Source organism: Podarcis tiliguerta (assembly GCF_965153285.1).
Source record: "Podarcis tiliguerta genome assembly, chromosome: 1".
Lineage (NCBI taxonomy): Eukaryota > Metazoa > Chordata > Lepidosauria > Squamata > Lacertidae > Podarcis > Podarcis tiliguerta.
Window position 1 is genome coordinate 93,149,657 of NC_139534.1, and position 60,948 is coordinate 93,210,604.

General features: G+C 44.1%; 2 protein-coding genes across 2 annotated transcripts; one reads left to right on the top strand and one right to left on the bottom strand.

Annotated features, from left to right (window-relative positions):
* Nucleotides 1-18,691: 18,691 nt before the first annotated feature.
* Nucleotides 18,692-30,705, bottom strand: VPS18 (VPS18 core subunit of CORVET and HOPS complexes). The gene is made up of 5 exons (XM_083432226.1): nucleotides 30,399-30,705; nucleotides 27,433-27,574; nucleotides 25,941-26,032; nucleotides 23,137-25,007; nucleotides 18,692-21,726 (listed from the first exon to the last, which is right to left on the bottom strand). The coding sequence occupies exons 1-5, from the start codon at nucleotides 30,487-30,489 to the stop codon at nucleotides 20,998-21,000; spliced, it is 2,925 nt and encodes a 974-aa protein (XP_083288352.1). The 5' UTR covers nucleotides 30,490-30,705; the 3' UTR covers nucleotides 18,692-20,997.
* Nucleotides 30,706-40,487: 9,782 nt separating this feature from the next.
* Nucleotides 40,488-59,764, top strand: RHOV (ras homolog family member V). The gene is made up of 3 exons (XM_083451228.1): nucleotides 40,488-40,976; nucleotides 55,490-55,548; nucleotides 56,993-59,764. Exons 1-3 carry the CDS (start codon nucleotides 40,778-40,780, stop codon nucleotides 57,431-57,433), a joined length of 699 nt encoding a protein of 232 aa, XP_083307354.1. The 5' UTR covers nucleotides 40,488-40,777; the 3' UTR covers nucleotides 57,434-59,764.
* Nucleotides 59,765-60,948: the final 1,184 nt, after the last annotated feature.

Sequence of the window (60,948 nt, forward strand, 5' to 3'; positions counted from 1 at the left end):
TCACTTTAACCCTTCTTATTCCAAACGGCATTGACTTTACGAGTATTTTTCTCTCTCCCACCTTTAATGGATTGAATGCACAGATTGTACGCACCAGGAAACATGTGTTCAGTACTGGGGTCCCAATTCTGTGGAATTTCCTTTTGGCTGAGATCAGACAGCCTCCCTCCCTGTTCAACATCCAGCACCTAGTGAAACCCTTTTGATTACAGCAGGGATTTTAAGTAAGTTTTCTGATTTTGTACTTACTTTAACCCAGTTTTATATTTATTTTATCTGTTTAAAGTAACCCAGATGTGGCAATTGCTATTTAAACTGTTGCGCGTGCACACGCACACACACACACACCTCTTGTAGCATGGTGGTAGGGGCATTAATGATTGAGAGTGCAGCTCAGTGAGTGTTGGAGGGAATATTTAACTCTTCCCCACCTCCCACTGCAATGATCTGAAGGAAAAATTCAATCTCCCCCAACATTTAGGGGTGGAGAAAGTGGACTGCTCATTTGGCTGCAGAGTCTGGAAGCAGGGCTGCTATCCCACTTCCAGCTTAAAGCACAGCAGCAGTTCCTGGGTGCTGCTAAATCGCTCATGTCTGGGGAAACCCTTTGTTTGCTGAAGCCCACTGAAATCAACAGGTTTATGCGCACCTACATCTGTGTTGAGCTGCAGCCACTGTCTTCTCTGGAAATGTATGGTCTGCTTCCCTAAACACGTCCAAATGCAGAAGCCTTTGCAGCAAGTTTTCAATGTTGTGCTTTAATTAGGCCATTTCCATCAGCTCCACAAGAGACCTGGATGAGGCCAAGTCTTGGCAGGATGCAGCTGAGTCTGTGTCAGATGGAGAAGGAGCAGGTGGTCCTGCCCTGAAGCTCTGTCATTGCCACACTGTGGCCCTTGGAGAACGAGCAGAAATGCAGAAGACTGCATGATGGCTTTGGTTGTTCACTTGTCAGTAAATCAGAGTAAACTCCAAATCATTCCCATTCCCCACTTTGTGGCAAATAATCAACTCTTAAATATCGCATGACTTTGAAGGCCTACATGGCTTGCCAGAACTGCTTGACTTGCCTCCACTGAGACAAATTTATGTAGTGTCTTTTATTGTTAGAATGTCGGTGCTAACCCAATTCAATAATAAAACGTGTATAGCCCTTTCAAGTGTTCCAACATTTGTACAGCAAGACTTAAGAGAGGGAGTGGCTTGCCAAATACACCAAGTGAATCTATGGAAAAGAAATATTCAAACAAGGGACCTCCTGAGTGCACTTGTTGCACAGTCTTCAGACTGAGGAAATTGCCATGCTTATTCATGATTACATCATGGCTGAGGTTGCCTTTGTTTGGGACTGCTCTTGGAGATGACTCAGAAGCTACAGCCCTATTCAGACTCCTTTCACTGGATAGTTCTTTGGTCTGATCCAACCAAAGCTATGCTTTGTATCATGGATGGAAACCTATAGACTCGAACTCCCATCAGCCCCAGTCAGCATGTCCAATGATCAGGGATGATGGGAGTTGTAGTTCTGCAGTCACAGGTTCACCTACCCCTGTTCTGTCTACCTGAGGGCAAGCAAACATAACAAAAATGAACATAAATCAGACCCTCCAAAAGGTTCTGTTTTTGTCCCCCTTCAGAACTAGTTCAGTCCTCATTGACAGGAAATTTGCATCAGGAAATCATTAATCATCTCAGTGATGATACCTGTAAAGGTAAGGTAAGGTAAAGGACCCCTGGACAGTTAAGTCCAGTCAAAGGCAACTATGGGATTGGGGTGCTCGTCTCGCTTCAGGCCGAGGGAGCTGGTGTTTATCCACAGACAGCTTTCCTGGTCATGTGGCCAGCATGACTAAACCGCTTCTGGCGCAGTGGAACACATGACGGAAGCCAGAGCGCACAGAAATGCCATTTACCTTCCCGCCACAGCGATACCTATTTATCTATTTGCACTTTGACGTGCTTTCGAACTGCTAGGTTGGCAGGAGCTGGGACAGAGCAATGGGAGCTCACCACATCATGGGGATTCGAACCACCGACCTTCTGATTGGCAAGCCCAAGAGGCTCAGTGGTTTAGACCACAGTGCCACCCGCATCCCACCAGTGATACCTGTAGGACTCTTCCTGCTTTCCAAACAGCTGAGATGTGCTAACTTGTTATCATTTGGGGGGGGGGGAGAACTCCTTAAAAACAACTCTTCTGCCTTCTCTTTGTTTCAAATCTGCTTGCGGGGGGTGAAAGATAGCTGTACGTGGTCATCTGTCCTCCAAAGCCAATTTCACAGACACTTAACCAGGCTGTCAGCTTCACCCCAGCCTCTAATTGGGCTACTCATGCCACCGTGTTAAATTGAAACAAAGCCGGGATGCAAGGAGAGAACCATACTGAAAGGAACAAGAGCTGTGTTCTTGGAGCCTCAAAAAAGTTTGCCCGCTCGAGGTGCCAAACAAATGCCAGCCGTGATCGTTTACTGCCATGAATATTCAAGCCCAGCTGCCAGCAAGAAGGAGCAGCTGTGCTGGCAAAAACTGGCACGTCCCCTTCAGGGTGCCCTTGCACACTGACCCTAGCATCTGGGTCAGCTTAAGAAGAAAAGCCCTCTGTGTCCCAGGCTTGCCGAGCTGATAAAACGGATGCCTCAGGCCAACACAATTTTGCAAGCAGAAGTGTTTTAACAACAACAACAACAGCCCACAATCATAAAGTTGTGCCCATCCACTTCTGAAAGATGCCTTTCTCTAGCTCAGGTGTATCATGTCCATGTAACACTGAATCGTCGAAAGTAGCAGTTTAGGTAAAGTGATAGTGGAAATCTACAGAATTCAAATAGCGCTGGAGTTTTGGCAAAGACCACCAGGGACTCAGAAGAAACACCCTTGTAGATCTCAAGGTGTGGAGATGACTTGGTGGCGGTGCAGGCTGGGAAGTTAGTGCTGGTTATTAGAAGGGTATAAGCTGCTGCCATGGTGGCTAAGTAATTACACTCCTAAGAAAAGGAGCAGATGTCTAAGTCTTTGTCTTTTGCACTAACCAAAAGCATCTGGGGGAACAGCACCACTTGCTGCTCCAGATGGCTTAGGGCCTACAAACAGCAACTGGCAAGGAGTGGTAAAAGTGGGCAGCGATGGAGGGAGATCAAGTACCACATTTCACTCATGATCAGTCCTTAAGCTGAGAGTGGTTCGTGCGCACTTGCTCAGCAGCATTGCATGGGGACTTTTATATGTGAATGAGCCGTCAGAATTCATCAGGCCAAAGAAAGAACTTTCAAGTAACAAGTACAATGGAGTCAGGCCGCACATTTAGCTGCAAGTTGTCAAGCGTAGTGGTAACAATTTTTATTTGTTTAAGCTATACGCCTGGAAGACAAGTTGTAAAATATTACAGGCATTGTGAAAGAAGCGTGTACTTCCTTTTCAATGCTGTTGGCAGTGAAATTTCCAAAAGCAAAAACAAATGGTATCTTCTTAAACAAGCAAGTATTTCAACTTAGATACTTTACTGGATACAAGTTGTGTGGGAAAAAGGGATATATATTTGTATATATCCACTTTAAAATTTATGTATTAGTGACAAAAATTCCAAAGTGCAGTAAGTTAGGGAAGACAGTTTACAAAAATGTGCAAATTAGGCAAAATTACATACAAAAACCTGTTTATTAGAAGTGTGCACTAAAATGCTGATATATTTTCACGAGGCCTTGCAAACTGATGCAGAAAAATGTTGATGAGAACTTAAGATTGGGAAAATAATAAACTTACAGAAACCAAAACTGAGCTAGTCATCTACTCCTAGCTACAATTCTAAACACAACTATGGGAGGATAAGTTCCACCTTGCCTTTTTCCACTGACTTTGTGTGTGCCCAGTCCCTCCAACTATATTATTGTGGGTGCTGAAGCACCCACGGCCCCCTGGAGTGGGCTCCTATGGTGGGACTGATCAAAGTGAAAAAGGCATAGGGTGACACTGACAGATTGGAAAGTTTACAGAAAAGGGTAACTGAAATCCGTAATGGACCAGAACAACTTCACTTGGACAGAAAGCCCCAGTCTTTGGGAAATTTTCAGTTCAGATAAAAGAGGACCAAGGAGTGGTGGCGGACATAATAAAGAGGTTCACAAAATTATGAACAATGTAACTAGAGTGGAATGACATATGTGTATAAAATTATCAAAAACCCAATAAAAAATTGTAAATAAAAAAACCAGAGTGGAACAACATTGCTCCTCTTGCCCAGAATGCTAGTCGTTACTCAGTGGAACTCAGTGGATTTAGAAGTGATAATATTGTATTTTAATGTTGTAACTCACCCTGGGACCTTAGCGTGAAGCACAGTTAAATATAGTAGTAGTAGTAGCAGCAGCAGTAGTAATTTCTTCTTCACACAATCTGTGTTGAAATATACTAAGGGGACTTGGTGGTGGTAGCAGCCGCAAATTCACACCTCAAAACTGAAGATAGTCACCAGTTTAAGTGCCTTTACCCCCCCCCCCCAAAAAAAGGCTTAAACAAATTAGTGATTAACTGAAAAAAATTTCTGGCTGTTTGATGGCTTCACACCTATTTATCTATGGGCTTATCCACACTTACCTTTTGCCCCACACTCACTAGGCACAGATCTGTACTTTCCCGGTCTGTGTCTGTTTTCTTTCTCCCCCACTTTCCCCAGGAAAACCTGCTCTTTAATGCTGAATCAGAACCAACAGCAGTTTGGGTTTTCCACAGAATTATTTTCAGCGGTAAGGAGAGGGTTTTCGCAGGGGAAGCACTGGGGCAAAAAGAAAAAGCATTTGGACCCAGTGCTCTAAAGTGCGGACCTGTGCCTTGAAATGAGGCACAAAAGGAAGTCTGGATGAGCATTAACTATCAATACAGATATATTTTGACCTTGCAACTGCAGCAACTCTTCCTTCTTCTGGCTCCATCGCGGGAGTTTCTTCCCGTTCATTTCCATATAAGAGCAACTGCATTCCCAGGAGACCCAACTACTACAGTTAAGGCAAGTTTGTTACATTCAGCTTGAGTTTCTCCAACTAAATCTGGACTTGATTAGTTCTTTTCAGAAGGGTGAAAGTACAGAACAATACGGATGTGTTTGCCAAAAGCCCATTGGGCCTTGAATGTCCTTGTATGGTGACCCGCAAATGCCATGGAAGAACAGGACAAGCCTGTAGCAATGGGAAAGGTCGCTATTGGAGCCCCCGATTCGCTTTATACTCGGCAAGCTGTTTTCCCATGTTGCTTGGTGGCAGCTGTGGCAGCCTTTGCTGACAAAATTGCATGAGCCTTGACACATCCACAGGCTGCTTATGTCTTGGCCATCACAGTTTACTCTTCTCTCTCCCGCCCCCCAACCATATAGTCACTTGCCTGGGCAATGAAGGCAGTCGTCTTTTTTAGAGGGTTTTTTTTTTTTTTTAGAAAAAATATTTTTTATTGGAATTTTATTTACAACATAACATAAACTCCCACCCCCAATACACAAATCCACCCTCATTAAACGTGAACATAATGTACAGTGAGCATAACATACAGCAATACAAACAACCAAATAAAAGACTTCCTTTATCCTGTATTTGACCTCCTTATTTACTTCTTACAAACTGTTTCCTTTATGAATAATTATTAATATATTTTTTAACCATAACTTTAATATCCACAACGTCTCCTGCAGACATTAATCAAAACAAGTCCAGATATGTATTTTAGGGCACTGTTTTGTGAAGTATTCTCTGCATTTTCCCCATGCTTTTTGAGACTCTTGTCTAGTGTGATCTCTAATCATAGCTGTCAACTCTTCCCTTTTCTTGTGAGGAATCCTATTCGGAATAAGGAGATTTCCTTTAAAAAAAAGGGAAGCGTTGACAGCTATGTCTCTAATTGCGTCTGTTAATCTAGCCAGTTCAATATACTCTAACAGTTTGTCTTGCCATTCCTTTATTGTTGGCACAGTTACTTTTTTCCAGTTTTTAGCAATTAGGATCCTTGCCACTCCTGTGGCATAAAGGTAAAGGTAAATGGACCCCTGACCATTAGGTCCAGTCGTGGCCGACTGGGGTTGGGGCGCTCATCTCGCTTTATTGGCCGAGGGAGCCGGTGTACAGCTTCTGGGTCATGTGGCCAGCATGACTAAGCTGCTTCTGGCGAACCAGAGCAGCGCACGGAAACGCCGTTTACCTTCCTGCCGGAGTGGTACCTATTGATCTACTTGCACTTTGACATGCTTTCGAACTGCTAGGTTGGCAGAAGCTGGGACTGAGCAACGGGAGCTCACCCCGTCGTGGGGATTCGAACCGCTGACCTTCTGATCGGCAAGTCCTAGGCTCTGTGGTTTAACCCACAGCGCCACCCGCTTCCCCCTCCTGTGGCATAGAGTTTTGGAAAGAGAAATAGTATTTTGAAAGTTGGTTATCTTTCCCCCCTTTTAGGCAGAAAACGCTGATGGGCTAGTAACATTTGTATACTTTACTGCACAGCTGCAGTATGCAGACTGACTCTTTAGATATAGAATCATACAATCATAGAATTGGAAGGAACCCCAAGGGTCATCTAGTCCAACCCCCTGCAAAGCAAGAATCTCAACTAAAGCATCCATGGCAGATGGCCATACAACCTCTACTTAAAAACCTCCAAGGAAGGAGAGTTTACAACCTTTTGAGGTTCCACTGTCAAACAGCTCTCGCTGTCAGAAAGTTCTCATTTCTTGTAACTTGAAAGGAAAATAGAATTGCAGAAGCTAGTCAAGGCAGCTGACCCATTCATCCTTAAAAAAAGCCAGAAGATCAAATCATGGATGTTCCCCTAACATGTGTTTGAAATTTACTACAAGGGCCTAAATAGTTCTCAATTCATCACCAGGGAACACATTTACACCCTTTACTTCCTAGTTATTCAAAATAACATTTTTCAAAGTCCTGATCAGCCTATTACTATGTCTATGGTATTTTCAGAAATGTTCAGTATACTCCATAGAAATCTGATCTTACTTACTGAACCGAAGTTTGGTTAAGCAAAAATCTCTGTTCACATTTTCCATGCATCTGATAAGATCCGATTCAGAGGGTAAGATCTGATATTAGCAAGGCACAGCTGCAGAACAACAGGAGAAGCTCTCAGCCTGGAAAAATCAAACCAAGGACCCCTTTCTCTCATACACATATTAAGCATAACAATAACCAGTGCTGATTTTCTAGGAAAAGAGGTGCCAGAACTCACCATGATCTCTTTTAATGACAATGGCGCCCACCTGAGAGGTGCCAGTATTGACTTCTGGTGAGTTCTGCCTGAAAAAATGCCCTGACAACAAGAAGTTTATTATTTATACCCCACCCATCTGGCTGGGTCACCCCAGCCTCACTGGACAGCTTCGAACACCTATAAAAACACAATAAAACATTAAAAACTTCCCAATACAAGGCTGCCTTCAGATATCTTCTAAAAGTTTTGTAGTTCTTTATTTCCTTGGCATCTGATGAGAGGGCATTCCACAGGGAGGATGCCACAGGAAGGCCCTCTGCCTAGTTCCCTGGTTCTTCTTGCAGTGAGGGACCTGCCAGAAGGCCCTCAGAGCTGGACCTTAGTGTCCAAGCTGAATGATGGGAGTGGAGACGCTCCTTCAGGTGTACAGGTCTGAGGCATAGCATGGGAGTTGTTCTCTTATAATAGCAATGGCAACTGAGTTCTGGTGAGTTCCAGCTGAAAACAACAACAACAACAACAACAACAACAACAACAACAACAACAACAACTCTATGGCATGAGAATCCACATAAACAGTCTTATCCCATGCTCAGAATATTCATGCACATTTCCAACAATATGGAGAATTAGTTTGTTTATTTCTTTGTTGCATTTATACCCCACTTTTTCTCCAAGCAGTTCAAGGTGGTGTACATGGTTCTCCCTCTCATTTAATCCCCTCAACAACCCTGTGAGGTAGGTTACTCCGTGAGGCAGTAACTGGCCCTCAGTCACCCGGTGAGCTTCATGTCCAAGTGGGGATTCGAACCCTGTTCTCCCATGTCATAGTCTGGCACTCTAACCACTACACCACACTGGCTCTCGTACTATATGGCTGGATGGCTGGATGTGTACATGTGTACAGGGGACCTAGAACACTTATGTAGAAAAGGAAATTGTATGTGCAGGCTGCCGAAGCATGCAAATGTCACACGGAGTCCTGCCCCAGAATTTGACACTGCGTCAGAAAATAGAAGCAAAATGCTACCTTAACCTAAACAGTTGTTTTCACATCTTTAACAGAGGGCCTCTTCCACCTTAGGCTGTTGTGATAACAGTTTGGCTGGAAACAGATGCTTTGTCCTTGAGCGTCATTGGACAACGTGCACTTGGGGCGATGCCATAGACTGCATCAATAAAGGAGCCCAACAGGGCTTTGCTCCTTAGCACCAAGCCCCCAGCCTGTGATACCAGCACGGTGCCTCTGTCCTGATCCTTGTAAATGAAATTAGGAAAACGGGCTGCCTCAGTTGCATCTGCTTTTGCACTGCACGAAATGGCATTACAGGCAGGGTTCACTGGCTGGGGAAAGTCATAAATGTAATTTCCTCCTCAAATTAGCTGTGCCAATCTGGCAATGGTGGGTTGTTGTTGTTGCTGCTGTTGTTATTGTTGTGTTGTTTTAAGGAGACTCTAACCGCAACCTGTTTTTTTAAAAATAATACATTTAAAAACCCACTTTTGGCCCCAAAGGGACAGATCTTTAGGGGATTTAAAAAGGAAAGACATTTCTAGATTTCAGTGAAGCGTTGGTCAGTTCTGGGCCTTGGAAGAGAAACATGCAAAAAGCTTAGAGATGTGGTGATCTTTAGCTAAACCCTTGTGTGAAAGACCTGTGGGTGGACAAACGGGTAATTTCAGGAAGGAATTTACATAGCAATATTTTTTTATTATTAAACAGGTTTGAATTTAAGACAAGAGCTTTAGGGTCAACAGGGCCAAATTTTGCAGAGTTTTGCAAAGTTTCAAAAGTGCATCCAACACTGGTAGTCTTTCATAGTCCTGGGCTGGCCCACACATTCATGTACATCAAGTAATTTCTCATCCACTTGATAGTATGCAAGTGAATATGTGAATGGATGCTACATCAATATGTTGTGATTTGAGCGATATTAGTAGTAGTAGTAGTCATTAAATGTGTATACTGCCCTTCATCCATAGATCCCATGGCAGTTCACAGCACAAAATATTATATGAAAGTTACACCTGTAATGTGATGTTGACTTAGCATGCAGCAGCAGCAGCAGCTACTGAGTCCATTGGTGCATGAGATTTGAACTTGCACAAAACCTATCCAAGCCAAAGACTTTAGCCACTGGTTAGACTGCACTACAATGGATCTCTTAAATTTATGCTACAGATGAAAAGCAGAAACAAGCTTAACCTCAAGACTACCCTCCCATAGATCTACTTATTTCCCCACCAAAATAGGGCATGATCCAATGGACATTTATTAAAGTGACAGAGTAGTTAGTTACTTTATCGTATATTGCTCCATAAACATGAGAAATAGTGAGCCAAGGAATGAGCCAAGATTGCTATAAATTGCTGGTGAAATCTACCACTGTTTTAGCAAGTATGACAACTGTCCAGTTTCTCTCCAGCACAGAAGAAAGACCAAAAGATGAAATCATCCACCAGGCTAAACTTTGTATGATTTGATTACAAATATAAATGAAATAAAAGGGACAGCTTCTGGTTTTTAAATAAAGACACAAGCTGTTTATCAGGACTGGAACAGGAACAGGAGATGGTTTTTTGTTGTTCAAGTTAGGAAGGACCATTTAATCTCCACTGAGAAACACAGGAAATCAAAGAGATGATTTGGCCAACCATGGACCATCCTTGCTGGATCAGGGAAGTATTACTGAAACAAGAAACCTGCCGTTCTGACAGCCAAACATGTTTACTTGTAGGATATATGTTGTGATTTATTTGTATACAATCTTATGGTCCAAAGGTTGCCAAAGATACAAAAGAATACAAAAAGAGAAATCCAATAAAAGCACAATCAATATAACAAATCATCATCATCATCATCATCACACACACACACACACACACAGTGCTGCTCCAGTCTGTCATCTAGGAGCAAGCTCAGGCCCTTGCCCTACTCCAACAGAGAGACATTTTCCCTTCATTGATGCCCTACCAGGGCTGCCTCAGCAGTGGCGATGGACTGCCAATAGCAGTCTCCAAACAGCAGATTTCCACTTTGGGAACCAGCTACAGTCGTGGCAAAGTTCTTGCTCTTCATGGGTGGGGCAGCTGGTCAACGCTTCTTGCCCCTCTTACAGGCTGCTGTTCTCCAGCTGCGGTAGAAAAAGCCTGGGGAGGCTAATATTTGTATCCACCTTCCAAACAGCAGAAGCCCAGCTACTGCTACCTGCTTCCTACGTGGAAGATACTTGTAAGTGGAAAACTACTATTTCAAAGCTCTCTAGGAAGGATTAGGCAGAGGCTTGGTGTGCCCTTTGATGTGACACACTGTAGAATTATAATATTATCCACTGAAAGAGGATACAATTGGGATGGAGAACTAACAGGTGAGGATCTAGCCTGCTTTTTTTATTCATATATCATCATCAATGTCCAATGCCTAGGGGGATATTTATAGTTTTATCCCACCTTTCCTCCAAGAAGTTCCAGGTGGCATGCAGTCTCCTCCCCCCATTTTATCCTTTACCACCCTGTGACATAATTGGGAGAGGAGTTGGTGATCAGTCCAAAGTTATCCAGCGAACACTATGGCTGAGTGGAGATTTGAACTCAGCTCTCCTTCAATAGCTCTGGAAACAATCATTGGCTTGCTTGCACACTAGCTATTTTCTCTGGAAATGCCACCCTTGGGTTGTTCATTCTTTTTATGCCCAAGATAATTTGCAAAGTGTTGCATTCCAGCGTTCAGAGTCAGACAATTCAATTTCTGATTTGATTGGTGGCCTTTTTAAATTTCACTTTTTGCCTTTTGGGGCTCCTGTGCCTTTTAATTTAAAGTTTCCTGTTTGCAGATCCAAACTGTTTGACGGTCTCCTGTTGTTTAAACAAACGGTGGATTAATGCTGAATAACTTCATAACTGCCTCGATATTATTTTCTCATGAGGTGGAAAGGCTTTAATTACCCATTTCCTCTCTTCACCTTTTAAAAACAAACATAAAAATGGAGTGGGGGGGGGGGGAAATAATGCAACACAACCAATAATTGAAGCCTCCCGCTCCGTCCACAGGAGCAGACACTGACATCGGGGAAATTTAAGAGACCATTCCTTACCAGGCCCATAGTCACAGTCAACAGGAAACCATCAAATGAACAGAACCTGAAAACCGGAAGCTTCTTATAAACAATGGGAACAAACTTTACTGAACAGGAATGGCATGTGAGTAAACACGACAGGACGACTGTGGCTGTGGGGTTTGCATTGCTAGAGAACATAATGCTGTATTAAATGCTGTGTAAAAACTTTGTTTCCATTCATCTTCTACCTAATTATAGTGCCTGAGCCACACACTAGTGTGTCTAATGTAGAAGCCCCACCCTGGGAATGGATCTGGAAAGCTCAGGTTCAAAATTCTACCTAGGGCCAAACTAGATGCTACCATAACATGATGAAATGGGGGGGCATGCCACCCCCCCTTTCTCCCTGACATTCCTTTGCTTTAAATAGGAGGTCCTCAACATGGCACAGCCCCCCTGAAAACAACCACCAAAGCCTCTGCTATCTTTTATTTTTAATTTTTTACAATGAGGGGCTTTTGTGGTTGCTTGGCTAGGGGTCCTTGGGGGGGCTTCTTTTTGGTCTGTGTTTCATCTGTTTTGAGGTTTGTAGGTGTTTTGCCTGCTAATGCTTGAAGGGGAAGTAAGTTGATTGACACTAGTTTTTCTTCTGGGAAATGGTTTTGTTTTTTTATACTGTCCGTGTCAGTTTCTGAGATATGGAAGTGTTCTGCAGGCCTAAGAAAGTTTGAGCTGCCTTCCCTAAAATCATGGTCACTGCCTCCCCATCTGCTTTGCCCCCTGAAATTGAATTGTCTCAGGGCCAGCATCAGCAACTGGCACCCTTGAACTCCATATTTTATATATGGGCCAGTGCCCCAAGGAGCGTTGGGCAACTGGGTCAAGCCACCACCCACTCCTTCCATGTTGCCTCAGAACAGGGACAGGCAACATGATGCTCTCTAAGTCCCATCAGCCCCAGCCAGCAGAGCCAATGGTCAAGGTTGATGGGCGTTTTCATCCAGCAATATCTGAAGGGTGCCACATTGGCTACCCCTGCCCTTGAACATTGCTACTTGGATGAATATGGGGAAATAGTGCCTACACAAGCCCTCCTTGGAGTTCTGCTGCCACCATTGTCTGATAACCCCACCAGGACCCACTGATAGACCCATCAGACCACTGTATTGCCTGGGACAAGTCATTTCTCTCTCTCTCTTTTAATCTACTTCACATGTGAAGCTAAATGGCAGGCATTTGAAACAGGCTGGCTTGGCAGTTGTCTTACAAGGAGATCCTATGCATGTCTACTCAGAAGCAAATCCTATTGAGTTCAGTGGGGCTCCTTCCCAGGTAACCTGGAGGCAAAGCAGATGCTCTCTGCTCCTGAGCTGTAAGGCATACAGTGGCACACAGTTCATGATAAATAACAGCAGGCATCTTTGCTTAGCTGCATGGCAATACCAGCTCAAGTGCCAGGCAGAAAGCAAGTGCAAAGAGCTATTGCCGGTGCTCAGCTGCTTCTAAATTTAGCTTCATTCCTAACAACTGGCAAGGCTTTGGACTAAGCTGAAATGAGCATAAAATCCACTAAACAAACAGCCTTTAGCTGAAGCTGCTCTCTCGCCTTCCAACGGCTGTGTGCCATCTTTGCGTCTTTCCAATCTTGTTCCCGAGTTAGATGATTTCTGGGCAGTCCTTCGGTATAGAACTCCCAGGGCAGCATGCAATTAGTCATAACCTTACGTGGGGGTGGGGGAACCAGCATAAAAGTAGCTGGCCACGAAATAAATAAAATCCAGCAGAGCTATACCATTCAACTAAAATCATTTCAATAAGGTGCTGAAATATCTGGGCATTTTTTTTTAGGTCTTCACCTGGCATTGAGAGAGCAGCTAGATGGGCCACCAGGTAAGTTTCTCAAGGGGCTGCATGGCATAGCTAGAGTCCATGCCCCTCATAGCCACTTCCAGTTATCACCTGGCATCCACCTAACCATTGTATAGTGGGACAGGAGATGGGACATGGAAAGCTTTGTGAATAATGGAGCCTTTGGGTTGAATAAGGTGCGCCTTCAGGTAACCAAGAGTCATTTAAAACTCTATAGGTAACAATGAATTGCTCCCACTAGATTGCTTTGAATTGCCCCCACTAAGCAGCAAGGTAGTGCTGCTGTTTTAAGTCCTGACAAGATGCTTCCTTATAGCTGTTCCAATTAGCAACCTAGTATTTTTGTGCTATGCTATGTTTGAAAAGTCTTCAAGGGCAGCCCCATGTATATAGCATTTCAGTAGTCTGGTTGAGAGCTTAGCAGTGGATGGATAACTGTGGAGTTCTCCCTCTTTTAGGCCTGAGCCAGAGAGACCCAACATGGGAGAGGTCCAAGGTCCAGCTGACAACTGTCTGTTCAGGGCACAGAAGCTGACAGTAGATGTCCCCAAAACATCCCAGAGGAGTATGTGGCCTCCATTCTTAAATATTAAGTGTGTTGTCATCAGTTTTCCACTTGCCACCAAACTCCTTTCACAAGTTTCTCGCTCTTGTGCAATATTTGCTTTGGTGAAATTTGCCTGAGAAGTAAGTGTTAGATTTTCTCACAGTGCAAGCCCTAGAAACGTAAAAACCATTTGAAACCTGTTCACAAGCTGATTATTATGCAGATCAGTCAACATTATCCTTTCCCTCATTACCTCAAATGCTTTGTGCCATCTGTTGGTAACAAACCTGCATCTGGCAAATTACCCATTGATTAGGGCTCCTCTGATAATTAGGGTAGAAGCTCGTGGAGAAGGCGCCACCAGTGGGCACGAGGAAAGCTACTGGTGTGAAAAGAGAAGGACCCTACAGAGTCAAGGTCTTGTATCCAAATGTATATCTGACAAGGATTCTTCCTGAAAATGACTAGGACCAAGATCAGCTGCATCAGTTTCTTTCAACTGCAGTAATTCCCTGCAGTGATTCCTGATTGATTTCTTGTTGGTCAATCAGGACTCTAGTAATTCATTTCCTGTGCACAATATTCCTGTTCCTGCATAGTCTGCATATAGGGACAGTCTAGTGAACTACAGTGAACCAATAATGCAGCGGTATTCATCGTGTTGTTCTTTAGATACAGGCTACAACTCCCATCATCCCTGGCCACTGGCTACGTTGACTGGAACTGATGGGAGATGGAGTTCAGCAACATCTCCATATTGGCTACCCCTGACACAGTGGAGCCAAATTGATCTGGGTAGAGCTTGCTAATGTGATCTCACTCCTCACATGCACATCCTCACTCCAGGCATGTCCATCATAAGGACAGGGCTACTGTGATTTGTGAAACAGAAAGCTCCACTAACCTAGCAATGAATGCGCACACTTGCCTTCCCAGATTCAGATCCGCCCCCCCCCCCACACACACATACACCCTGTTCTGCAATACAGAGATTATACCAATGACCTAACTTACAAAGTTGTTGTAAGGATCACTACGATAATGTACAAAAAAAATTACTAATACTTGTCAAACAGTAATAGGTATTTGTTATTTCCTATTACACGAGGCCTACAATATGAAGCCTTTATGAAGGCTTGCAGGAGGATATATGAAAAAGTAACAGCGTGGGATAAAGTGAGTGATGAACATACAATAAAATGTTAAGTGTGAATATGTAGGCAAGTTTAGGGCCACAAATGACCAAAGGCAAAGTTTGTCAAACAGTAATAGGTATTTGTTATTTCCTGTGACATTCACCTCTGCTCCACAGAAGAGAGAAAAGGGATCCACACTGGCAATGGAAGATACAGAAGTAGGATACATTCATCTACACCAGGCATAAGCAAACTTGGCCCTCCAGATGTTTTGGGACTATAACTCCCATCATCCCTAGCTAACAGGCCCAGTGGTCAGGGATGATGGGAGTTGTAGTCCCCAAACATCTGGAGGGCCGAGTTTGCCTATGCCTGATCTACACAAATTTATGTGCCTGCCATCTACATGAAATCCAACAGTCGGCCAGCAGAATTGACATCGCTGACAGAACAGATCCCCCTTTCACAGCCCCCCAAAATGCTAGAGGACTGAGGGACCCTCTGAAACAGATGAGGAGCCCGGGAAGTCCCACTGCACAAGCCCCATGATGCAGTGCTGATGTTGCCCACTGACTTCTAATGGATCCTAGGCAGCAAACAACAATGAAACCTGGAAAAGACACCCAGATGAAACCTGGAGGCTATCTGGCAGCAAAGTTGGGAGGGCATAAAGCCGTCTTCCTGCCCAGCTCAACTTTACATCCGTACCAATAAAGGGCACCTGCAGGCCGGGAGACACAATTCTCATTACGTCAGCGCATAAAGCCCCCGATTCACCTCTATATTATGGAAAGACAATACACCCAACAAGGAAACCAGCAGGCCTCCCCTATCAGTCACACCCCTTTCAGAATTATTTCCTTCTTTTCTTCTCTGCTTCCCAAGTCCAATTTCGGCGAGTTTCACTCTCTCCCCCACCTGCTCTTCCCATATTAAACATTGATGCAGGAGCGGAACGTGATAGTGCTGGCATTTCTTTACCGATGCAGCGAGTGGAGGAAGGGCCGGGGGGGGGCGGAGAAGGAGGGTTGATGCTGAGGGTGGGGGAGACGTGATCGGTCGGCGAGCCTGCTTTGGAGGGGAAGCAACAGAGAGGAAGCGGGGAGTAACATCTGGCAGGCAGAAGCAGGGCTGAGAGTGGGGTCAGAAACAGGCCTTGTGCTGAGGCAGGTCATTGTATATGCACTTTCAGCCTCAACAGTGGAACGAGGAGGGTGTAACTTTACACACTTCTCTTAAAGCCTACCCAGGTAGCAAGCTTTGCAAGGCACCGGCAGCCTATTCAGCAGCAAGGGTGTTTTCAGAGATGGCGCAAACCTCATCCGGCAGGCACACGCTATTTCAGATCATCTTGGTCAGGTTCAGAGGCCGAGACTGCCAGATTTGGTTCGCTGCTTCTGTAGAAGGTAACTGAAGATGGGCAAAGACCCTACAAGAGCCGATAAGCTGCGCCTGCATCTTTGCTCAGGTATCAACAGTATCCAATGAGCGTCTGAAATCAGAAGCAGCAATGGGCTGAAGCTAGAGAAGCGTTTCAAAATGTACTCATCTATATGCTGGTGACCATTAATATTAATTAATATTACTGCAAAACTCAGAAGACAAACGGACCAACAGGTTCTGTTTGCTTCCCATCATGATCTTGAACCAACTATGAAGCACTTAAATGGATGCACACCTATACAGTGTTGCACAGGTTTACAGCATCAGTATCCTTTCCAAGGCTCAAAACACCAACCTAATGTAATAACTGTGAGATAGGCTATGTGGAGAAATTAATTTGGCCAAGGCTACCCTTGTGGGCATAAAAGACTTTGTTCTTCCAGTTGCTATTGGAATAAATTATTGATCCACAAATCCACAGGACTTTACACGTGAAATTAATTGTTTGCCTACAACTGAAACCTCTGCTTTATGATCAGTATCAATTTGTTTTTAAGTAAACCCTTCTCTCGGTCTTTGACAAAACAGTGGCATCTAGTGGCTGATCACAGAGTTTTTACTGTTACTTCAGCTTAGCATTTTTAGAACAAGATGGGGGTGGGAGTCGAGAAACCTAGTTGTTCTGGATAAATGCAAAATGAGTGGCAGATTACCCCCATAGTTCTGCCCCGGACACTGAGGTCCAGCGCCAAGGGCCTTCTGGCGGTTCCCTCGCTGTGAGAAGTGAGGTTACAGGGAACCAGGCAGAGGGCCTTCTCGGTAGTGGCACCTGCCCTGTGGAACACCCTCCCAGCAGATGTCAAGGCAATAAGCAACTATTTTACTTTTAAAAGACAACTGAAGGTGGCCCTGCTTAGGGAGGTTTTTAATGTTTGATGCTGTATTGTTTTTAATATTCGGTTGGAAGCCGCCCAGAGTGGGTTGGGAAACCCAGCCAGATGGACGGGGTATAAATAATAAATTATTATTATATTAATAATATTATTAATAATAATAAAATAATAATAATAATAATAATAATAATAATAATAATAATAATAATAATAATATATAATATATAATATTTATGAATTCTTGTACTAGAACGGTTTCAACAATTACATTATATACAATTAGAATTTCATATATTTCCAGTTATTGTTTAGCTGGCTTAACAGCTTTAAAAACACACACACTTTTAACAGCTGCGTAACAAAATTTGCTTTGGAGAGCGAGGTTTCTTTGCTGGTCGCCCAAATGACACAGTTGTTACAGAAAAGGATAGCACCTGTCAGTGGTCCAAACACTCTATCAAGAAACAATAAATCCAGAGAGAAAGGCATCCGGCTGGCCACTGTTAAGAAGTGGGTGCTGGACTTGATGGGCCCTTGGCCTGATCCAGCATGGTTCTTCTGTATATTTTTGGGTGTTTATATATCAGTCTTACAATAAGGTCAGCTGAAATGATTACTGTAAGCCCATGACCCTGTACCATTTGTACTGTTATCATCTTTCATTTTCTTCTTTTGCTGTTCTTGAGGAAAGGCTATAGCTGTGGAAACAGGTTATGGTTTAATGGCACAGCATCTGCTTTGCATGCCGAAGGTTTCAGGTTCAATCTCTGGAAAGGTTTCAGGTTCAATCTATGGCACCTCCAGGTAGGACTTGGACTGTCTGAAACCCTGAAGAGCTGCTGCCAGCCAGAGAAGGCAATGCTGATCTGGGTGGACCCATGGTCCGACTCAGTGCTAAGGCAGCTTCTACGTACTGATTCACAACATCAAAATACAGAAATACAAAACAAAAACATCATAGCTAGATTTCAAAAAGCCCAACTAAAATTAGTGTGTGTTTTAGTGACATAATCTTGTAGCTTATGCCCTGACCAAAACAACAAAAGGCCAAGGGAAGCCACATACCAGGATGTTTACTCCCAGCATCTCATGTGACCATCTAGGCTCTCAGCAATGCATCCCCAATAACTGTCTATGCAGCTTTAAAGAGCAGGTTTTTGTGGAGAAAGCTCCAGAGCTTAAAAGGGGGGGGGGGTTCTTGGACACACAGCTTTAAGGCACAGACCTGTGTATGTAAAGAATCGGGCAAAATGTAAGTGTGGATTGAACATAATTGCACAAGTCTGACTCAAACAGAAATTGGATCTGGCATGTTGAAGGCTAACACTGACCTCAAGAAGAAATCCATCTTTAATATTGATAATGAACATGGTCAGCAGGAAACGCTAAGCATCATTGTACACAATTCTAGAAAGTTTGTAGTAACGTTTCAGTTTCCCCATGAACAATTCCTGTTTCTGTGTCGCATATTACTTTTAGTGCCCATGCAGTAAATAATATTTTTAATTGAAACTAATGAGACACCCAGGCGCTCCACAGCTTCATCACACCAGAAGCAGGCAGCCACACGCATATTCCAAGCATCCAACAAAAACCTCAAAAGCCAGCTGACCATTTCAGAAAAGTTTAATGTGCATTTAAAAAATAACAACTGAGGCACATCCTTAGAAGCAGCTTCACCATAGAAACCCTCTAGTTTCAGACATAACCTTGCTCGTTATTAAAGGTAATTCATAACCAGAACGAAGAGCGAGTGGATCAGTCACAGCCTGGACCCATCGTGTGCTCCCCATTCATGCTGTTTGGTTGCATCTATTAAGGTTTAACTCTGCCCAAAAGAAAGGCGGCAACTGCAGGTGAGGAAATGGAGGCACCACTGAGACAATCAGCTAGATTATCTGCTAAACCTGCCCCCACCCACCTAAACCAGTCAAAGCCCCCAAAAGAAGCACCTGAGAAAGAAAAAGGAGCAAAAGATGAGAGACGACTGAAAGGTAGCCAAAGGGAAGAAAGGAGCAAAGGAAAAAGATGAATCTAAGCAAGAAAACGATGCTGAAGTGTCTGACGACAAGCCAAGTTCTGAGTAACAAATTTAGCCCCCTTCATTTCCATCATTTGGTATCCGTACCTCCATACCGTACTGGTAAGAGAGGAATGTTTTTCTCCACTCTTTTATAAATGCAGGTTTTCTTAGCATGAATTTAATTATGGAACATCTTGATCTCAATTACTTGTATCTTAAACCAATGGGAAAACAAACAAAATCATTGTTTTGTGATTGTCACAGTTTGTATGGTACCTGGAAAGAATGAGTGGTGGCTTCCTATTGACTTCTGTCACTATATAATCCCTTTTGTTTCGTAGGTCATACAAGACTTCAAATTTCCACCCTTCGTATGTGCTGAATGGTTTCTTAAAGTAGGGCAGTCTAAAAATGATTATGATAATAACGCCACAAAATAACTGCATCAGACATTCCGATGGTTCTGTGGGTTGCTTTTATAAAGAAGCTGGGATATTTCCAGGAAAAATCATAAGGAACTAGAAACCTTGTATCCCAAATGTAGTTCTATTTTGCCACATTTTACAGAATAATAAAGAATGTAAAAAAAAAAAAGGGGGGGGAGACTAGAACAAAGAGGAAATGTAGTTCCAGTTACATAGTACTTTTGACATGATTTAAACTTTGAGTCCCTTAGCTGGCTTTCCTTGTGACCTAAAGTCTATTCCACATCATTATTACCTTTAAAGAGGGAGGGAGGAAAGATACCTTTCACCTTACATCCAACTGTTGTTCCAACCACACCATTTTTCTATGGTCACTTAAGGATGTGAATCCTGAATTGTCGTGCTCCAGCTTCAGGATGGATTTGCTGTTGGCGACATGTGAGTTTCCAATTCTATGTTTTAATATCAGTCCACAAAAATGTGCAGCTAATAGTGTACAGCTGTTAAGACCAGGAATGGCTAGGTGCTGCTATGAGGGGCAGTGTGAACATTCAAATGAGATAGTGTAAAAAATAAAAAGGCAACAAAACTAGCATGGAACATCTTAGATCTGCACAAATGCTATCATTTCAGAGTGCCATAGCTTTTTTCCTGCATTCTGTGAACAAAACAAAGAAATCTTACAGAATGTTACCTGACATAAGCTTTCAGAAAACTAGAAAAAAAGAACACAACCTCAAAAGAGAAAAATTAAAACGTAGCATTTTACATGGGATTGCTTTGCCTAAAAGTGAAGCTTTTATGCCATATTACGGGCACAGGCAAACTCAGCCCTTCAGATGTTTTGGGACTACAATTCCCATCATCCCTGACCACTGGTCCTGTTAGCTAGGGATGATAGGAGTTGTAATCCCAAAACATCTGGAGGGCCGAATTTGCCTATGCCTGCCATATTAAGACAATGGACGTGTGTCCGTAACAGAACTTAATGCACATTTTCTCCTTTTATATTTCTGACACAGAACGCGATCTCAGTCTCACGACCAAGAAAAACAGCAGGAGATGCTCCACATTTGAAAACAATACAAGTGTATCCCCACCACGGCCCAATTCGTTATAGAAATATGGGTGCAATCCAGATATGGTAACACAAGCACTAATGTTTGGTTACCTCTCAGCAAGAAAAACATCCATTTAGAACTCATATTAAGGATGTCTCTGAAGAAGCCTTGTGTAGGCAGCCGTTAAGAGTGCTTTGTAGAGCTTCAATATAATTGCCTTAGTAGCAATGACCATTACTGACACCCCACTTTGCCCCACTAACTTACAGATTGTGAGACTCGCGTAATACTTTTTCAAATCCCCATGGAGCCCACATGCCTAAGGTGCCTGGTGGTTAACTGCCAAGCCTCATGCTCTCTCTGCAGGCAGTTTCATGCTCCAGTGCAGGCAGGAACATGTTGGCCTTACAGCCAGCTCTGCATCTCCTCTTCATACCTCTGTGGATCAATGAAAGGCTTGTCAATGGACCGGATCATCAGCTCTCCACAATACACACATTCAGCTGCCACAATATCATCAATGTCAGCTTTCATCTGCTCACGGCTTAACTGTCCCTTTCCTTGGCTAGAAGCATCGGTGTCCTTAGGCCGGTGGTGGGATTTGGAGGGCTGGCTTGTGGCCGAGAGCTTCTTTTGAAGGTCTTCCAGTTTAGCCTGCTTGTAGGCAGGCAAGTTTGGATAAACTGCCTGCAGAAGGCAATCGTAGTGGAACATGTGCCCACAGAGGAAGAGGTAGAAGGGGCGGTTCAGGAGGGGGAAGTCACATGCCGCACATTTCTCCTGGGGTTCCACAGAGCCATATTTGTTCCTCATTTCCTGAATGTCTTCCCGGATCCTTTTGGCACTCTGCGTGGCTTCCTCCATCTCCGTCTTCAACTCCTCTATGTGCTTGTTGTAGGCCTCTAGAGAGTTGCAGATGGCTTCCTTGAAGTGATCGATGGTGACAAAGTCTGGAAAGAATGGCAGGACATCTTCAATCTTCAGCAGGTTGCAGCTGGAAAGGCAGGCCATGGCCTTCTTGACGTCCTTCTCCTCCTGGACGACATGTCGCGCAATCTTCAGCCAAAGCTTCTTCCTCAGCTCCTCATCGTCTTCAGGGAGGTCTGCACAGGACTTTGCCATATCTACATCCACCTGGGAAGAACAAAGCAAAAAGGAAGGAAAGAAAGATAAGGAACTAGTCACCATTCATACCCCTCGCTCCTGTCACTAAATACACGGTTGGTAAAGGAAAGACGCTGGTAAGAGGAACCAGACATAGTTACATAAAAATAAAGGTAACAAGAGGAAGATGATGTGTCTCATCTCCCCCAATCAAATCTTGATGTTGTTTTTGGTTGCTGCTTTCAGTGGTCAGGGATCATTTTGAAAACTCATCTATCCAGAGATGAAACAAGACAGAAAAATGCAAAAGGAGTTGCATTTCCCCATGGGACACACTTTTTGCTCTTAACCAACATGGCTGGGGAAACCCAACCAGATGGGCACGGTATAATAAAATTATTATTATTATTATTATTATTATTATTATTATTATTATTAACAACATAAGAGAGAATAAATAATGTAGAAGACCATTTGGATGCTCTCCTTACAAAACGGAGATTACTGGATTCTTTCATTAATTGCCCATGAGAACAATAAAGAGTCATATGGTGCCTTAAAGATGTTGAAGAATTCACATTTCAAACGCTTGTCTGAAAGACAATGAAGACAGGGATGGTTCCTGCTGAGCCTCTATTGGCAGGGAGTTTCACAGGGCAGGGCCTGCCATGCTAAGTGCTCAGTCCCTAATAAAGGCTGACTGAACCTTAGGGGCATGGGGAACCACAAGAAAAGCCTCATATACACATGGCCAGGAGAGGGAATTCTAAGCAGTGATGTCAGAGGGAAACAAAATGGAAGAAGTACAGACAGTGGGTTATATCAAACTCACGTCTCTCCATGGATGAAAGGCTTGGAGTCTTCCACCAGTGGAACACAGATCAATGTGATCTTTGGCGATTTTGCCCTCCCCGTTACATTACTTCCTGTGCTATTCCAAAGGGTCTCCCAAGCCTCTGGAGCAGATTGGAAGCGATGCAGTGGGGAAGGGGAATTTCCAAAGATGGCTTCACTCCCTGTTCCACTGATAGAAGTCTCTGCTGGATCTAAGAGCCTTCCAACAGCAGACGGACGCCAAGTGTACACAGCCCAGCAGCAATTACGTGAAGGTGACATAGAAGAGCTAAAGGAAACGTTGTTGTCTAGAAACAGAATCTCTCAAAATGCCAGGTGTTGGGACAGATAACCATACGCTTCTTGTGAGTTTCCCCCCAAACAACTGCTACCTGCTGCTGAAAAGAACACCCAACCAAGCCAGCAATGCAATTATTCCATAAGACAATGCTGTACTAACAGACTCTTGCTTTCCAGACAATGAATACGACAACAGTGTTTCCCAGGTCTTCTGTCTACATCAAAACTTCCACAATCCTTTCAAGCCTTGAAATAAATCTAATGCGTTTTCAAGTGCATAAACGAACGGGGTCATTGTTCCCCTACCTGCAAAGCGAGATCCACAGCTTCCTCATACATCTCCATAACTTTGTACACATGGACACAAGCCCGGTGGTGGCCGTGTTCTGCACAGAGCCGAAGTGCGTACTTCAGGTCATAGTGGATGTTGTCGGCGTAGGTTCCAGCGCGTTCCAGATAGGACAACAGCGAGTCAGGGCGACACAGAGCATAGAGGGACAAGAGGTAATTGTGAATGGCCTGCTGAGTTTCCTTCAGTTCAGTCACACAGAACTCCATGTATCGAATGGCTTCGTTGATCTGCTCGGTGCTCCCACTCTGGCTGTAGTTGACAAGGGCGGGGATGAGGTTCTTGGCATCCAGCTTCTTCCCCATTTCGATCCAAGCATCCACCAGCTTCTTGGGGATGTGCTGGATCAAGACTGGAGAAAACTTGTAGAAGAGCACGTCGTCCCTGATTTTGGACAGGACTTCCAGCGCTTCGTTGTAATTCTCATGCTGGCAGTAATGGGCTATCACCCGTTCGTAGTCGTGCATTATGACGGCAAAGTACACCATGTGTTCCGTGTCCCCGTGGCTCGCCAGCAGCTCGTGAATGGTTGCTCGGTTGTTGAACAGGCAGTCTTTGTTTTTGGGGCTGCCCAAGAAGCTGCGGAACGTGTCCCGGGTCTTCTCGTAGAGGTCCCGTTTGGATGTGTCTGCTTCCAGGACTCCAAGGCGGTTTAAGTACAGCTCCGTCAGCCATGTGGTCAGCAGCGTTGTCTGAGTCTTTTCCGAAGGCTTCAAGCTAGCCAGTTTCTTAATCAGAAACTCCATCAGCGCCTCTTCCTGCTTGGCTTCGATAAATTTAAGAGCAATCTCCTCAAAGTAATTTTGAGTCAATGCATAACACTTTGCACTATCCAGGTATCTCTTGTTCTGGAAGCAATATTCGGCCTCCTTGGCCAGCACGATATCCAAGCACTCGGGGCGGTCCTTGCAGTACTCTTTAGCCAGATCAAACTTGTTGATGTTCGTATACATCTTCCACACGTCACGGGACTCTCGCTGCACGTTGTATCGAAACACGGCCTTTTCTGTGTGGATCCAGATTTGCCCAAACGCGGGGTCTTTGATCATACGCTTCAGCGAGCCAAACTTTTCCAAGAACACATCCTGGAAGACAACTTGCCCATTCAGGGTACACACAGCCTTCACTCTGTCGGGAAACAGCAGCAGAAAATGAAACTGCGTGAGCACTATATTCATGGGCTTGTTGGCTACCGCGTCTACGTCAGATGGATATTCCCAGACCTGCTCGTCGCTAAGAATAGAGTCGGGACGTCCGTAGTCCAGCGATCCATACAGGACACCGTTGCCCATCATCCAAGCAAAAGCACTGGGGGTGGAGCGAAGCTTAGGAGTATAAAATGCAATTTCGCTGTAGCCAAGGCTAGCTGGGAACTCGCGGAAGCCAGGCAGGTGATCTGCGGGCATGCTAAATATTGCTCCAAAGGCTTGCTGTTCAGATCCCTCTGGAATCTTGCCAACAAACTGGAAAAGCCTCTTGCGAGTAGTGGCAATGATAAAGCACTTCCCATCAATTCCTCGTTCTATCTCGAGGCAGCAGACTGGAGCAGGTCCTGCCTCCTCCTCTAGGTTATAGATCTGGCGAAAATACTGGTCAGGGTTAGTGCCGAAGAGACTGCCTTCACTGACCGAGACCTCAGCCTCGTATATCTGGCCTTGGGATGTTCCCACCAAAATGGGGCCCGTGTTCATCTCCGAGCCAAGGAACTTGTTCCAGCCCACACTTTCAATCAAATGACCTTTCCAGCGTGACAGGATCCGCACCTTCTGAGCACTTCGGTTCAAATACAGGCACTCACTGGTGTTCAGGGCAATGATAAGGTGAGAACCTATAGTAAAAAAGGGATACCGCGACAAAGATGAAAACAGAGGATCATAGCAAAATACCTCTCCTTAAACACTCTGATGCCTAAAGTTTTCAGAAGGTTCTAGAAATAGATTTGACAAGCACAAAATATTCAACTCCCCTCCTCCACATCATATTTGTCTTATCATTAAGTACCTAGCATAACAGTGTAACATTATCTGTCATACACATTTAGACATTAAAAATTAAAATTAAAAATCCTGATTATTCTTCAGGAATCTCCTACTTGCCTTCATTGTTTCCATCCAAATGAGAACACTCATAATCATGCATAAATGTGATTTAGAATTTGGCTTCTTTTGGTGTCAGTAGATGTCAAATTTGCTACAAATTTGAATATTTTTAAAACCCTTACTAAGATATAAACTAACACATTACTTTACCTTATTTCAGTTAACAGAAACACATTCTTCAACATTACTAGCTTCACTCAAAGATCAGTTTATCTTGAGAAGACAGAAAGCATACAAGCTGCAGTGCCCCTGTGATCAATCTTAAGATAACGACTTGTGGACATCCAAGTCTGAATATCATCACTGTGCTATGACCACATTTAATCGGCAAAAAGTGTACTGAAGGAATACCCTTACAGGATGGTCTGACCAAAAATATAGAAAAAAATATAGAAAATATAGAAAAAAAAGAAGAAAAGAAAAAGAAAGAATAACAGAGGCCATTGCAAATGTTTGTTTTCACATAAATGTGCACTTTACAAAAAAATTCCTTAAGGGAGAAAAATATATTTTGTTAATAGTGTATATGGAGTGAACTAGGGATGACTTCTAGAAGAAACATTCATATTGCATGCAAAAAACAAACAAACCCCATAATATAATATTTGTGGCATTTACTGAAGATGCCAAAGAGCACTTTGCACCTCCTCTTCTTGCCTCACCTGTGTGGTCCAAAAAGAGCTTGTGAACTCTGGCTTCATCCTTTCGTCCAAGCTCTACCTGGTTAGGCTCATCTGCCTTGGCCAGGTCAAGCCTACATAAAAGGGGAAAGAAAGCAAATGGTTGAAAATTAGGGGGCGGGATTGGGTGGGACTAGCAGAAACTTTGCTGCTTGGCAGAATTATCATTCAAACTGGGATTTGGGAACAGCCTCAGTTGCCCTGACTGGTGTTCTGTTCCTGATGTCCCCATCTAGATGTTAATTGTGCTGGATCTCTCAACAGCTTTTGATATCAACAACCATGGTATATTATGAGACTGCCTCTGTGAGATGGGAGCATTGTGCTGTTGTGGTTCTCCTCCTACCTACAGCATGAGTTCCAGAAGATGGCACTGGGCAACTTCTGATCTGCCCTGTCGCCATTACAGTGGTGCCTCGCAAGACGAAAATAATCCGTTCCGCGAGTCTCTTCGTCTTGCGGTTTTTTCGTCTTGCGAAGCAACCCCATTAGCGGATTAGCGCTATTAGCAGTTTAAGGACTATTAACGGCTATTAAAGGCTTAAGGGATTAGCGGATTAGCTGCTAAAAGGCTATTAGCAGCTTAGCGCTTTAGAAAAAGGGGTTGGGGAGCGAAAAAAACCCTCAAGAATCGCAAGACATTTTCGTCTTGTGAAGCACCTCTGAAAACGGAAAACCCTTTCGTCTTGCAGGTTTTCCGTCTTGCGAGGCATTCGTCTTGCGGGGCATCACTGTACTCTGTGAGGTACTGCGGGGTTCTATGCTGTCCTCCATGCTATCTAACATCTGTATAAAGTTGCTGGGAGAGGTCAGCAAATATTTGGGAGTTAGGTGTCATTGGTATGCTGACAACACTCAGATCTGTTTCTCCAAGTCACTTGAGTCAGGTGAAGGGGCTGGGCCACTGTCTGGTCAACATAATGGGCTCAATGAGGGCCAGTTAAATAAAACTGAATCCCAGTCACAGTTTGTGTAAAGTAGTGGGTCCAGACCCTGAGGTTGTCATATGAGGCCCTTTGCCATGTGCCTCTGTGGTGACAAGAAAAAGGACCTTTACAGTTATGGACCCTATTTTGTGGAATGTGGAAAGTCCACCAAATACAGACATTCACATCATTCTGGCACTAGATAAAGACTCTACTCTTCTCCCAGACATCTGACTGTTAACATCCTTAGGTTTTGCTGGACATTTAAAGGGATTTACTTTGTGCCAATTATGATACGTGTATTTTCCTTGGGGTTGTGTGGGTCGCTTTTAGAATTGTACTGACACAGTTAAAGGGTTGACTTTATCTCTGCTTTCAAGTCATGTATATTTTTATATTGTTTGTAATTTTATGTTGGGATTTTTTTTAGTAGAAAGCATCTAATAAATTGATTAATAATAGGAGGGAGGAATTCAGCACCATGTTCTTCTTTCATCCTTCCCACACCCTATGAAATTTCAAACAGGATAACAAAAGACTGCACATACCTAAAAATGATGTCTTTTCCAAGACTCATACACAGCTGGTTTGAAGATACAACCAGGCTATTAATCTTCTCAGGGGGGTTGAAATCAATCCTCTGTTTGTTAAAAATTGGGGTCTCTTTTTCTAGGCGAGCATTCACATACCCTTAAAAAAGAAGGAAACAGTTAGGTTTTTAAAAATTGAAATCAAACTGCAGCACAATCCTGTGTATAAACCCTCAACTGCCATGCACTTACTAGACATGGAAAAGTGATCCAATTACATACACTGCATTTACTGAAAACAGTTAACAGTCCTTTGTGCCAAATAAAATAAAGAGGAACATTAATTTATTCCTGTTAAGGCATGTGCAGAGTGCCCATCCTCATGCCAACAGAGTGTGCCAAAAGAACAGAGAAACACCAAAGAGCTCTAGGAAGAGTCAGTTGCTTCATATAAGCCATGAATAAACCAGAAAAGAATGACCAGCACACAATAATGCAAGCAAGTTTGCAAAATGTATGCACTGCAAATAAAATTCAACATCATGCACTTCTAGGACAACAGTGAAAATGTGAAGCTCCCTTGATATTTTTACAGCTGAGTGCTGCATGTTATTTAAGTAATCTTGATATATTTATTGCATTGGAATGTGGTTGTTTGAGATGTTATTATAATTGCTTTTTTTTTTGCTAGGTTATGAAATGGTTGGTTTGTTAATATGAAGTTGTTTTTGTAGTGTGTGTTTGAAATGCATCCATTTATTTGTTGTAAGGCACTTTGAGCATGGTTGGGGTTTTTTTGCAAAGTGGCATACAAGTAAAATGAATGAATAAATAAAAAAATGCATACAAAAGCAGACTGCATAGGTTAAACAAAGACTATTATAAGAATCTCAGTGTTAAAAGATATTAATCTGGAAATATTGAGAATAAAGATACAACTTGTTTCCAAGCAGACATGCACAGCATTGTGCTGTAACATTATAATCTCTCATTCAATCTACAGCTACCATACATAAAAGATGATGACTCAAAGTGGAAATGAATCTAATGTGCTTTCCAAAATATATATCCCTTTCCTTTTGGTTCACTTTCCATTTTAAAAGTGTTCCGTTAAATGCAGGAAGTTACAACACACATGCTAATGACAGCTGCAAACAATTTCACTGAACACACTTAACCACATTTGTTAGGGCTTTCATCTCACTAGTTTCCGCAAACGTTAGTTGACAGCAAATTGCACTGGCCAGTCCAGAAAGATGCAGAATCTTCATTCATACAAATATTCAAGGATGTTATTTTACTACACAGATACACAGCCTTCTGCTTGGGAAACTTAAAAATGTGTAGTTTCAAGAACTTTTGAAACCTTCCCAAGGTAAATATGTCTCTTTTCAAGATTAAGGAGAAAAGCATAGTTTTCCACTGAACTGGAAAATAGTGTGACATCCTCATAGAACAACACATACATGGAACCATTTTTTATCATCCACAAACAGATAGTATCAGAGCTTTTGGACCACATCTGTCCTTCAAAGACACCCATTTTTCCTAGACTCACATTTATTGTAAGTCTGCAGAACACCAGAAAACCCTTTAAACAAGATCTGGTAACAAGATCTGCCCATATCACCTCAGGGTGGATGACAAAAAATGGGATGAGTAGTTGTGGGTCCCTTCCCAAGTTAATTAATATCAGATTCACTGGAGGCAAATGTGGGGGCAGAGAGCGGAGAACCCTGATGCCAAAGGAATTTATATAAGCGGCAATACAAGCCTGGGAAAATGTTCACAAGTAACATGTACTTGGAAGAACTGACACGGACTAAAGCAAATGTTCCAGATCATCCGGCTTCATTCTTTGCAACATTGACCTATGCTGTTCCACTTGTCTCAGTTCTTCCCAAAGAGTTCCTTTACTATATTCTGGGATGGGAAAGTTCCATTAGCACTGAACTGAAACACAGAACGGAACTACGGCAGCTTGTCTTCCATATTTTGACCCTGCTTTAAGGTTACCCTCAAATCACAACCTGTGTTAAAATAGGACAGCATCTAGATAACTGCAGGTTCTGTTTGCTTTTCATTCAAGCGGGAGTGACACAAAAAATAAAAATTGTATGACAGAGTATAACAAGAGGTCAGCTGTGGGCTTCTTTTTTTCAACTATCATTTATGTTCTGTTGAGACTCTCCGTAGCGTCTGAAGGACCATCTCTTCCCACACAGATCTACCTGTGGGTTGCAACCAGCACAGAAGACCCTGTTGTACATCATAGCACACAGTGACACAAGACTGAATTTCTACTCCAGTAGCATCTTCTAGACTATGAAATTCCAGATATAAACATCTTCAAATGCCTTCGGACAGCAAGAATAGGCCATTCATGGTACTGCTTACCAATTACTTCTGCTTCATTTTTGTGTGGTGGCACACAAACATGGTTATTTCAAAGTTCTAATCATGTTTTAGATTTGCTGTAAACCTCTCTGAGGCCCCTACTCAGGTAGGAAAGTGGGATATAAACATTTTGAAGAGGTAAATTGCCTCCATTGTGAACTAAGAAAGAAGCAGAAGCGGTGGGGTTTTGATCTGAGAGTAACAAACAGGAGGGAAGGCAGGAAAACGTCTTGCCACACCGGCGAGGGATCCAGAAGAATTAGAATTCAGATCGCTCAACAGAGCCTATGGCTGCTTACACGGGAAAGAGCGTATGGGCGTATCCAGTATTTTTGTTGGGGGGCAGGCCTTTTGTTTGGGGGGAGGCAGAACCACAGTTTGCTATGTATTTTTATTTATTTCTGAGGGGAAGGCAGCTGCCCCTCCCTGACCCCCCCCCCTTGGCTACGCCCATGGAAGGGGGCATGGGGAGAATGTGTATTCAACTCCTAGCAGAGAGGAGGAGGCAGAAAGAGCCGAAATACACGCTGCTTGGAAGAAGAGACTCAAGTGCACTAATGAATGGATTCTGCTTCCCGTCCTCCTACCCGTATGCGGGATGCCCAGGCTGGCGCGGTTCTGCTGCGAGGAAGCCGAGTGCGAAAGCGAGTCCACGTACTGGTCCAGAATGGAAGCCATGGCTGCTCCGGCAGGCGCTACGCCCAGCCTGCCCGGAAAGCTCTTCCAAGCCGCCGCCGCCGCCGCCGCAGCACCTCCTTGGCTCCGGTCCCCAGAGACCGCCAAGAGGCTCGGCTCGGCCCTCTCCTTCTCTCCCACCACCGCCTCCTCCTGCTCCGATCAGCTGACGAGACCCGCGAGCGCAGGCTGCGCTTCCTGTTTCCGGGTCGAAATCCCGACCATAGAGAAGGGAGCGCAGGCAAGAGAGTTCAGTGGGCAGATTCTCCTGCGTCGCCCGACTCTCTAGGCACAGGAGGGGAGGGCTTAGGATAGTTGGGTGTTTTGTAGAAAGAGTAATAAATTCAGAAAAATATGAAATGTTCTCCCTAGGCATGAGGGCCTGAGTTAGACGCGGAGTGAACGTTTAGCTTTACTGCTGTTATTATTATTATCAATTAAATTTCTGTACTACCCTTCATCCGAGGATCACAGGGTAGTTTTGCAATATAAAAAAACATAAAAAGGGCTGGCAGGAGGTTATTAAATCGCGGTAATGTGTTTCTAGGCGCACAAACTTGGACCTTTTTGCAATCGTTCGGTGGGTTTTAAAAATGTATTTATTTAAACAATATATCACTTACCTGCAATAGTCTCTTACGTGGTTTACAAAGATGCAGTAAAAAAAATAAAAATCAGTTAAACTGCAATCGAATTTGAGTTAAAGTGCCTGCAATACTGAACACACAGCACTTGGTTGAGGCAAGCTGTGCATCAGAGCCACAGGAACCACTAACAGTGGCTCCCTGAAGACTTCAGTGATCAGGCATGAATACAAGGGATTGGACGGTCCTTGAAGTATGCTGGAGCCAAATTGTTAAGTGCCTTATGAATGTATGCAAGAACCTTGAACTGGTAGCGTGTGGGCAGTCAGTGCAGACCCCTGAGCTCTGGAGTAATGTGCTGGTTATAGTCCGTCTGCAGTGTTTTCCATCAGTTGGAGACTCTGGATCAGGCCCAAGGGTAGCCCCACATAGAGCACATTGTCATAATTGAGTCTTGAGGTTACTAATGCATGGATCATGGGGATCGGATCACCCCTTTCATAGCTATTGTTGATGTACCAGATGTTGCTGGTAATATGCACTCCTAACCCTGAGACCACCTGAGTTTCCAGGGGAAAAGGTGGATCCAGGAGCACCCTCAGACTCCAAGCCTGTACTTGAGGGAGTGCACCCCACCCAGAACAGGGAGCTAGCCAATTTCCCGGACATAGGAACTACCAACCTACAGTGCTTCCATCTTCCTAGGATATTGGCGCTCATCCAGTCCACCATAAATGTCTACTCAGAGACAAGCCCTGCTGAGCTCAGCTGAACTTGTTTCAATCCTATATCCACTTAACTGGGACTAAGCTTTATTTAAATCAATTCACTGAAGTGAATTCATTTAATTTCTGGATACATGTGTAGGATTGTGTTGTTTACATTGCTAGAAGGAGCTAGGGAACATCCTTCTGGTTTCTTTTTAAAACTTTTTATCAAATAAGAAGGCCCAGTACTAAACTCCTTTTAAAAGCCTATTTGTAACATTATTTTTTTCCCATGGACAGAAATTAGCCGCTGGGGAAAGTCGGTACTTGAAAGCCCAGCTGGCTCCAGTGCTCCCAAGAGGGGCTTGAGAACAAGACAAGTAAGCTGGTACTAAGCGCCTGAGGGGAGAAAGAAGCAGCTCTTTCCACAGGGTGATTAAAATGCTTTATCTTCTTTCATACTGACAGAGCATAGTGTATAAACAGCTTTGTCTGTGGCACATCTGTAGCTGAATAATATGTTCAGTATCACTCTGAGCTGGACGAAGACATTTTGCTGCCTGAGACAGTGCAGCAGCTGCCCCACCCCTCCAGTTTTGACTCCTGAAATCCCACAAGTGTGGCTTCCCCTTCCTTGGCAGTAGGGGGGGGGGATGCTAACAATTTGCTGCTCCAAAATCAGCTGCCTCACTGTCAGCTTCAAACGGAGGTGCTGTGGGTGAGGAAATCAACTGATCTGGATGGAGTGATCTGGTGTTGGACCCACACACCCCTCCAAAGCACCAAATTGTTGGTTGGGGATCCTTCTGGAATTGGAGCTGCCTGGAAGCCCACATGGTGGCAGATAAGAGTGCTTTCCCCCCAACTTCAGTTAGTGTGACAGCTACAATCCTATCTTGGGAAAACAGACCTAGCCTCAGTCATGGATGTAGTAGTTGCATCCATGCTGGCCTACTGTAATGCACTCTTAGTAGGGCCGACTTTGAAGACTACTCAGCAACATCAGCTCATACAAAATAGGGCTGCTTGAGCCCTTCTTGTGGCGAGACAATTCAACCACATCACATGGCTCCTATATCAGTTGCACTAGTTGCCAGTGTGTTTCCAGGGCCAATTCAAAGTGCTGGTTCTGACTTTTAAGTCCATAAATAGTTTGAGTCCAGGTTATTAAAATAGACTTTGGAAACCTAACTTGTGTGTCAACCTTTAAGATCAATTTAGACTTGTGGCTACTAGAGGTAGGGTCTTCTCAGTGGTGGTGCTGTCAGTTTGTATTTCTTAGTGCAGAAAGTATTGATCTGATGTGTAGAGATCTTTCCAATTAATTCAAGAGGGTTCTGGAAGCTTCTCTGTGTGAAAGAAACAAGCAGAAGGTTCATGAGGTTTGGGTTATTCCTTCAGAGAAGCTGAGTGCAGCTGGTTTAAACTGGTTCTGCCTTCTTTTCAGTCACATTGACTATAAAAGTAAGGCCAGAAGGAGCCTGGGTTTCACTTTCTCTTTTCCTCTTTTGTGGTGTTCTGTACATAGTATGCTTAGTGTTAAGGTTTAGACTTTTTGTAAGTTATTGTAAGTTTCATTTAAGTCTGCTGCAACTGGACTTCTTATGGACATTGCCAATCCTGAACGTATTGGATTTGTGACCATTATGCTCATTTGCCTTCAGTAGCAGTAAAGTTCTGCTGGATGAAGTGCTGTACAATTGCCTCTGGTCTATTTTGGGGGAATCCTGTAACATGTTTAAGATTTTACTCTGCTAACTATACGTCGGAGTTCTGTTGTGGATCAATATTGAGTAGAATTCCATGACAGGTGCCCGCCTTATGGAATTTCCTTCCAATAAATATTATGGCTGCCTCCTTCATTTTCACTTTTTTGGGGAAGTTTTAAAAAGTCCTGTTTTCCCTGGCTTTTAGTTAAAGGTTTTACTGTATATGCCACTGGAAGACTTTTATGGCATTTTAAAATGTATTATGCAGAGTGTTGGTCATTTTTATTCATTGTTGTATGATATTTCATGTATTGTCCTGTTCTTACATATGTTGTACTCCACCCTGATTTACTTCTTGATCAAAGGTAGCACAAAACATTTTAAATAAATAAATGTTGTCGCTCGTAGCTGGGCTGATAAGATGTTATAAACTTAAGCTTGTTGCAGATCACATCATATTGTTTCCACCTCAAAGAGCTACCACGGATTAAGGCTGCAATGCACTTATCTGGGATTAAGCATTTTTTAAGGTAGTGGGGCACACTTCTGAGGCGCCATGCATAAGAAGTCTTCATTCCTCTGATGAAATGGGCTTGTGTAGTGTTAGAAGCAAGTCCCACTGTGTTAAATGGGGTTTACGTGTTTGTGAATGTCACTGGATTCAGCATATCTGGTCTTGTCCACCAGGTGGCAACAAAGATTTATTTTTAAAAAGACACATCTGAAAAGTATCAAGCAAAAAAAGACAACTCAAACAAATACCTGTTTGGTGGATAAATGCTGGCCTACATCTGAATCAAGCCAAGGCAATCAGACTAATATATGTGTTGTTGTTTTCTCTGGAGCATTAAAACAAAACCGTGTTGCTTTAATTCAATAAGCAAACTTGTAAAGATCTAAGTAGTCAACATTCTGAGAACACTGAAGAGTGATGTAGAGGTTATTCCTTCTGCACATTTCAATTCTGCTCAGCGTTGCTTTATTTGCATAGCAGGCAATCTAAATAAGAGCAGGCTATACACTGCGGATCTATATAAAGCCTCAGAGTTTGACTCCATTGCACTCCCTTTGCAGGGGGAGGAATCCCTGCCTATGAGCCCACCTGGAGGATTGATTTTGTTGGTGAGCACAAGAGAGAGGGTCTTTTTTGTGGTGGTCCCCAGATTGTGGAATTTACATAGGACCTCAACGCCGCAGACGTCATAAATAAATAAATAAATGGCGTTCACATTCTCTAGTCAAAACTGTGACAATGGGCTTTGGGAGTAGTAACCGACCTTGGATCAGCCAGCAAACTGGCAAATATTTCCTTTTAACAGAACACAACAGTATCCATTTTGTTAACAGTCATAACTCTAGCATACAGTTTTTACAAAGTTTCACGCTATTTACTGTTCTGTACAGTGGGTCGTTACATTTTAACCTTGGGCCTTTCTCATCATGTCCATCAAGATCATATTTTAAGCAGCAATGCTGCAAATTTATTTCACTGTCGAAATTAGGGAGTTGGCTTTCTCCCGACTGGACTGAGATGAGCTGTCAAAAGTGACGCTTGGTGAATCAGCTTTAGCCGGCTCTCTCACTAATTAGATAATAATTAAGCAGGTGATTGGCAAGGGAGGTGTATAGCTCATCTCCAGAAAGATCTATCTTGGTTTCACCAGATCCCTTTTACTTCACTGCCTCTACAGTCACATCTGTAGATTGGGATCCCAATCTTTCTCCACACACCTTTCACTCTTTATCAGTGTGTGGGACACAGGATGCAATCTGTGTTCCCTAATTTGGAAGTTAGTTCCCTTGGGTTGGATCCAAACTAGCTTTCAGTGGGAACAAAGTGCAGCTAACTTAGTCTGGATCCAAACCACTGATTCCAAGTAATCTTGCTTCTACTTCAAGCATAGAGTATGGCAGAGCAAACCATTTAAGGAGCTGTGAATCTTCAGGAGCCACACACTGATTCTGAAGCATGTCAACACTTCCGTTGACCTCAACCAGATCACTTTGAGACCCACCATTCATTGAGAACTTAGGGAATGGGGGCTTGTTCCAGTGTGTGTGTGTGTGTGTGTGTGTCTGTCTGTCTGTCTGTCTGTCTGTCTGTCTGTCAGGTTAGGCTAGCTGGGACCTGTGCTAAGATATCCTCAATTGCAGCACTAAGTTACAGTCTCCAAGGAGGCCTACTTGAAGACCATCTTTATATTATTCCTTTGTGTGACAAATGAAAAACAAATTTAATTTGAAATAGGAGATACAATGTATCGTGGTGGCAGCTGTGGCTTTTGTATTGGATAGTTGGGGTGAAGCATTTTTTAAAAAACACAACCACCACCTAAACACACAAATAATTATCCAGTAGAAAGGTCAGTTGTGGGGGCCTTGTCTGCAGGCCCACCATCAAGGTCTTTTCAGTGGTGGCCCCATATCTCTAGAGCTCCTTCTCAAAGGAGGTACACCTGGCTCCTTCCTCTCACAAAGCTACAATTCATAGACTTCCCTGTAAGAGGGATTGATTGTTAAACCACTCTGGGAATTGTAGCTCTGTGAGGGGAATATGAGCAAACAACTCTCAGCGCCTGTAATAAACTACAGTTTCCTGAAGTCTTTGAGGGAAACCATGATGGTTTAAAGTGGTATCATAACACTTTAAATGTATGGTGTAAATGTGGCCTGGACCTGCCTGCCTTCCCCTTCTCTCACACACAGTGTGGCAATCTCCTCTTTCCCTGAAACAAGAATAACAAGCAGCTTGGAATCCTTACCCCCCAGATGCCCCTCTGAGTGATGTCGCAAGACGTAGTGGGGACAAGGGCAGCCCTCAGGCTCAGCTGAAGCCAGTTCTCATTTGCCTTCCATTTCCCCACAACTGACTTCATTATATCCACCTCCATTCTTTACCAGTACACTATGCAAGGTCAATTCAACAGGGCAGCATCGTTCTGCTCAACAAGCAATAAACCTTTATGTCTTATCAAGGATTTATGCTTATGCTGAACAGTGGGGAAATTCCCCGTTATGACTGCAAGCTTCTTCCTTTTGTTTTTCTTCTTTGGTTTATCCTCCTTGCAGACCTTGTACGTAACTCAGCACAAGACACTTTCCTGCTCCTCCCCCCTTTAGTTTGTGCGCCTCCAGAGTCGCAAAAGCCACAAACATTCTCTTCCCATGCATTTTGTAGCTGTTTGGCTCCAGTGTTCCTAAAACAATACCTTTTCTCGGGATTCATATATGTGGGGCCAGTGTGGTGTTGTGGTTCGAGAACTGAACTAGGACTCAGGAGAGCCTCAGATACCCACTCAGCCATGAAGCTCACTGGGTGACGCTGGGCCAGTCACAATCTCTCAGCCTAACCTACCTCACAGGGTTGTTGTGAAGATAACATAGGGAAGAACAATGTGCACCATCTTGAGCTCCTTGGAGGAAAGGGGTGATAGAAATGTCATAGTTAACTAAATAACTATGTACACAATCTGCCAGCAGAGGAGACTGCTTCATGCATCTGACAAAATCCATGAGAGCTTATGCCACCATTAGATTGGTCACACCAGTTAGCCTCCACAGTTGCTGTGGAATTAACTAGAAGAGGGTTTTTTAATTGCTACTTTAAATATGTCTTTACTGCTATTGATCAAAAGATTCCATAATGTGTACAAAACTGTGAATAAAAGTGTTTTAAAGCCCAGTCCTATACGTGTTTACTCAGAAGGAAATTCCACAGAATTCAGTGGGACTTACAAAAGTACACAGGAGGATCAAAGTCTTAGTTCACAGCCACACCATGCACTAAAAGTGCATTGAAAGCACATGGCTTCCCCCAAAGAATGCTGGGAACTGTAGTTTTCGCCCTCACAGAGCTACAATACCTACGCCCCATGGGTGTAGCCGGGGGGCAGGGGGCAACTGCCCTCTCAGGTCAAGTAAAACAATAGAAATACTTAACTAACTGACCGATGACATCAGTTTTGCCCCTCCAAAAAAGTCCTCCCCCCCAACAAAAATCCTGACTACACCCATGCTACCCCCCCCAACAAACTACTGCTCCCAGGATTCTAGGAATTGCAGTTTGCCCCTCACAGAGCTACAGTACCCAGGACCCTTAACAAATCACAATTCCAAAGGTTCTTTGTAGGAAGTCATTTGCTTTAAATGTGTGGCATGGATGTGACCTTAGTTTCCAAAGCTATCAGCTGTGCACCTTTCCTGAGTGAGGATATGCTCTGGTTGTAAAAACAAAACTCTTAGCTGAAGTCAGGTCCCATTGTTTGAAAAGCTTTTTACTTTTTTTTTTTAGTTGAAGTGAAACTGCACCTGTAATTTTTAGATCCTGGGAGCCAGATAACGCCTGAGAAAGAAACCTGTGGGAGCAGGGTTGTTTGTTTCTAATAAATTAATTGCTCAGATTAAAGATCATTGAGACACTGCACAATTCCCACAGAGGTGAAGAAGTCATTCCAGGCAATCGTTGTCAGAAACATATAACTAAGGCAGAAAGCAGGAGTCCGTCAGGAAAATGAAGAGTGATTATTTCAAGAGGTACGTGAATGAAGACTCAAGCAGCCACTCTCAGGCAGCTGGCCAGAAGTCACAGAGTGCTGAAGGAAGCTGGGTTGTGCCAATGGTGGCAAGAAAGGCTCAATGCTGCAGAAGTGGCTAAATCAGAAATGGCCAATATGGAGTTCTCGGACTACAATTCCCACCATCCCTGACTGACGGCTGGGCTGACTGGGGCTGATGGGAGTTGGAGTCCAGCAACATCTGGAGGGATATCCCTGGGGCAAATGTATAGCAGGGCCAGCAGGGCCTAGCATCCTTGAGCACTGATGATACCTACCCCGGGGACCAACTTATAGTCATCGTTTTTTTCTGGCTGGCACTCTAAGCCGCTCCAAGTGGCTGGGTCTAGACACCCTTTTAAATTAACAGGGTAGCTCAACCCAGCCACCTTACAGGCCTCTTGAGTGTTGCCAACCACAGTCAGATAAGCCTACTGTGGCCCAGATGACAGATCAGTAGGGACAATAGAGGAGACTCTGTCCAATCTGGAGCTGGCTCTGCTTCTAGGGAAAGTTTAGTTCCAAACGACAATATTAATATAATCTGTGAGAACAGGATGCTACACTAGATGGGCCACTGGGCTGATCCAGCAGGCTCCATTTATGTTCCTATAGCTACCTCCCTCTTGCAGGGGATGTGGATCAGGCATTGTTGCTAGCCATCTGGGTGGTATCTCCTTGCTGGCAAGATGGCTTAGTACATTTGCAGTATAAACAGGTGGGGAACCCAGAGCTGGACTGAATGGACTGGATAGCTCAGTTGGTTAGAGAATGGTGCTGACAATGCCACAGTTGCAGGTTCGATCCCCATCACTACTTTCCTACAGAAGTAAGAGGCCTAAGAATTTTATTCTTAGTTATTCAAGTCTGCAGCTGCATTGCAGAGTGGGTTGAACTAGATAATACTTAGGGTCCCTTCCAACTCTGCAATTCTATGGTTCTATGTATTGCCTGGTATGGATTAGCTGCGTCTTGCATGGATTCCATGCTAATAAGCCCTGAGCTTGGAGAAAGAGGAGGTGCTAAGAGGTAGCATGCACAGATCAAATTTTGTTGCAATATCCTTAGTGAAAGCTACCACAACCATTGTTCTGAAGAAGGGTGAGGGGTGAGAATTAGCTTTCTCAAGCAGCACTACGGGATGGGTGTGTGCATCTCTCACTTTCCTAATCCTTGACTGCCAAGTTCATTGCAATGACTGCATTTGCTGCACCAGTGATTGTGTCACTGGGAACGCTAATGTCAACACACAGGAATAAGTCACTTACAGCCTGTGCACTCAGAGGTAATAGAGTTCAGTGAGACTTATTCCCAGATATATATAATATTAAAGCTTCAGAGCTCTATTTTTAAATCCATTGTCTTTCAGTAACATGCTGCCTCTTCCACTAATGATGATGCTGGTTTTTGTGAATGCAGCTTGTCACAGGGCCCCCAGCAACAAATGCAAGAGGAAGAGACCACCTGGGTTTCCTCCAGGAAAATATGCATGAAATGAGCCCAAGATTTCACCTCTTCCAGAAAGTCAAACCTGTTTGCTTGCCATGCTGCCTTTGCAGGATATAGGAGAGCTCACAGCTCCCCTTCGTTTGCTTTAGGTTGCTACGCTCTGCTTGTTGACCAGAGCCACCACTCCTGATCCTCTTTAGAAATCCCCGGCAAAAATCAATAGCTGTTTCTGTTTGGGCCAAGAGGGCGGAGGGGTTCTGAAATGCAATCATCTCATTTGCCTCCCCGTCTCACTACCTCTGGAAACACCCTTTTGAATGACTGCTCAGCCTTGGTAAGAGAAAAAATCGTTTGCATCTGCCATGACCTTGATAGCAAATGAATTTCAAGGGGTGTCCAGAGCATTGTGTGGTCCTGTTCTTTGGATAAGTTTCAGTTAGTAAGGCTCAGGGAGGTGGACTCTTGGCTGCTAAATCTAGCAGGGAGGGGATTTAAGCCTCCTTGCAAGAGGGGGTGGTCCCTGCTTGTACCTGGTTCTCCCTCTCCCTGTTTTATCCTCACAACAACCCTGTGAGGGAGGGAGGGCTAAGAGTCCATTAGAGACGTTACCCAGTGAGCTTCATGGCTGAGTGCGAACCAGATGCCCATGGGAAGCCTGTAAACAGAATCTGACCACAACAGCACTGCTTCAGACAGTGGAGGTAGAAGCCACAGTGGCAAAACTGTTTCACCTGTTTGTTTGTTTGTTTGTTTGTTTGTTTGTTTGTTTGTCTGTCTGTTGTGCGAGACGGCGCTTCACCCCACCTTACCCTCATGTGTCAGTCAGTCCAGCAGTTTGCCACAAACAGCACCTTCAGTAAGTGCTAGGAAAAGGAGGAAAGGCGGCTGGGAGTTTGGAGTTTGCTCAAGCACCTATAAGGCAGCATCAGGTTACCGGGAAAGTGGGTGGGCCCATGCAAATCACAGCTGCCCTGGGTGGCTTAAAGAATTTTTTTAAAAACCCATTACAGGTCTCGGGAGTTAAATGCAAAGTGAAAAGGTGGAGTCCTCGGCCCGGGTGCAATTCTCTTTTGCTCCAGACCCAAGACACCTGAAGGGATGCCGTCCCAGAAAATGAGATACTACCACTGCGCGTGGGAACAGAGTGACTGACCCACGTTTGGCTCTCACTTCGTCCTGCTTGGCAGTTGTGGTGGTGTTTTTAAGCCCAGAAGAACTAACTATTCAATCGCAACATTTTTTGTTTCAAAAGAGGGACGCCAAGTGTCCCCTTTCTCGCTCCTCCAGCGATGCCCCCCCAGGAGCTACTGGATTATTCGCCCACCTTGAGAAGATGCAGCACCCCCAGCAGAGGCAGCGGCTCCGAGCTGGGCATCAAGTGTGTCCTCATAGGAGACGGGGCAGTCGGCAAGACCAGCCTCATTGTCAGCTACACAACCAACGGATACCCAGACCAGTACCAGCCCACGGCGCTGGACACCTTCTCAGGTAAGCAGAGCGGAACCTGGGCAGCTCCTTCCTTCCTGATGTGTGTTGGGGTACATGTTGCCACAGTGGGGTCCATGGTGGTCTGTTGTCATTTTGGCACTCTGCGTTCTTGACTAATTGCCACGAGACCTTTCGCAGTGACAAGTGGGATACAAAGTTCATAATTAATAGATCAATGGCATGTGTGGCAATTGAGATATATTGAGATGTATATTATTGAGATATATATCGAGATACATATTATACTGTTGACTGTTTTATTAGAATAGGATGTAATTTAATATTGTTTGCAATGTAAGAAGTCTGAGTGGGGATTAAAAAAATATATACATACATATTAAGAAGCAATTAAGCAAGCATGCAAAGGATTGCTTTTTTCTCCCCCCCCCCACCCGCTGTGCCTTTAACAGTAGCATGGGAGGCAGAAATTCACCAGGTGAAGCTATCTCCAGCAGGCAGATGCAGAGACAGGGAAAACTTTGCCTACTGAATATAGAATCATAGAATCATAGAATTGGAAGAGACCACAAGGGCCATCGAGTCCAACCCCCTGCCAAGCAGGAAACAAATATCTCCTTTCAAATGGGAGTTTTGCCAGAAGAAAACGAGGGGGAGGCCTACACGTGTTCTCTGTTCCAAGCAAAGACTTTTGGATCTTCTCTTCTTGGGTGTAATTGGAGTTGTAGTGGAAGGGGCTGCAGCTGCAAACAACCAGCCTTCTGAGCCCAGTATCATATCATATCAAGCCGGTTGCAGCAATCAGATGGTGTTCATCTGTACAGGAAATAGATTGGGAAGCAATTTAACCTGATCCCTTACAAAACTTCATTGGCACCACAAGCCCAATGCATGTCTGCTCTGAGAAGTTAAGTGGCACTTCCTCCCAGAAAAGCTGCTTTCCTATAAATGCTTAGTACAGTGGCCTTCTTTGCCTGTTGCTTTAAGCCACAGTTAAACTTAGCTATGCACTGGTGCAGGCGAGGTTGGGGGAAAGGGAAGGAATTACAATGGTACCTCAGGTTAAGAACTTAATTCATTCTGGAGGTCCGTTCTTAACCTGAAACTGTTCTTAACCTGAGGTACCACTTTAGGTACCACGTGGGTGGCGCTGTGGGTTAAACCACAGAGCCTAGGTAGGGCTTGCTGATCAGAAGGTCGCCGGTTTGAATCCCCACGACGGGGTGAGCTCCCGTTGCTTGGTCCCTACTCCTGCCAACCTATTAGTTCGAAAGCACGTCAAAGTGCAAGTAGATAAATAGGTACCGCTCCGGTGGGAAGGTAAACGGCGTTTCCATGCGCTGCTCTGGTTCGCCAGAAGCAGCTTAGTCATGCTGGCCACATGACCCGGAAGCTGTACGCCGGCTCCTTTGGCCAATAAATTGACATGAGCACCGCAACCCCAGAGTCGTCCGCGACTGGACCTAATAGTCAGGGGTCCCTTTACCTTTACCACTTTAGCTAATGGGGCCTCCCGCTGCTGCCGCCCCACGATCCTGAAGCAAAGTACCCAAGGTACTATTTATGGGTTAGCGGAGTCTGTAACCTGAAGCATACGTAACCTGAAGCGTCTGTAACCCAAGGTACCACTGTACAACCACTTCATTCATCAAAGTTTGATGGGCTTGTGGTTTGTGTCTCTACAGATAAACCATGAACTGTCACCAAGGTTTGTTCATGGTTTGGGAGAGAAAAACCCGAGCCCTGGTTTGGTTGTAAAGCTAAGCCAAACCATGGCTTAGCTCCTGGTAGCAGGGCAGCAACAAAAGCTTTACCTTTAAACTATAATTAAGCTTCTGTGTGATTTAAAGTGATGTGTGAATGAGGTCATTATTTAAAGCACCAGTAGCCATATGAGTCCCACCAATATTGAATCAGTGTCAATATCTTTAAGAGGTTTTGAAAGAAAATTAAAAAGCTGTCAAATGGACACATCTTGAACCCTAAAAAAAAAAAAAAAAATACAAAGGAAACAGGTTTGGTCTTCTACCCGAAACATGGGTGGCAGCACTCTCGCTTAGCTAACTGTGGAAGACTGCTCAACTGGTTTTGGGTGTTTCTAATTGGGAGAGTAAACCTCAAGAGATTGTGTTTCCAGTTCAAGCATAGGAAAAGAGGAGAGAGCAGTTGTGACATTTGAAGCTGTGTTAGTAATTCATTTATTAGGATGAAACTCCCCATAGCACATGGGGCTGGATTGCCTTAAGCTCTGTACAGACAGGAGGTTTCCCACACTGCAGCTCATGTGATAGGGCACTGAACTGGAAATGCAGGAAGGATCATATGGAAGGTAGAAAAAGAAGTAGACATTTGGAGGGATTGTTTGCCAACTGACAGAACATGCTCTGAGTTCTGTACTTCTTAGGGAATAAGATCAGGCATGATTTCAATATGGTAACATTTCCACTGGAACAGTAAAGTGGTTAGAGTGTCAGACTAGGACCTGGGAGACCAGGCTTCAAATTCCCACCCAGCCATGAAGCTCACTGGGTAACTCTGGGCCAGACACTGTCTTTCTCAGCCCAACCTACCTCACAGGGTTGTTGTGGGGATTAAATGAGGCAGGGAAGAACCATGTACACCATCCTGAGCTCCTTGGAGAAAAAAGTGGAGATCTGAATCCTGATCTCCCAGGTCCGATGCTCTAACCATTACTCCATACCACTACTCAGTATGTTTCACAGTAAAATACCAATCATTAAACAACTTCCCTAAACAGGGCTGCCATCAGATGTCTTCTTAAACCCAGATAATTGTTTATTTCCTTGACATCTGATGGGGTGGTGTTCCACAGGGCAGGAGTGACTACTGAGAAGTCCCTCTCCTTTGTTTCCTGTAACCTCACTTCTCGCAATGAGGGAACCGCCAGAAGGCCCTTGGAGCTGGATCTCATGATATGGGTGGAGACTCTTCTTCAGATATACAGGGTCAAAGCCATAGGTGTGAGACGTGAACCTGGGGAACCACCAATGAGGGAAATCACCCCCTTTCCCTGCCAAAAGTCTCTGCCAATATAATACGGGATCAGGAAGTCCTTGAGATGCTCTGGACCCAAGTTGTTAAGGAACCAAGTTTGTTTGTTCTTCTATTTGGAAAGTCCAATTTCATCATTGTTATGCTCAACAGATGAACTTTCAAAAAATGGAATTTAATATTTATTCATTTATATATTACATTTCTTTCCTGCCATTCCTCCTAAAGGGACAGCAAATGCATCAGCGTTGAAACAGTACAAAATTAAACATCTGGGCTTATTTATTTCAAACACAACCCTCTTTCTTTCAATATTAAGAATTAATTTTAGGCTTCAAAAGGATTTTATTAGAACACTAGCTGTTGCCATGTGTGTCTCAATTATCTGGCTCCCAGCCTTTTCACCCCATTGGGGCCTGCCCTGCCCCACACTCTCTCAAGGCTCTTCAAAGGCCATTAGTTCCCCGCCTCAAGAGAGTTTCTGTCAGTCTGGATGCCTTGTAAGGAGAAGGGAGCAAAAGGCACAGCGGGTGAGAACCAGGTGTGAGGACTCTCCTAGTATTGCCTGTGAATTGCATAGGCAAAGAGATTACCTGTGGAAAGAGGAGGGAGTGTTTATTGTATCTCTAATTGGGATGGAGAATTTCAGATGCCAGGAGGCAGCTGTGTGGAATGATGGTTCCAAAGTCAAAAAGGGATTGGAACATTATTGGGTCTTAAAAGACTGTAGCAGATTTCACGTTGGAACCCTGCACAAAATGTCAACCAAACATTTTTTATGAAATAGGCCATTGCCTTTAAGGTATCAGGGCACAATGCGTTTTCCTTGCAGCCTTCCTTAACCCATGCTGCAAAGGCTGCAATCCCATGCAAGCTAACGCTAACTTGAGAGCCAGCCCTATTGAACACATTGGGATTTACTTCTGAGTAAACAGGGTGTTCTTGGACAGCGTTCTCGAAGCTACCAACATGAGTTTGACCAAACTGTGGGAGGCAGTGGAAGATAGGAGTGCCTGGCGTGCTCTGGTCCATGGGGTCACAAAGAGTCGGACACGACTAAACAACAACAAACAGGGAGAGAATGGGGGTTTAGAAAGAAATGGCTGCAATCCATTTACCTGAGAGTAAAGCCCATGGAATTTTGTTTAAGTTTTTAAATTGTACCTGAAGTCTGCTCTTCACCAAATGTCCCAGGGCAGCTTACCAACCAACCAACCAACCAACCAATCAAATAAAAATTCAAAGATAAAACCGTTGCAAATCTGAAAACGAAATCACAAAATTCTGAAGCTCTCTTTTGAAACAGTCAGAAAACGATTGCATCAATTTCTTGGTATCAATTTGGTTAGGTTCTGCCAGCCCCTTTGAAAGTTTCCCAAAAGTCTGTCTCTCTATATTTTGGAAACAGTGGTAGTATATCAGCCTGCAATAAGTAGAACACATCTTGACAGATATTTGGGGCAGCTGTGGGAGTAAAGGGTGTACATCTCAAGCATGTTTTAATTGAGCTGCTTGAAGTAGGGTAAAAGGGGTGGAGCAAGTAAAGAAACCAAACCTTAGCTAAACTAGGCCCCAGTTGGAATCTCACCTCTGCTCTAATCTCACTAGATGGCACTGTCTTTTGCTTAGCCTCCTGCCTGCATAATGAATGGGGTGACAAATCTACCTTACAGGATGGTTGCAAGGATTATGTATTTGAAAGACTTTGAACGCTTTAAAGTGCTCAGTAGAATTGAGGCTGACTTTTACCTTAGGATCTGGCTGTAAAACAGTTTCACCTTTTATTTTATTTCTTTCGTTATTTATAAAATATTTACATACAGCTTGGAATATGCAGAAATGGTGAAACTTACCAGAAGAATAAGTAATCAAGATAAAAAAATTAAAAATAAAATAATGAAAATGGTTTATTGAATATTTACAGATAAATTACAAACAGATAAAAACTTTGGCAGGGTTATTGTAACAACCCTCAGTTTTATAAGAGTATATATTTAAAGAAGATGAATAAATGAGTAAATTAATTTAATTTGGATATGCAGAAGATACTTTTTTTAAAAAAATTAAGGAACCACAGAAAGAGGGGGCGGTAAGTCAAGTTTTGAAATGTCAAAATGAATGTAAAATTAATGAAATGTATACACTTGTAAAGTATAAATAAATAGATAAAATGGGGAAAAAATTATTTACACCCAGATAGTCATTAAAAAAAAATCAGAGCGGTTTACAACAATTATACATGAAAACATACTATAGAAGTCATATAAAATATGTATTCTTAATTGCCTGCATAAGCCTCACTGAACAGAAAAGTTTTCAGCAGGCATTTAAAGTTGAACCTACCCCATACACTGCACATAGACTCCCCTAGAAAAATGAGTAGTCTAGTGCAAATAGGCTGAGAACGTCTGGAGGCGATATCTCTGTTCTTTTATTTGGGAGCATGTGTAAAGTTTAGATGGCAGGCAGACTGTGACTCAGAGAGCAAAGACACCAATTTCATATGTCAGCGGTCATTCCGCTGGTGGTCATTTAGTAGAATCATTCATCTTTTTTCAGGTTTCACCTGTTGCTTTTATTGTTGTCTTTTACTGAATTGATCTGTTATTTTCTGCACTGTCCTGAAATCTTAATATGGTTGAGGGGAGTATATAAATGTTCAGGGGCAAACCTAGTGGTTGGTTAGGTTGCCACCGCTGCGCCACCCCATCCCCCGGGGTACTGGTCAGGGGGGACGGCAGCGCAGAAATCTCGCCTCACGCCTCTCCACTTTTTGAGTTTCTGGTCCATGTTCTCACCTGGCTTCAGAGGCGCCACTACAATTCCTGGCCAAGGGTGCAAAGGAGCCTCACTTCTTCAGCTGAGAAGCAGTTTCCTTACACTGGCAACTTTGTGGGGGCTGGGTATTTACTGGTAATATTGTGAAGGCTGTGACGGCTTTGCTCCACACCCAATTCGACACAGCTGATCGCTAACCTTTGGGAGACCAGGCAAGGCCTTATCCTGATTAGGGGCTATTGTATATGACTATCTTCCTGATCTTCAAATTTATTTGCAAGATATGGCAACAACAGCTTAATTGCTCTTTCTGCCCTGTGCCTCCTTGTTCCCGGTGCTCACAGAACAGGCTTTGCAATCTTCTTTCTGAAATGTGTTTGTTTGTTTTTGACACTCCTCCAAGGACTCAAGGCAGGATACAATGCACCCTTATCTCGTGTTCTTCTTCACACAATAGCAGCCCGAGAGATAGTGACTTATCTAAAGATAGCCAATGAGTTTTCATAGGTAAGCACTTATTTGATCCCTGGTTCCCATGCCCACGCTATGTCCACACTATGCTAGGGTGGCCATCTGCCCTGCTTTACAGAGGAATGGTCCTCTGTTGAAAGTTGCCCGTCGTTTCAAGGGCTGCCCAGTCCAAATCTGGTTTAAAGACTAAAAAAGCCCATCAGAAAGTACAACTGGGGTCTTGGAGGTGCCCTTCAACACTGAAAGCAGCTGGGCAGCAGACATGCAGGTCCTGGTCTTCCATGGCGAGATGTGTTGTATTCATATTTAAATAATAGTAATTAATTTTAAATCTGTAGTATATGCACAGGTTATGTGAATCGTTTTTTGTTGTTGCATTTCTTCTTTTTGGTGAGGCATAAGTGGCCCCCACCACAAGTGACTATTCACTGCACCTTCGAGGGGCTGCCTCAAATTAGGGTCCATAAGGACATTGTCATGAGTTCTGCCTTCCAGGCCAAGCTACAATACATGGCTAAACTTAAATTATCATCTTATGAGCAAGAAAAGGTCTGAGCCACATGGTCAAATCTTATCAGCTATACACCTGAATAAGTTGTCTAAAAAAACAACCTCACTGGAGTTTCCCTCCACAAGCTTCTCAATAGATTTGTCCTTTTTTTAAAATGCACTGTCCACTGACCTTCTGTCAGGGTTAGGCTTTTCTTATGGAAATAATCACGTTTTCCCAGAACCCAAATTATAATGTTTGGAGGCTGTCTGCAGGCAGCACATCTTTGTTGTGTGAACCACACACACACACACAAACACACACATGTAGGCTTGCAACAAGGCTAACACTCATGGGAAGTGCCTGCCTTTAAAATACAGTGGTACCTCTGGTTACGAATGCTTCGGGTTACGAACTCCACGAACCCGGAAGTAGTTGCTCCTGGTTGCAAACTTTGCCCCAGGATGCGAGCGGAAGTCGCGCACCGGCAGCAGTGGGAGACCCCATTAGTGAAAACTCATCTCAGGATAAGAATGGTTGCAACTTAAGAACGGACCTCCAGAATGAATTAAGTTCGTAACCAGAGGTACCACTGTAACAGATCATGAGTAGTAAGTGCCATTACCTTCTCCCTGGGAAGTGACCAGAGAGAAGATAATGGCATTCGACAAAGTAAATTTATGTATATATTGTTACTATCCACAGCCCCTCCACCTAATAAGGATTCAGGTTCAATTTGTGGCCCTCGTCCAGCCCATCACTGACTCTACACACTGGCCGGCCTGGCTTCCCTGATTCAGATGCAAGTGAAATACAGAGTGGGTGTCATCTGCATATTGATGAAGCCACACTCCAAACCCCCAGCACCACCCAGCAGTTTCATGGAAGCATTTAATAAGACAAGATGGGGACGTGGGTGGCACTGAGGTCTAAACCACTGAGCCTCTTGGGCTTGCCAATCAGAAGGTCAGCGGCTTGAATCCTTGTGATGGGGTGTGCTCCCATTGCTCTGTCCCAGCTCCTGACAGCCTAGTAGTTCAAAAGCATACCAGTCCAAGTAGATAAATAGGTACCACTGCGATGGGAAGGTAAATGGCATTTCTGTGAGCTCTGACTTCCGTCAAAGTGTTCTGTAGTGCCAGAAGCGGTTTACTCATGTTGGCCACATGACCTAGAAAGCTGTCTGTGGACAAACACCGGCTCACTCGGCCTGAAAACGGAAATGAGCACAGCACTCCATAGTCAAATTTGACTGGACTTAACCATCCAGGCCTAAAAGAAGGCTGATCGCCGAAGAATTGATGCTTTTGAATTATGGTGCTGGAGGAGACTCTTGATAGTCCCATGGACTGCAAGAAGATCAAACGCATCCATTCTGAAGGAAATCAGCCCTGAGTGCTCACTGGAAGGACAGATCGTGAAGCTGAGGCTCCAATACTTTGGCCACCTCATGAGAAGAGAAGACTCCCTGGAAAAGACCCTGATGTTGGGAAAGATGGAGGGCACAAGGAGAAGGGGACAACAGAGGACGAGATGGTTGGACAGTGTCCTCGAAGCTACAAACATGAGTCTGACCAAACTGCGGGAGGCAGTGGAAGACAGGAGTGCCGGGCGTGCTCTGGTTCATGGGGTCACGAAGAGTCGGACACGACTAAACAACTAAACAACAACAAAAAAACCATCCAGGTGTCCTTTACCAGTGTGGTGTAGCGGTTGAGAGCAGTGGACTCGTAATCTGGTGAACTGGGTTCGTGTCCCTGCTCCTCCACATGCAGCTGCTGGGTGACCTTGGGCCAGCCACACTTCTCTGAAGTCTCTCAGCCCCACTCACCTCACAGAGTGTTTGTTGTGGGGGAGGAAGGGAAAGGAGATTGTTAGCTGCTTTGAGACTCCTTAGGGTAGTGATAAAGCGGGATATCAAATCCAAACTCCTCCTCCTCCTCCTCTTCTTCAATACAAGATGAATCCCCACAGTGCACCACAGCATAAATGCTATGAGGCTAAGCAGAAAATCTCCAATGCTATTCTCTGGTAATGGTCCTATTGATAGAAACAGCGCCACCGTAACACAGTGCCCCCATTTCCTACGCCAGGAAGATACTATGGTCAGTGGTATGAAACATAGCCAAGACGCCCAACAGACTCAACTGGGTACCATTCTGTCTGTCACTCTCCCAAATATAATCAACCAGGGTGACTAAGGCTGTTTCAATGCTATATTCAAATCTGAAGCCAAGCTGAAATGGGTGCAGATAATCTGCTGTATCCAGGGATAGCAGCCACCACACAATCACCCTGCCCAGGAAGTGATTATTGCAACTGGGTGGTAGTTATCTAAACTTCAGGTTCTGGGGATACCATCATCAGGAGGGGATGCACCACTGTATCCTTCAATGCAGTGGGCATCTTCTCCATAAGTGAGAGATTAAGTGCTCCCTATAGACATCTAGTCAATCCATCTCTGCTTAAAAGGCATGATGGGCTATGGCCAAGAGAGAATGCAAAGGGCCTGATCCCTTCCAGGGTCCTGTCCCTCCTCAGGCAGCATTGATCTCACAAGCTTCAAGCAGACAGTGCTCTAAGCACCTTCACAGGACTTGCATTAATTGTGGCAGCAAGTGAAATATAATAATAATAATAATAATAATAATAATAATAATAATAATAATAATAATTTATTTATATCCCGCCCTCCCCAGCCGAAGCCAGGCTCAGAGCGAATAACAACATTAAAATGATACAACATTCTAAAATAATTTCATTATGTGGATACGAGCAATTTTGCTGATTGCCGTCAAAGGCTGCTTTGCTATGGTTATCTGCTTTCTCTTCAGGGCTGGATTTCAACAGCCCATTCACCACTTGGAAAAGCAACACTGGGCAGTCCACTGAGAAGGCATACAGTGTACAAAGACAGCCCCATGGTTATCATGTCCTGAGGCAGAGCAGAAAATTGGCCCTAATACAGATCTTGGTCCATGTCACAAACAACCTAGAGAGAACCTCTGCTAACTTCAGACGCAGGGAGGCTGCGTCAAGAAGTGGGGTGGGTGCTACATCACCAACACCCCAGGCTGCTCTGTAGCTCAGCCCCTCTGGTGCAGATTCTCATATCCAGTTCCCAGACAGGCTTCCTGGTGAGAAATTAGTTTCCCATGCATACAGGTTGAGATCTGAGCTACCGATAACCTGTCATTTCAAGTTAGTTCGTCACTCGGGGTCAGAAATATGCATAAATATTGACCTTCAACCACCAAACTATCCTGTTTAGCCTGCTTCCCCATTATGCTGAAATTCTTCCATTGCGTATAGGAGGGGCCAATGCAAGGTTTAAACTTAGAGAGTCCTACAAAATTGTAGTGATGGGGGAGTAAAGAAGCAAACTTCCTCATACCGAGGTGCTGTGCATTATACGCTTGGCCAAATGCATTTGGATGCCCTGAAATGGGAGTCACAGTTCTGCACCTTTTCACACTGCCACCACGTACCCTTCTCTCTGTTGCCATAATTCACGAATGAACCCCGTGTTCCTCCCCTCTCTCCCAACTTCTTTCTCTTTCCTCTTTCCTGATTCTTTTCCAGTTGGGCTTCACCCTGGTAAGGAGAGGAAGATAAGCACAGGTAGTTACTAAAGAAATGTGTGTGATTTTCCTCCTTTAGCAAAATGGAGGGCAGTAATAGCTGAAGGACTGTCCTGAAACCACCTAGTCCAGGGTTTATCTGACTGGGGCTGGTAGGAGTTGGATCCTAATAACATCTGGAAGCCACAGATTCCCCCAAACCTGATGTACAGGGTAGGCTGCAAAGTGACAGAAGCAATAAAGCCTCAGGGAACTTACAGTCTGTATCCTATTGGTTCACAGTTCTCACATGAATTTCTGATAAAGTATTTGGGGCAGTATACAACTACCACATCCTGTTGGTGCCTTTATTTCCTCTTATTCAACAGGACACCCCCCCTACACACGTCCTGCATCCTCCCTCAAACACTGCTCATGCCAGTTATTTATTTCCCAGTTAACCCCCACCCATGGGATTGGTAAATACTTAGAAATGAAACACCAAGAGGGAAATGCTCAGCATCTTGAAGATCAAAGTAGAATCTTTTGATCAGGAACAGGTTTCTCTTCTTTCTCTGTAGTTACGATATGTTAATGGGGCTCCCAGCCATAAGGAAGTGATGTACGGTATTTCACACCAGCTCTTCTGATGGCTGAAGAGGCACTCTAGGACCTTGAGCTATCCCTGCCTCTCTCTTTTTTAACCTGTTTTTGCGCTTGTTCAGAGCCATTTTTAAACCCCCTTCTCACCCAACACAGTGGCAGGCAAAGATGTTCATTGCGCTCCAAACATTGAACCCTAAAATTCAATAAGGAAACTTCTATTTTCACCCGGTCACATGATAAAGATGCAACCATGTGTGGGGATATTCAGGGTTGGCCCAATAGGTTTCACTGTGTGAAGGCCTTGCTTAGACCCAGATATGTTCCATCTGGCACATGGCCCCTTAGAAAGAAATAGGAGACCAGCTCCTGAAGGTGAGGCCTAGCTGGAAGGGTTTGTTGCTACCCTTTGCAGAATCCTAGGCCTCATCAAGAAAGACATTGCACGTTCCTTTGTAATTCATGAAAATCATATATTCATATATATATATATATATATATATATATATATGCTTAATTTACCATTAACTCTGTCAGTAATGTGTTCATACATAAACAGCAAGGGGCAAGACAACCACCAGCGTAGTCCTGACTGGGGAATCTGATGCCCTCCTAACATTGTTGGACTTCAACTCCCAATACCCCTGACCATTCCAGTGACCCTGCTTTTGTATCTGTTTTGCCACATTGAGCCAACCAAAGTGTTTTGGCTTTCCCTGTGTCTCACTTGCTACCTTTAACACCTTGGCTGCACTTCAAGGAATATCCAAGCCCAGCCCAGTTGACAGCTTGGAGGCCTTCAGCCCCTAGGAGCCTGCCTGGCCGCTGAGGCAGCATGTAATGAAATTACTGCAGTGAAAACTGATGGCTCCTTTCTAATTGTCCCATGCCTAAGAGGAGTTTGTACTCCATTTTTCTTTAATCAAAATCCCCTAACCTACTTATTTAATATTTAAACTACTGTGGGATCTTCAACAGTAACTTTGAATGTATCTTACTGCCTTTCCGTGGTGCAGGATTTTCCACAAATACAGTGGTACCTCGGGTTAAGATCTTAATTCGTTCCGGAGGTCCATTCTTAACCCGAAACTGTTCTTAACCTGAGGTACCACTTTAGCTAATGGGGCCTCCCGCTGCTGCACAATTTCTGTTCTCATCCTCAAGCAATATTCTTAACCTGAGGTACTATTTCTGGGTTAGCGGAGTCTGTAACCTGAAGCGTCTGTAACCTGAGGAACCACTGTAATGCACTGTGACTGTGCTGTTTTGTTCTCTTGTCTCCGTTTCAGTACATTTCTGTTTTTCTGCAGTCCCAAAATGCTCCTTGATTACGTAGTCCCAAAACGCCTGTTTGTTTATCCTTTGATGCATTTGCAGGTCTCTCCTCAAACTTGTGCTTCTGAGAATGGAGATCTCACATTTTCTAAGTGCTCAATGTGCAATATTTTGTAGCTGGAAAAATTAGTGGTTCCCCCCTCCTCCATTCATGGGGACGGCTATTGCAGAGGTAGCCAAAGTGTCAGGGGGGGGTGTCCTCTGGGTACAACCTCCCTCCCCCTCAACACATAAAGTTTTATTTATTTTTAAATTGGACATTTCACCACACTCCCTCTTTCCTGTGTGGGAGTGCACATCTCACCATGGAAAAAGGGAAAGAAAAGGCACCATCTAGTTGCTCCATTGTCATTGAGATTCGGGGTGGGGTGGGGAAGGAGCTGAGACACAGGCGAAAATGTGATCAGGGCACCCTTTGCCCCACTGCACTGAAAGGCCCCAAGGAAGGGAGAGTTATTTTGCTCAGTAGATCAATGTAAATTCCGAAGCAGGGTTGTTTGTGGTCACCTGCTAATGGCATAAAGCCTGAGAAAAGTTTAACCCTGTCTCTCTACAAAATAAAGAACCCATACACACCCCAGCTGAGGAAAGGACACAGTGGCAATATCACTAGTTGGTGCTAAGTATGGGCTATTGTTGCCTTTAGCACAGGATGTCTGCTTCTCTTGATTACACACTCCTGCTAATTATGCATTTTGTCTTGGGTTGTTGTTTTTCTTTATTACCCTGTCTCTACATTCTCTATAAGCTACCCCCAATATCTATTAATGTTCCAGAGCTTGTGTTGCTCACAGCTTCACTTTGTAACAGTTAGTTTAATGCAGCTCAAGGTAGATGAAACTTAAAAAAAAACATTCCGCCATGGTATATTTCCCTTCATCAGTCATTCCATTTGCATATTGTCATACACACTCCCTTACATGGTCTCATCTGTGTTGTTCTTTGTCTCGTGAAGAGAAGCTACAAAACTGTGGCATACTTCCAGTGGGGGCTGGCTCCCATTGGGACTGGTGGGGTGGAAGGCAGAGAGGACAACAGTAAATGGAGTCAAAGCCAATGACAGGCAGAGCCAACTACTTATCCTAGAAGCATAAAATTGCAGAGTTGGAAGGGCTCCTGAGGGTCATCCAGTCCAACTGCTATGAAACCTATACCAGGGTGGGCAGAGAGCTCTCCTTCACTGAAAGTCTTCAAACAGAGGCTAGACCGAGATGCTCCCTAGCTCTGCATTTCTGCATTAACCAGAGAACTGGACAATACAGTAGTACCTCAGGTTAAGTACTTAATTCTTTCCAGAGGCCTGTACTTAACCTGAAACTGTTCTTAACCTGAAACACCACTTTAGTTAATGGGGCCTCCTGATGCTGCTGCTGCTGCCTTGCCGCCGGAGCACGATTTCTGTTCCCATCCTGACGCAAAGTTCTTAACCTGAAGCACTATTTCTGGGTTAGCAGAGTCTGCAACCTGAAGCGTATGAATCCTGAAGCATATGTAACTTGAGGTACCACTGTATTATATACAAGGGCCCCTTCTGCGTTATTCTGCAGTGTTTCCATTTGAAAATAGATGTAGGCGGTCCTGGCTATGGAGGGTGTATCTGCATCTGTGCAATGACGTAGTTATACCAAGATAACAATCACCACTTCCTCCTTTCTTTATCTGGGGCATGTGCAGGGAGGAAAAGGCATGGATAACCAAATCAAGGGCAAGGTTTTCAAATGCGCATCAAGTAACTACATCCACCCATCCTTGTGGATGATCTAGTATAAACCTAGGTTGAAAACATCATGTTGAGTTCAGACATGAATGATTCCAAAACTTTGTGTTTGTGCTTCAAATGGGATAGTGTATACGCAGCCTAAGTCACTGGGATCTGTGCACTAGTGGAAGAAAACTGGCCTGCTGCAAAGGGATTGCACGAAACCTGCAAGGGAGAGGCCTTTGTATTGAAATCCAAACTTGCTAGGTTGGTTTGTTGTTTTTTAAAACCATACTGCAATTATGGAACAGTGTTGTTGCAAACATTGCACAAATAATTCACCACCAGTACAGTTTCGCTGTTGACAGTAAACTACACTGGCTATTTATGGCTGGTTCCATCCCTTCATTAGTGTGGCAGCAAAAGAAGGGAGTAGCTGGACATATGGAGGAACGTTTGCTTTTCAAATGGCTGCTTTTTGACACTGTGCAGCTCCTCACATTCAAAGAGCTCCTAGGTATATAAAATGGGGAACATGTTAGTAGATGGGTATGAAATATATCCAGCACTTACCCACTCCCAACCTTCTCTCTCTTTCTGTTTGCAGTGCAGGTCCTGGTAGATGGGGCACCACTTCGTATCCAGCTGTGGGACACTGCAGGACAGGTGAGACTCATAAGTTAAAGGAGAATACGGGTTTGAGTTCTGATGGGGTGCCAATAATGTCAGGAAGAAGGTGGTGAAAATCTGGGTCAAAGTGAAATTATGAGTGGCATTAATAATTGCTCTTCTACAGCACATTTCAAGTTCTAAAGATGTTTCAGATACATCACCCCTGTAATCCTTACTACAGACTTACTAGGCCAATCTTAGGAAAAAGCCCTGCTGGATCTCGCCATTTAGTCCAGCATCCGCTTCTCACAGTGGCCAACCAGAGGCCTGTCGGAAGCCTACAAGCATGACCTAAACACAACCAAACTCTTCTTACTTGTGATTCGCCGGAACTGGTATTCAGAGACATACTGCCTCAGACAGTGAAACACAGCTAGGATCCCTGTACCACAGCTGAGGGTATGCAGTATTGTCACCTGATGAGTTTGTGTTTGAGGTAACATTAGAACTGAGGGCTCCAGGAATTGAAATCTACTGAAGCCTCCACAGCCAGGGTACTGAAAAATGTGGGGTACCTCTGTATAGAAGTGCAGCCCTTGCTAGAGAAGCTTCCCAAGCGTTAATTGGAACAACTGGCTTTTTTTGCTTGGCTGAGATCCCTCTTTGTAGTGGACCTTAAAGTCTCTCCCTTTTACAGTCATACCTCGTGTTAAATGTGCTTCAGGTTGAGCGTTTTCAAGTTACGCTCCACGGCGACCAAGAAGTAACGGAGCATGTTACTTCTGAGTTTTGCCGCTTGCGCATGCACAGACGCTCAGAATGACGTCACGCGCATGCATGGAAGTGGCGAAACGCGGAACGCGCAGTCGCATGTTACATTTTACTCAGGATGCGAACAGGGCTCCGGAACGGATCCTGCTCTGTCCAGGGGTACCACTATGCATGAGCCAAAGTGAGCTTCCTCTAGTTATGAGAGTGGGTGAGCTACCAAGTTGTCTTTGTTTCCCTTTGGTTACACTTGGAAAGCTCAAGCTGTTTTCTTTCTTGGCTTCAGAAGGTTTGCTGGGACAAAGGATGAAAATGTATGCTTTAGAGCAGGGGTCAGCAAGATTTATCTTGCCTGGGTTGGATCGGTCTCGCGGAGACCCCTCCATGGGCTGGATTGCATGCGCCCACAATTTTTGACATCTGTGCATGCGAAGATGCGATTTTCGGCATATGCGTCTGCGCAGATGCAATTTCCAGCACCATGGAAGCAAGTCCCTGTGCCGGTTTAGAGCAGCGCGCAAGCAGGTAACTCAGTTCAGGGGCCAGTCAAATGACCTCCGCAGGCCACTTCCAGCCCATGGGCCTTAGGTTGCTGACCCCTGCTTTAGAGCTTTGTGGAAAACACAGCATTACTACATTTTATGAGAACCCTCTAGCCTATCAGCCACAGCTAGTTTCTGCCGGTATGCATCGCAAACCAGATTCAACATCTCCTATTTTTCCTCTGCAGGAAGACTTTGATTGCCTCCGTTCACTCTGTTACCCTGACACAGATGTCTTCCTGGTCTGCTTCAGTGTTGTAAATCCCACATCCTTCCAGAACGTTATGGAGAAATGGATCCCTGAAATACGGACACACAATCCCCAGACTCCCGTGGTGCTGGTGGGAACACAGTCAGATCTGCGGGATGACGTCAATGTGTTGATCAATCTGGACCACTATCATGCCGGGCCTGTGCCAAGAACTCAGGCCGAGGGCCTGGCTGAGAAAATCCGGGCTCAGACTTACATCGAGTGCTCTGCTCTGACTCAAAAGAACCTGAAGGAGGTTTTTGACACAGCCATCATCAGCGCAGTTGAGCACAAGGCCCAACAGGAAAAGAAAATGACAGCCAAGGGAATAAAAACTCTCTCCAAGTGCCGGTGGAAGAAGTTCTTCTGTTTTGTCTGAAGCTGGTTTGGGAAGGAAGAGGCCTAGAAGTCGGGATTGGACTTTGCACTTTCTGCCACAGAGGGCAAAGTGGCTAACTGAATGAAAAAGTGGCTCCAACAAGGAGAGTGTTGTGAGCCAAGGGGACCTGGAGCCCCAGGATTTGCTGGGTTGGGATAGAACTTTCCTGGAAGACAGGAAGTGGACTTGTGTAGTAGTGCCAGGATACCAAATGGCTCATGCAAACGCAATAGAACTGGGGTGGTTTGAAGCTTCTTGTACTGAGTTCAGTATTAAAGAATAGCCAAGCCTGTCATTTTAGGTGCCCAGACAGCACGGGCAGTTTCCAGAACCTCCTCACAGCATCTTATTTAAACCCAGGAGAAGCCAATGCAGTGGGGTGGTGCCAGGCCCCCGACAATGGCATTGCTGCTTATTGGGGCAAGGGCAGAGCTGCAGGGCCAGACTGACAGGAGCACCGGTGTGCCCTCACAGCCTTGTCCTTCCCACAGCCCTGCCCCATAATTTGAAGTGGTCCCTTTTTCAGCCAAGCAGCAGCACTCCACCTCATGGGATTAAACCTGAGATATATTCTTGAGGCTGATATCTCCTTTTCAAGGCACAGGCAAGGCTAGAGGGATTTCTCCTGGGAGACAACAATGTCAAATATCATGGCCTACTCAAGGAAAAAGTATCTTTTATACTTTGCTTTCAGTCCTGCTTCAGGAAGCGGAATAAGTCCTCCAGACAGCAGGGTCTTTGAATGAAGGAGTATCAGTTGTGTGGCACACCCTTAAAAGGACAAAGCATTTTCTAGCGAAATGCCTCGGAATGATCCCTATGCTTCCACAATGCTATTCCAATACAGTATATCATTTTGGACATCATGTATTTAAGGTTTTCGGTAGGGTAGGGAACCTTCCGGCATCTAAATGTGAATATTTCTCTCTTAAGAAGGACCAAGTGCATTTGAAAGAACTGTAAAAAAATTTCACTGTTGTGTGAAACAAATATTGTAAAAGTGAGAAGATAAAATAGGAGGGAAATGACAATATAGGAGAAGCATGTGACAAGAAGGGCAGAGAGATGGTAGGAATGAAGGAGAAGAGAGCGAGACAGAGACAGACAGAGATACAGAGGGAGTTTAAGGAAGGTGAAAGGGAGGCATAAAGGAGCATTTCCCAGTGTAGTGCCCTCCAGATGTTTGAACTTCCAGGTCCCATGAGCACAGCTGGCTGAGGCTGGTGGAAGTTGTACCAGGCTGGCATAGAGAAACCAAGAGACAGGAGAGTATGTCGCCATGGGGTTTAGATAATGTTGGCAGAGGGTTGTGTTTTTTTGCACTAAGAAACCCTTCAGTGACCTCACCTCTTGATGGTTAGTCATACCTCAGATTCAAATGAAGGAAGATGCAATAGGGAATTGTCATGGAAATAAGATCTTTGATGTGCTGTACTAAAAGCAAGGAGAGAGACTGCTGTTCTTCCTGTATCAGGAAAGAACTGGCTTTGCGACCTATGGGTGGAGCGTGAGAGCCAGAAATTCTGGCAGCCCTGGAGTAGGAGAGATCCCACCTCTGGATAAGGATCCGAATGCAAGCCTGGACCTTTGTATAAGAGGTGAGAGTGCCTGCAAATTGTTCAGCACAGAAAAAGAAGTGGCACTGTGTCACTAAATACACAAGTATTTTGGAATTCACCAGTTTCTTAAATGCCAGGCTTCGGAAAGTGTGAATGAGAAGCGGGAACCTGAGTGGCTTTGCTTATTCAATTGATGTCTCCACAGGCAGAAAACAGCATCTAGATCAGGGATTGATCATCACATGCGGTAATCATGCGTATTTCCTTTTTGCTATGCATGGATACACTGGGAAGCTCAGCCATGACTTTCCAGCATTTGTACACCTTGTGTGATGATCAGCGCACAGTTTGCATGTTGGAAATGTGCTGTGTTTGAAGCAGGTCTTGATCATTGCTATTCTAGAGTTGCACGGCACACTTTTGCTGCACAAGTGGAAAACGTTGCATGTTGGGTCTTTATGCATTTCCATTGTACACGGGGGGAGGTCCTGGAATGAGGTTGGACATCATGGCAGCCCTGTGTTGAGGACTGAATCTTAAAGGCAGTGCCAACACCAGGAGTTCAAAGGAACTAAGCATGCTTCCCTTTCCCTGCAGTACTAGGGAAGGATGCATGGGTGTTGTCAGTTCGTGTTTGTAGCATTGGAGGGATTCCAAGGAGTTCTTCCTGGGAAAGAAAGGATTCTCAATCCTGTTCCCATTGCCCTAGGGGACTGTGTATCATACACCTTTTGTTTTGTTTCCAAATAAAGATGTTTTGTTTAAGTATGAATGCGGTTCTGCGAATTATTTGCATTGGTGGGAAATACCTTCACAGATTAAATGGAAACGAATTCAAGGTAGCGAAAGCCTGGTACGATGAATAAGAGTCACAGAACATTTTCTTCCCACAGAAGTAGCAAGACACAAGTTGCAAAATGTCAGGTAAATTTTGGCAATCCAAATTAAGCTGGGCAAATTGGACTCCTCAGCCTTAATCACACATGTGTGGTTGAATTACTGAAGACCTCATTCTATATAGGTTGCTAAATAAATAAGCCACAAAATATCCCTCAAAAAGCAACATAAACTGTTGGGAGCAGTACAGACATAATTAATTAATACAGATAATACAGGTGCCATCATACACAAAGTAGGCCATTGGGTGGAATTCAGTGTCGTGTTGTTGTAATAGTTCCATCTGTGCAACCAGTTCGGTTTTCTGCATTATTTCTTTTGGCAATAGGAAAGAGTATCTGTGCTGTAAGGCCATTACTTTGATAAAATCATTATTTCACAGCAAGCTACTTGGACGCCAGCAAAATAGACATAGACTAAGCACTTTGATCCTGCTGTAACCAACCGTCACTTGACCTGGCCAAGTTGCAGCATGCCCTGCTGCTTGGGCGGCAGCCAGCGGGGAGAGTTTCTGTTTTTGGTGTATTTAATTCTAAAGGAAATCCACAGTGACACAGATTTTAGAGTTGCTGTGTCAGCTGCTACTGCTGCTTTCCAGACTAGCTGATGAGAAGCAATTTGATGGAAACCTATCTGACTGGGAGTGATAGCAAACTGTCAAAGAACCTTTAGAGTAATTCACTGCAAAAAAAACCAGACATTATCTTTTGGGAGTACAGCAAGCCTAAGAAAACACTTGAGGTAGGGGATCTAGTTGGTAAGAAGCATTTTTATGGTGTTCCATATAAGAGTAAACTGATACCTTCCTCAGTTCCCCTGTGCTGAACCAAACTTGATGGTAGACCCAATTATAAAAGCCTTTAGGCCACAGAAAGGTTCTATATTTTTAACAATATGGCATTCTTATGTACAAAATCTCTTAAATCTTTATTGCATTCATCTCGCAGAGTTAATATTACTAATTCAAAAAACTCTCTTAAAGTGCCAAATCTCTTACTATTTTTATTACAGACATAAAAGCTGTAATTTACAAAGCACACTTCAAAGCATTTCACATTT

Bases quoted from the DNA above. Each gene is read 5' to 3' on its own strand.
- VPS18 (XM_083432226.1), bottom strand. From the start codon at position 30,489: ATGGCTTCCATTCTGGACCAGTACGTGGACTCGCTTTCGCACTCGGCT. The intron at 27,575-30,398 runs GTAGGAGGACGG...TTCTTTTTTAAG, and splicing joins CCTGGGCATCCCGCATACGG to GGTATGTGAATGCTCGCCTA. The intron at 25,008-25,940 runs GTGAGGCAAGAA...TTTTTACTATAG, and splicing joins GCTCTTTTTGGACCACACAG to GTTCTCACCTTATCATTGCC.
- RHOV (XM_083451228.1), top strand. From the start codon at position 40,778: ATGCCCCCCCAGGAGCTACTGGATTATTCGCCCACCTTGAGAAGATGC. The intron at 40,977-55,489 runs GTAAGCAGAGCG...TTCTGTTTGCAG, and splicing joins GGCGCTGGACACCTTCTCAG to TGCAGGTCCTGGTAGATGGG. The intron at 55,549-56,992 runs GTGAGACTCATA...TTTCCTCTGCAG, and splicing joins TGTGGGACACTGCAGGACAG to GAAGACTTTGATTGCCTCCG.